We start from the raw sequence: 63199 nt of genomic DNA, 5'->3' as shown, positions 1-63199 counted from the left end.
ACCTGTTCAGGCTGTGGGGGTTGGAGTACCTGTTCAGGCCTGTGGGGGGGTGGAGTACCTGTTCAGGATTGTAGGGGGTGGAGTACCTGTTTGGACCTGTAGGGGGTGGAGTACCTGTTCAGGCCTGTAGGGGTTGGAGTACCTGTTCAGGCCTGTGGGGGTGGAGTACCTGTTCAGGCCTGTGGGGGTGGAGTACCTGTTCAGGTCTGTGGGGGTGGAGTACCTGTTCAGGATTGTAGGGGTTGGAGTACCTGTCCAGGCCTGTAAGGGATGGAGAACCTGTTCAGGTCTGTGGGGGTGGAGTACCTGTCCAGGCCTGTAGGGCGGAGAACCTGTCCAGGCCTGTAGGGGTTGGTGTACCTGTTCAGGCCTGTGGGGGTGAAGTACTTCTTCAGGTCTGTGGGGGTGGATAACCTGTCCAGGCCTCTGGGGGTGGATAACCTGTCCTGGCCTGTGGAGGTGGAGAACCTGTCCAGGTCTGTGGGGGTGAAGTACCTGTTCAGGCCTGTGGGGGTGGAGTACCTGTTTGGACCTGTAAGGGGTGGAGTACCTGTTCAGGCCTGTAGGGGATGGAGTACCTGTTCAGGATTGTAGGGGGTGGAGTAACGGTCCAGGCCTGTAGGGGGTGGAGTACCTGTTCAGGCCTGTGGGGGTGGAGTACCTGTTCAGGCCTGTGGGGGTGGAGGACCTGTCCAGGCCTGTAGGTGGTGGAGAACCTGTTCAGGCCTGTGGGGGTGGAGTAACTGTTCGGACCTGTAGGGGATGGAGTACCTGTTCAGAACTGTCGGGGGTGGAGTACCTGTTCGGACCTGTAGGGGTGAAGTTCCTGTCCAGGCCTGTAGGGGGTGGAGAACCAGGCCTGTAGGGGGTTGGAGTACCTGTTCAGGCCTGTAGGGGGTGGATAACCTGTCCAGGCCTGTGGGGGTGGATAACCTGTCCTGGCCTGTAGGGGATGGACAACCTGTCCTGGCCTGTGGAGGTGGAGAACCTGTCCAGGTCTGTGGGGGTGAAGTACCTGTTCAGGCCTGTGGGGGTGGAGTACCTGTTTGGACCTGTAAGGGGTGGAGTACCTGTTCAGGCCTGTAGGGGATGGAGTACCTGTTCAGGATTGTAGGGGGTGGAGTAACGGTCCAGGCCTGTAGGGGGTGGAGTACCTGTTCAGGCCTGTGGGGGTGGAGTACCTGTTCAGGCCTGTGGGGGTGGAGGACCTGTCCAGGCCTGTAGGTAGTGGAGAACCTGTTCAGGCCTGTGGGGGTGGAGTAACTGTTCGGACCTGTAGGGGATGGAGTACCTGTTCAGGCCTGTGGGGGGTGGAGTACCTGTTCAGGATTGTAGGGGGTGGAGTACCTGTTCGGGCCTGTAGGGGGTGGAGTACCTGTTCAGGTCTGTAGGGGTTGGAGTACCTGTTCAGGTCTGTGGTGGGTGGAGTACCTGTTCAGGCCTGCAGGGGGCTGAGAACCTGTCCAGGCCTGTAGGGGGTGGAGTACCTGTTCAGGATTCTAGGGGTTGGAGTACCTGTCCAGGCCTGTAAGGGGTGGAGAACCTGTTCAGGTCTTTGGGGGTGGAGTACCTGGTCAGGCCTCTAGGGGTTGGAGAACCCGTCCAGCTTGTAAGGGGTGGAGAACCTGTCCAGGCCTGTAGGGAATGGAGAACCTGCCCAGGCCTGTAGGGTGTTGGTGTACCTGTTCAAGCCTGTGGGGGATGGAGTACCTGTTCAGGCCTGTGGGGGTGGAGTACCTTTTCAGGATTCTAGGGGTTGGAGTACCTGTCCAGGCCTGTAAGGGGTGGAGAACCTGTCCACGCCTGTAGGGCGGTGGAGTACCTGTTCAGGCCTGTGGGGGGTGGAGTACCTGTCCAGGCCTGTAGGGGGCGGAGAACCTGTCCACGCCTGTAGGGGGTTGGTGTACTTGTTCAGGCCTGTGGGGGTGAAGTACTTGTTCGGGTCTGTGGGGGTGGAGTACCTGTTCAGGCCTGTGGGGGTGGAGTACCTGTTCAGGATTGTAGGGGTTGGAGTACCTGTTCAGGTCTGTGGGGGTGGAGTACCTGTTCAGGCCTCTAGGGGTTGGAGAACCCGTCCAGCTTGTAAGGGGTGGAGAATCTGTCCAGGCCTGTAGGGAGTGGTGAACCTGCCCAGGCCTGTAGGGTGTTGGTGTACCTGTTCAAGCCTGTGGGGGATGGAGTACCTGATCAGGTCTGTGGCGGGTGGAGTACCTGTTCAGGATTGTAGGGGGTGGAGTACCTGTTTAGGCCCTTGGGGGGGTGGAGTACCTGTTCAGGTCTGTAGGGGGTTGAGTACCTGTTCGGGCCTGTAGGGGGTGGAGTACCTGTTCAGGCATGTGGGGGGTGGAGTACCTGTCCAGGCCTGTGGGGGTGGAGTACCTGTTCAGAATTGTAGGGGGTGGAGTACCTGTCCAGGCCTGTAAGGGGTGGAGAACCTGTCCACGCCTGTAGGGCGGTGGAGTACTTGTTCAGGCCTGTGGGGGGTGGAGTACCTGTCCAGGCCTGTAGGGGGCGGAGAACCTGTCTACGCCTGTAGGGGGTTGGTGTACCTGTTCAAGCCTGTGGGGGATGGAGTACCTGATCAGGTCTGTGGCGGGTGGAGTACCTGTTCAGGATTGTAGGGGGTGGAGTACCTGTTTAGGCCCTTGGGGGGGTGGAGTACCTGTTCAGGTCTATAGGGGGTTGAGTACCTGTTCGGGCCTGTAGGGGGTGGAGTACCTGTTCAGGCCTGTGGGGGGTGGAGTACCTGTCCAGGCCTGTAGGGGGGTGGAATACCTGTCCAGGCCTGTAGGGGCGGAGAACCTGTCCAGGCCTGTAGGGGGTTGGTGTACCTGTTCAGGTCTTTGGGGGTGGAGTACCTGTGCAAGATTGTAGGGGTGGAGTACCTGTTTGGACCTGTAGGGGGTTGGAGTACCTGTTCAGGCCTGAGGGGGTGGAGTACCTGTTCAGGATTGTAGGGGGTGGAGTACCTGTTTGGACCTGTAGGGGGTGGAGTACCTGTTCAGGCCTGTGGGGGGTGGAGTACCTGTTCGGACCTGTAGGGGTGAAGTTCCTGTCCAGGCCTGTAGGGGGTGGAGAACCAGGCCTATAGGGGGTTGGAGTACCTGTTCAGGCCTGTGGGGGTCGAGTACCTGTTCAGGCCTGTAGGGGGTGGATAACCTGTCCAGGCCTGTGGGGGTGGATAACCTGTCCTGGCCTGTAGGGGGTGGAGAACCTGTCCAGGCCTGTGGGGGTGAAGTACCTGTTCAGGATTGTAGGGGGTGGAGTACCTGTTTGGACCTGTAGGGGGTGGAGTACCTGTTCAGGCCTGTAGGGGGTGGAGAACCTGTTTGGACCATTAGGGGGTGGAGTACCTGTTCAGGCCTGTGGGGGGTGGAGTACCTGTTCGGACCTGTAGGGGTGAAGTTCCTGTCCAGGCCTGTAGGGGGTGGAGGAACCAGGCCTATAGGGGGTTGGAGTACCTGTTCAGGCCTGTGGGGGTCGAGTACCTGTTCAGGCCTGTAGGGGGTGGATAACCTGTCCAGGCCTGTGGGGGTGGATAACCTGTCCTGGCCTGTAGGGGGTGGAGAACCTGTCCAGGCCTGTGGGGGTGAAGTACCTGTTCAGGATTGTAGGGGGTGGAGTACCTGTTTGGACCTGTAGGGGGTGGAGTACCTGTTCAGGCCTGTAGGGGGTGGAGTACCTGTTCAGGATTGTAGGGGCTGGAGTACCTGTCCAGGCCTGTAGGGGGTGGAGTACCTGTTCAGGCCTGTGGGGGTGGAGTACCTGTTCAGGCCTGCAGGGGGCGGAGAACCTGTCCAGGCCTGTGGGGGTGGAGTACCTGTTCAGGCCTGTAGGGGGTTGGTGTATCTGTTCAGGCCTGTGGGGGTGGAGTACCTGTTCAGGATTCTAGGGGTTGGAGTACCTGTCCAGGCCTGTGGGGGTGGAGTACCTGTTCAGGATTCTAGGGGTTGGAGTACCTGTCCAGGCCTGTAAGGGGTGGAAAACCTGTTCAGGTCTTTGGGGGTGGAGTACCTGTTCAGGCCTCTAGGGGTTGGAGAACCTGTCCAGCTTGTAAAGGGTGGAGTACCTGTTCAATCCTGTGGGGGATGAAGTACCTGTTCAGGCCTGTGGGGGTGGAGTACCTGTTCAGGATTCTAGGGGTTGGAGTACCTTTCCAGGCCTGTAAGGGGTGGAGAACCTGTCCACGCCTGTAGGGGGGTGGAGTACCTGTTCAGGCCTGTGGGGGGTGGAGTACCTGTCCAGGCCTGTAGGGGGCGGAGAACCTGTCCAGGCTTGTAGGGGGTGGAAAACCTGTCCAGGCCTGTAGGGGGTTGGTGTACCTGTTCAGGCCTTTGGGGGTGGAGTACCTGTTCAGGCCTGTGGGGGTGGAGCACCTGTCCAGACCTGTGGGGGTGGAGTACCTGTTTGGACCTGTAGGGGTGGAGTACCTGTCCAGGCCTGTATGGGGCGGAGAACCTGTCTACGCCTGTAGGGGGTTGGTGTACCTGTTCAAGCCTGTGGGGGATGGAGTACCTGATCAGGTCTGTGGCGGGTGGAGTACCTGTTCAGGATTGTAGGGGGTGGAGTACCTGTTTAGGCCCTTGGGGGGTTGGAGTACCTGTTCAGGTCTGTAGGGGGTTGAGTACCTGTTCGGGCCTGTAGGGGGTGGAGTACCTGTTCAGGCCTGTGGGGGGTGGAGTACCTGTCCAGGCCTGTAGGGGGGTGGAATACCTGTCCAGGCCTGTAGGGGCGGAGAACCTGTCCAGGCCTGTAGGGGGTTGGTGTACCTGTTCAGGTCTGTGGGGGTTGAGTACCTGTGCAGGATTGTAGGGGTGGAGTACCTGTTTGGACCTGTAGGGGGTGGAGTACCTGTTCAGGCCTGTAGGGGGTTGGAGTACCTGTTCAGGCCTGTGGGGGTGGAGTACCTGTTCAGGATTGTAGGGGGTGGAGTACCTGTTTGGACCTGTAGGGGGTGGAGTACCTGTTCAGGCCTGTGGGGGGTGGAGTACCTGTTCGGACCTGTAGGGGTGAAGTTCCTGTCCAGGCATGTAGGGGGTGGAGAACCAGGCCTATAGGGGGTTGGAGTACCTGTTCAGGCCTGTGGGGGTCGAGTACCTGTTCAGGCCTGTAGGGGGTGGATAACCTGTCCAGGCCTGTGGGGGTGGATAACCTGTTCTGGCCTGTAGGGGGTGGAGAACCTGTCCAGGCTTGTGGGGGTGAAGTACCTGTTCAGGATTGTAGGGGGTGGAGTACCTGTTTGGACCTGTAGGGGGTGGAGTACCTGTTCAGGATTGTAGGGGGTGGAGTACCTGTCCAGGCCTGTAGGGGGTGGAGTACCTGTTCAGGCCTGTGGGGGTGGAGTACCTGTTCAGGCCTGCAGGGGGCGGAGAACCTGTCCAGGCCTGTGTGGGTGGAGTACCTGTTCAGGCCTGTAGGGGGTTGGTGTATCTTTTCAGGCCTGTGGGGGTGGAGTACCTGTTCAGGATTCTAGGGGTTGGAGTACCTGTCCAGGCCTGTCGGGGTGGAGTACCTGTTCAGGATTCTAGGGGTTGGAGTACCTGTCCAGGCCTGTAAGGGGTGGAGAACCTGTTCAGGTCTTTGGGGGTGGAGTACCTGTTCAGGCCTCTAGGGGTTGGAGAACCCGTCCAGCTTGTAAAGGGTGGAGTACCTGTTCAATCCTGTGGGCATGAAGTACCTGTTCAGGCCTGTGGGGGTGGAGTACCTGTTCAGGATTCTAGGGGTTGGAGTACCTGTCCAGGCCTGTAAGGGGTGGAGAACCTGTCCACGCCTGTAGGGGGGTGGAGTACCTGTTCAGGCCTGTGGGGGGTGGAGTACCTGTCCAGGCCTGTAGGGGGCGGAGAACCTGTCCAGGCTTGTAGGGGGTGGAAAACCTGTCCAGGCCTGTAGGGGGTTGGTGTACCTGTTCAGGCCTTTGGGGGTGGAGTACCTGTTCAGGCCTGTGGGGGTGGAGTACCTGTCCAGACCTGTGGGGGTGGAGTACCTGTTTGGACCTGTAGGGGGTGGAGTACCTGTCCAGGTCTGTAGGGGGTGGAGTAAATGTTCAGGCCTGTGGGGGGTGGAGTAACTGTTCAGGCCTGTAGGGGGTGGAGTACCTGTTCAGACCTGTAGGGGGTGGAGTACCTCTTCGGACCTTGCGGGGGTGGACTATATCTTCAGGCCTGTAGGGGGTGGAGTACCTGTTTAGGCCTGTGGGAGTGGAGTATGTGTTCAGGCCTGTGGGGGCGTGCAGTACCTTGTCAGGCCTGTAGGGGGTGGAGTACCTGTTCAGGCCTGTAGGTGGTGGAGTACCTGTTTAAGCCTGTGGGGGTGGAGTACCTGTTTAGGCCTGTGGGGGTGGAGTACCTGATCAGGCCTGTAGGGGGTGGAGTACCTGTTTAGGCCTGTGGGGGTGGAGTACCTGATCAGGCCTGTAGGTGGTGGAGTACCTGTCCAGGCTTGTAGGGGGTGGAGTACCTGTTTAGGCCTGTGGGGGTGGAGTACCTGTTCAGGCCTGTGGGGGGGTGGAGTACCTGTTTAGGCCTGTAGGGGGTGGAGAACCTGTCCAGGCTTGTAGGGGGTGGAAAACCTGTCCAGGCCTGTAGGGGGTTGGTGTACCTGTTCAGGCCTTTGGGGGTGGAGTACCTGTTCAGGCCTGTGGGGGTGGAGAACCTGTTCAGGATTCTAGGGGTTGGAGCACCTGTTGGGGCCTGTAGGTGGTGGAGTACCTGTTTAGGCCAGTAGGGGGTAGAGTAACTGTTCAGACCTGTGGGGGTGGAGTACCTGTTTGGACCTGTAGGGGGTGGAGTACCTGTCCAGGTCTGTAGGGGGTGGAGTAACTGTTCAGGCCTGTAGGGGGTGGAGTACCTGTTCAGACCTGTAGGGGGTGGAGTACCTCTTCGGACCTTGCGGGGGTGGAGTACCTCTTCAGGCCTGTAGGGGGTGGAGTACCTGTTCAGACCTGTAGGGGGTGGAGTACCTGTTTAGGCCTTTAGGGGGTGGAGTACCTGTTCCGGCCTGTAGGGGGTAGAGTACCTGTTCAGGCTTGCAGGGGGTGGAGTACTTGTTCAGGCCTGTAGGGGGTAGAGTACCTGTTCAGGCCTGCAGGGGGTGGAGTACCTGTTTAGGCCTGTGGGGGTGAAGTACCTGTTCAGGCCTGTAGGGGGAAGAGTACCAGTTCTGGCCTGCAGGGGGTGGAGTACCTGTTTAGGCCTGTGGGGGTGGAGTATGTGTTCAGGCCTGTGGGGGGATGCAGTACCTTGTCAGGCCTGTAGGGGGTGGAGCACCTGTTCAGGCCTGTAGGTGGTGGAGTACCTGTTTAAGCCTGTGGGGGTGGAGTACCTGATCAGGCCTGTAGGGGGTGGAGTACCTGTTTAGGCCTGTGGGGGTGGAGTACCTGATCAGGCCTGTAGGGGGTGGAGTACCTGTTCAGGCCTGTAGGGGCAGGAGTACCTGTTCAGACCTGTAGCGGGTGGAGTACCTGTTTAGGCCTGTAGGGGTTGGAGTACCTGTTTAGGCCTGTAGGCGGGTGGAGTACCTGTTTAGGCCTGTAGGGGGTGGAGTTCTTGTTTAAGCCTGTAGGGGGTAGAGTACCTGTTCAGACCTTTAGGGGGTGGAGTACCTGTTTAGGCCTGTAGGGGGTGGAGTACCTGTTTAGGCCTGTAGGGGCAGGAGTACCTGTTCAGACCTGTAGGGGTTGGAGTACCTGTTTAGGCCTGTAGGGGTTGGAGTACCTGTTTAGGCCTGTAGGCGGGTGGAGTACCTGTTTAGGCCTTTAGGGGGTGGAGTACCTGTTCCGGCCTGTAGGGGGTAGAGTACCTGTTCAGGCTTGCAGGGGGTGGAGTACTTGTTCAGGCCTGTAGGGGGTAGAGTACCTGTTCAGGCCTGCAGGGGGTGGAGTACCTGTTTAGGCCTGTGGGGGTGAAGTACCTGTTCAGGCCTGTAGGGGGAAGAGTACCAGTTCTGGCCTGCAGGGGGTGGAGTACCTGTTTAGGCCTGTGGGGGTGGAGTATGTGTTCAGGCCTGTGGGGGGGTGCAGTACCTTGTCAGGCCTGTAGGGGGTGGAGCACCTGTTCAGGCCTGTAGGTGGTGGAGTACCTGTTTAAGCCTGTGGGGGTGGAGTACCTGATCAGGCCTGTAGGGGGTGGAGTACCTGTTTAGGCCTGTGGGGGTGGAGTACCTGATCAGGCCTGTAGGGGGTGGAGTACCTGTTCAGGCCTGTAGGGGCAGGAGTACCTGTTCAGACCTGTAGCGGGTGGAGTACCTGTTTAGGCCTGTAGGGGTTGGAGTACCTGTTTAGGCCTGTAGGCGGGTGGAGTACCTGTTTAGGCCTGCAGGGGGTGGAGTTCTTGTTTAAGCCTGTAGGGGGTAGAGTACCTGTTCAGACCTTTAGGGGGTGGAGTACCTGTTTAGGCCTGTAGGGGGTGGAGTACCTGTTTAGGCCTGTAGGGGCAGGAGTACCTGTTCAGACCTGTAGGGGTTGGAGTACCTGTTTAGGCCTGTAGGGGTTGGAGTACCTGTTTAGGCCTGTAGGCGGGTGGAGTACCTGTTTAGGCCTTTAGGGGGTGGAGTAACTGTTCAGGCCTGTGTGGGTTGAGCTGAGCGCTGCCTTTGATACTGTTGATCATGTGATCCTTTTGCACAGACTCCAAGACTGGGTTGGCATCTCTGGATCTGCCCTAAGTTGGCTCAAGTCTTATCTAGAAGACAGGAAATATTTTGTTGAAATTGGGAGTTGTGTCTCAGACTACATGGCCTTGACTTGTGGTGTGCCCCAGGGATCGATCCTGGGACCCCTTCTGTTCAACCTCTACATGCTGCCACTAGGGCAGTTAATACGCAGTAATAACATATCTTATCACAACTATGCAGATGATACTCAGATCTATGTGTCACTGACAACAGGTGAATATGGGCCGGTGGATTCTCTCAACCACTGCCTCCAACAGATCAGTGCGTGGATGCAGAACAACTTTCTCCAGCTAAACTCAAACAAGACCGAAGTTATTATTTTTGGCCCACAGAAACAAAGAGAAAGTCTCAGCAGCTACCTTCATTCTCTGTCTCTTAAACCCTCAAATCAAGTCAGAAATCTAGGGGTAATCATGGACTCTGACCTGAACTTTAACAGCCATATCAAGTCAGTAACATCAGCGGCATTTTACCACCTGAAAAACATTGCCAAAATCAAAAACATAGTGTCAAAGCCAGACCTGGAGATACTTATTCATGCATTTGTCTCCAGTAGGTTAGACTACTGTAACGGCCTGCTCACCGGCCTCTCCAAACGAGCTGTAAAACAGCTTCAGTACATCCAGAATGCTGCTGCTCGAGAACCAGGAAGTATGATCACATTAGTCCTGTGCTCATGTCTCTGCACTGGCTCCCTGTACCTGAAAGAATAGACTTCAAAGCAGCTCTGCTTGTGTACAAGTCTCTCCATGGCCGAGCACCAAAGTACATCTCTGACATGTTAGTGCCATATGAACCATCTCGTACTCTGAGGACCTCAGGGGCCGGCCTCCTGTTGATTCCCAGAGTCAGAACTAAACAAGGGGAATCAGCGTTTCAATATTCTGCAGCTAAAATCTGGAACAGCCTCCCTGAAGTCGTAAGACAGGCCTCTTCTGTGTTCATGTTCAAATCTAGACTTAAAACATTTCTGTTTAGCCGTGTATATGACTGAAAGGTCCTATCTGCACTTTTCTTTCCTTTCCTTCCTTTATTTTTAAATCAGTTTTCAAAATTTTTTTTTTTCTTCTTTTCTTTTAAAGTAAATTTTATGTTGATTATTTCTATGATGTATTGTGATTTTATTGCATTTTTCTGTTTTGTGAAGCACCTTGAATTACTTTGTGTATGAATTGTGCTATACAAATAAACTTGCCTTGCCTTGCCTTGCCTTCAGACCTGTAGGGGGTGGAGTACCTGTCCAGGTCTGTAGGGGGTGGAGTAACTGTTCAGGCCTGTGGGGGGTGGAGTTACTGTTCAGGCCTGTAGGGGGTGGAGTACCTGTTCAGACCTGTAGGGGGTGGAGTACCTCTTCGGACCTTGCGGGGGTGGAGTACCTCTTCAGGCCTGTAGGGGGTGGAGTACCTGTTCAGACCTGTAAGGGGTGGAGTACCTGTTTAGGCCTTTAGGGGGTGGAGTAACTGTTCAGGCCTGTGTGGGTTGGAGTACCTATTCCGGCCTGTAGGGGGTAGAGTACCTGTTCAGGCTTGCAGGGGGTGGAGTACTTGTTCAGGCCTGTAGGGGGTAGAGTACCTGTTCAGGCCTGCAGGGGGTGGAGTACCTGTTTAGGCCTGTGGGGGTGGAGTACCTGTCCAGGTCTGTAGGGGGTGGAGTAACTGTTCAGGCCTGTGGGGGGTGGAGTTACTGTTCAGGCCTGTAGGGGGTGGAGTACCTGTTCAGACCTGTAGGGGGTGGAGTACCTGTTTAGGCTTTTAGGGGGTGGAGTACCTGTTTCGGCCTGTAGGGGGTAGAGTACCTGTTCAGGCTTGCAGGGGGTGGAGTACTTGTTCAGGCCTGTAGGGGGTAGAGTACCTGTTCAGGCCTGCAGGGGGTGGAGTACCTGTTTAGGCCTGTGGGGGTGAAGTACCTGTTCAGGCCTGTAGGGGGAAGAGTACCAGTTCTGGCCTGCAGGGGGTGGAGTACCTGTTTAGGCCTGTGGGGGTGGAGTATGTGTTCAGGCCTGTGGGGGGGTGCAGTACCTTGTCAGGCCTGTAGGGGGTGGAGCACCTGTTCAGGCCTGTAGGTGGTGGAGTACCTGTTTAAGCCTGTGGGGGTGGAGTACCTGATCAGGCCTGTAGGGGGTGGAGTACCTGTTTAGGCCTGTGGGGGTGGAGTACCTGATCAGGCCTGTAGGGGGTGGAGTACCTGTTCAGGCCTGTAGGGGCAGGAGTACCTGTTCAGACCTGTAGCGGGTGGAGTACCTGTTTAGGCCTGTAGGGGTTGGAGTACCTGTTTAGGCCTGTAGGCGGGTGGAGTACCTGTTTAGGCCTGTAGGGGGTGGAGTTCTTGTTTAAGCCTGTAGGGGGTAGAGTACCTGTTCAGACCTTTAGGGGGTGGAGTACCTGTTTAGGCCTGTAGGGGGTGGAGTACCTGTTTAGGCCTGTAGGGGCAGGAGTACCTGTTCAGACCTGTAGGGGTTGGAGTACCTGTTTAGGCCTGTAGGGGTTGGAGTACCTGTTTAGGCCTGTAGGCGGGTGGAGTACCTGTTTAGGCCTGTAGGGGGTGGAGTACTTGTTTAAGCCTGTAGGGGGTAGAGTACCTGTTCAGACCTGTAGGGGGTGGAGTACCTGTTTAGGCCTGTAGGGGGTGGAGTACCTGTCCAGGTCTGTAGTGGGTGGAGTAACTGTTCAGGCCTGTGGGGGGTGGAGTTACTGTTCAGGCCTGTAGGGGGTGGAGTACCTGTTCAGACCTGTAGGGGGTGGAGTACCTCTTCGGACCTTGCGGGGGTGGAGTACCTCTTCAGGCCTGTAGGGGGTGGAGTACCTGTTCAGACCTGTAGGGGGTGGAGTACCTGTTCAGGCTTGCAGGGGGTGGAGTACTTGTTCAGGCCTGTAGGGGGTAGAGTACCTGTTCAGGCCTGCAGGGGGTGGAGTACCTGTTCAGGCCTGTAGGGGGAAGAGTACCAGTTCTGGCCTGCAGGGGGTGGAGTACCTGTTTAGGCCTGTGGGGGTGGAGTATGTGTTCAGGCCTGTGGGGGGGTGCAGTACCTTGTCAGGCCTGTAGGGGGTGGAGCACCTGTTCAGGCCTGTAGGTGGTGGAGTACCTGTTTAAGCCTGTGGGGGTGGAGTACCTGATCAGGCCTGTAGGGGGTGGAGTACCTGATCAGGCCTGTAGGGGCAGGAGTACCTGTTCAGACCTGTAGCGGGTGGAGTACCTGTTTAGGCCTGTAGGGGTTGGAGTACCTGTTTAGGCCTATAGGCGGGTGGAGTACCTGTTTAGGCCTATAGGGGGTGGAGTACTTGTTTAAGCCTGTAGGGGGTAGAGTACCTGTTCAGACCTGTAGGGGGTGGAGTACCTGTTTAGGCCTGTAGGGGGTTGAGTACCTGTTTAGGCCTGTAGGGGGTGGAGTACCTGTTCAGACCTGTAGGGGGTGGAGTACCTGTTTAGGCCTGTAGGGGTTGGAGTACCTGTTTAGGCCTGTAGGCGGGTGGAGTACTTGTTTAAGCCTGTAGGGGGTGGAGTACCTGTTCAGACCTGTACGGGGTGGAGTACCTGTTTAGGCCTGTAGGGGGTGGAGTACCTGTTCAGACCTGTAGGGGGTGGAGTACCTGTTTAGGCTTGTAGGGGGTAGAGTACCTGTTCAGACCTGTAGGGGGTGGAATACCTGTTTTGGCCTGTAGGCGGATGGAGTATTTGTTCAGGCCTGTAGGGGGTGGAGTACCTGTTCAGACCTGTAGGGGGTGGAGTACCTGTTCAGACCTGTAGGGGGTGGAGTACCTGTTTAGGCCTGTAGGGGGTGGAGTACCTGTTCAGACCTGTAGGGGGTGGAGTACCTGTTTAGGCCTGTAGGGGGTGAAGTACCTGTTTAGGCCTGTAGGGGGTGGAGTACCAGTTCAGGCCTGTAGGGGGTGAAGTACCTGTTTAGGCCTTTAGGCGGATGGAGTACCTTTTCAGGCCTGTAGGGGGTGCTGGCTCTCTGATATCTAACAAGGCTCCCCTTTTTTACGGAAACAAGATGGCGGAACGCAGCAGCTCCACATCAAGAAGGCCGTATTAGAACTTTGGTGAAGTGTTTTTTCCTCCCCGTCCGGACTGGACTGCCAGCAGCCTCGTGATTTATGACGCGGAGTTTGTGGACCGGCCGGGTTTCGGATGATGTCTCCGTGAAGGCCTCGGGAAGGTAAGGGCTTTTAGCGGCTAACTTAGCTCTGGGCTTGTTTTGGTGAGTTCAGACATTTGACCGGACCGACAGCGCTTCGGTGAAGAACCAAACCGCGGAGACCAACCGGCCGGTTTTGGCGTAATTTAGTTAAACCTACAGCGGATGAGGAACCCGTTTCCCGGCAAAACGAAGCTTGAATAGCGGAGTTGACCAGCTTTTTCAGCCGGACTAGAACCGAACTACGGTCCGAGTAAGACCCAGAACCTCGGAGTGTTAGGCAGGGGTTGTTCTTCAGTCCTGGAGAACAGAGCGTGGAACACTTTTAGTGCAAGTAATCCCTTGCAGTAACTTTGTCAGAATTGTTGCAGCAGTTTTATCTTATGACCAAGTTTTATTTCTGTAGAGACGTTTACGTGCAGGAAGACTGGAGAGCCAGAGTACTAAGTTACTTCATCCAGTACTAACTTATTCCATCTAGAGTACTAATTTTTTCCATCCAGAGTACTAAATTACTTCATCCAGAGTACTAACTTATTCCATCAAGGGTACTAAGTTACTTCATCCAGAGTACTAACTTATTCCATCCAGAGTACTAACTTATTCCATCCAGAGTACTAACTTATTCCATCCAGAGTACTAAATTACTTCATCCAGAGTACTAAATTACTTCATCCAGAGTACTAAATTACTTCATCCAGAGTACTAACTTATTCCATCCAGAGTACTGAGTTACTTCATCCAGAGTACTAAGTTACTTCATCCAGAGTACTGAGTTATTTCATCCAGAGTACTAACTTATTCCATCAAGGGTACTAAGTTACTTCATCCAGAGTACTAACTTATTCCATCCAGAGTACTAACTTATTCCATCCAGAGTACTAACTTATTCCATCCAGAGTACTAAATTACTTCATCCAGAGTACTAAATTACTTCATCCAGAGTACTAAATTACTTCATCCAGAGTACTAAATTACTTCATCCAGAGTACTAACTTATTCCATCCAGAGTACTGAGTTACTTCATCCAGAGTACTAAGTTACTTCATCCAGAGTACTGAGTTACTTCATCCAGAGTACTGAGTTATTTCATCCAGAGTACTAAATTACTTCATCCAGAGTACTAAATTACTTCATCCAGAGTACTAAGTTACTTCATCCAGAGTACTGAGTTACTTCATCCAGAGTACTAAGTTACTTCATCCAGAGTACTGAGTTACTTCATCCAGAGTACTGAGTTATTTCATCCAGAGTACTAAATTACTTCATCCAGAGTACTGAGTTACTTCATCCAGAGTACTAAGTTACTTCATCCAGAGTACTGAGTTACTTCATCCAGAGTACTGAGTTATTTCATCCAGAGTACTAAATTACTTCATCCAGAGTACTAAGTTACTTCATCCAGAGTACTGAGTTACTTCATCCAGAGTACTAAGTTACTTCATCCAGAGTACTGAGTTATTTCATCCAGAGTACTAAGTTACTTCATCCAGAGTACTAAATAACTTCATCCAGAGTACTAAATTACTTCATCCAGAGTACTAAGTTACTTCATCCAGAGTACTAAGTTACTTCATCCAGAGTACTAAGTTATTCCATCAAGAGTACTAAGTTACTTCATCCAGAGACTAAGTGACTTCATCCAGAGGTCCAGTTCTTTGGGTTTTCTAGTTCTTTGGGTTTTGTGTTCTTTGGGTTTTGTGTTCTTTGGGTTTTGTGTTTGTCCAATGCACATGTGTCAAAGTCCAGACCAGCTGAGTTATAATCTCAGGCCTGCTAGATCACTTTAAATGGGATAAACGGGCCGGCAGTATCTGGCACTGGCAACATATCTGAGCAATGTTACATCAAGGTGCCTGAAAGATGAGTTAGCATGACGTCTGACCTCATTTTTGGACCACACAACGTCCATCTCACTGATGTGAAGGTGGACATAAACACAACATGATTAACTATGTATACATTGTAGACGTGTACTACATGTCTTTATTGTCCATATAATATCCATGTTAGGTTTATCTGTGGTTTCTTTGGTGTTTGTATCTGACATAAAGCTGCAGACGCTGATGCAGGCGGTAAACCAGTGGCGTTTGTTTATGAATGTATAGTAGGGCTGCACGATATGAGGAAAACTTGCGATATGCGATATTAGTGATCAATATTGCGATAACGATAAATTTGCGGTAAATAAACAAATAGAAAAATAAACAAAAAAAATCATTCCCATTTCATTGCAACAGTTTAAAAATTATACTCCAAATGACCCTCGTCGACACGGGGGACAAACATCTAACATAATAGGCCTCCATCTGATTGGTCAAAGCATAAAGGGATTTATTTGATTCGTTAAATGCTTCAAGCTGCTAGAGGATTGTTTTAATACATTTTGGGTTTGCGATTTATTGCGATATTCGCAATCTTTTGCGATATGCATATTGCAGAGCTGGATATTGCGATAACGATAAATTTGCGGTATATTGTGCAGGCCTAATGTATAGACGTTTTTAGGATTTTTACTGTTGATGCTGCGCAAAATTAGGAAAACCCAAGTTTTTTTTAGCTTAATCTGAAGTGATCAATTTATGTGTTATTAACACCTAAAACGGTTTTCCCAATAACAGGTTTAAAAAAAATCAACACAAACCAAGCAGAAATGAACAGACATGTCTAGAATGTCTGATTGGTCCGCCATTATCATCCTATCCTATCTGATAGGATATAAATATAGATGTAGTTTATCATAGAACAGAGGAAAGCCGTTGTGGTGGATGTGGCAGTGCCAAGCGATGGGAACATCAGGAAGCAGGAACATGAGAAACTGGAGAAATACCAGGGACTCAGAGAAGAACTGGAGAAAGCCTGGAAAGAGAAGGTGACAGTGGTGCCTGTGGTCATTGGAGCACTGGGGGCAGTAACCCCCAAGCTGGAGGAGTGGCTACAACAGATACCTGGAAAGACCTCAGACCTCTCAGTCCAGAAAAGAACAGGAACAGCTAAGATACTGCAGGACCCTCAAGCTCCCAGGCCTCTGGTGGAGGACCCCAGCTTGGAGCAGAAACTCTTTCTTTTGCTGATGATGCAGCCGTGTTACTTTTTTGATGGACGTATAATCTTCATACGCCGTCATTTAAACCTCAGACTCCGTCTTACTGAAGTATAGCTCTCTCTTTTTTCTCTCCACACGTTTCCATGGTAACTCCAGAAATCGTTGATCCATTGAGAATGTCTTTATGTACCTGCTGTGCACGTGCATTAACCCAGGGTTACCAAGTGGAGCGTAATTACATTAACTCATATCCGGTCTTTTGGAACCGACATACCCAGAGTAAACAAGTTCAGGCGGATTTCAGCCAGAGTTCAGGGTTAAAGTCAGGGGAGTTTAAACATGCTTCCTGGAATACCCCCCAGGACTTGAACTGATGCTGTTTATGTTTCTCTGAGGTTCAGGAACTCGGCTGATGCGGATTCTTGTCCCACAGGTTCCCTTCTCTCGCTCAGACTGTGTCAGCATGATGCAGGAATTTATGGACTTCTCCATGTACGAGATGCACAGCTCCTCACTGCTGCAGGTCTTCTGGAGGATGAGCTACTTCATGCAGCGGTCCTCGGACCTGGGCATGCAGAATAACTAGACAAAACACAGTAAAACAGCTAAACTAAACACATTTGGTCAAAAACCCACACTTAAACCCAAATCCGTCCAGACAGGTAAAGGGAATGGTATCCCACAATCCCTTGCGGTGCCGATCTAACAGCAGCACCAAAGTTACACCTACTTAATTGAATTAATTTGAATGAAAGTAAAACAACTGTCTGATAACTACGTGTTATTTTTAAGCTGACTTAACAAAAAAAAGATTTATCTTAACTGAATCAAATAATTAAGTTAGATCAAAGTATAAAGTTTCTCTTTCCAACATCCATATGTGGTCTTATCAGCCTCTCATGGTGGAAAAAGTATTATCTGAGCTTCTTCATCCACTAAATCATCTTCAAATGGACACGCCATGCTGCTTCACCTCTCTGAAAACAAACTAACCTTCAACTAAACCTGCTCCAGACCAGGTTATGTTCAGAGCATGAGTTGCTATGGCAACTTGACCTACCCTGAAACATACCTCCATTTCTGGAACTGAAAGCTGAGGTTATCCACTTCCTTAGCCTCAAACTTACCGTGGGAGCTAGCAGAACCTGATTCCTGGAATACCCCCCTGGTGATCTGCGTATTTCTGTTAACATTTTTTCAGAACATTCACATTACATTCAGTACAGTATGGAAGTTTTTCTGGAGCACAATTAAAAATAAAGGGGGGGGGGGGGGGCCATGACGTCAGTGCTACATGCTCTGCGTGAGCCAAGCATGCCTGATCAGTGCAGCCAGAGTCTTCATGTTTGTGTGAAGGGAAGGGAAGGTTGCTTTGTAACGATTCAGACCTCAGTCTGACCGTTTCTTTGGGAGAACCGAGTCTCTGAGCAGAGGAGTAGCTTTGAGACGGCTTTTGAAGGCGGAAGTGCCGCTTCGGGCCGTCCTTAGAAACCGTGCAATCATGTGAATTTGTGTTTCCAATCATGTCCAGACAAAATAAAGGCTGAAGTTTTTCTCACATATTTACAGCCAAGATGCACATTGTGCCATTATGCCCGCAGTACTGAGTTTAAATGGATCAGAAGCTAAATGTTGTAGACACTCATTAGCCTGGTCTTAAACCCTTCTCCTGAATCTTATGATATATATATATATATATATTTATTTTCATCAAGACAATAATAATAAATCTGATTTTCAATTTTCCCTCTCTGGTTAACGCGGGACAGCAAACTTTCAGACTCGGTCAGACTGAGAGAGATGGAAAACTGCAGCCTGCAGCGGCCGTCATGCCTGAAGTGCATTTGCAGGGCTCGACATAGCCATTTGTCCGCTGGCCCGGTCCTGTTTTTCGAGCAGTGCGGACCACAAGACTTTATTTTTTACTTGTCCGCTCGGGCCACTAAAATATCTAACAATTAATACATTTTTCACCTTTTACAATAAAGTATATTTTGCGAAAACGTGTAGATTTACCTCGTCTTTATAATTTACTTTTTCTGCTAGTCCTGTGTTCAGACTTCAAGGGTTTCTATGGGAAACCTTTTATCACTCTTCTCCTCCTCTCCCGCCTGCGCGCGCGGCTGTCACTGCCGAGCACCACGCGGCACGCGCTCACTCAATTTTTTTCCCAAACTTTATTGAATGTAACAATTCAATACTAAACAATGTTAAACAGCAACAACGAAGGAACAAGCCAGTGGGTTATTATTACATTTTAGGCAGATATATTTAAACTGACACACATATCAGCGCGCCCCCTGGTGGTTTTTCACCGCGATGATCATAAATCCAACACCGTCACTGAAGAGAGACTGAAGCATGTCAGAGATGTGGAAGACATGGCAGGAATAGATAGGAATATGTTAGTAGTTATTAATTAGTAGTATGGACAGCAAGATATTTAATGAATGCATTGAAGATGAAACTGTATCCACTAAGCTTTAAGCTGAATGTCAAAGAATCAAAGGCAACTCCAAATACCTGAATCTCAGACTCAAATGGAGTATAAGGTCAAACTACTTAATTTAGTTTTTCTTTACAACACTGTAAGCAGTAAGTATTTCTAGTTAGCTGAATGATCTCAGTAATTTAATTGTATTTAATTTTTCAATTATTTAATTTAATTAGGTAACTGAAGTAACTAAAAAGTAAATGTAACTTTGCAACAGTAACAAAAAGCAGAACCTTAAGGCAGTCAGAGCAAAAAAGTCAATAAAACTTCTTAACTATTGATTAGGAACAAATGTGAAATAGCAGTGATTAGAAGCAGCATGAAAACTTCTGAACTAGTGTTTCCTACTACACTGCAGCGCTCTCTTCAAAACATCTGAAACAGACTAGAGCAGATTTAAGTTTGATATGCTCTATTTTTAGTCATTGAAAAGTGTATGTAAGTGCTAGATGTCACCAGAATGCACCAAATTGCACCATATTAAAATTTTCCGGGGGGGCATGCCCCCGGACCCCCCTAAAGTTGCAAGCACCTGCGGAGCGGCGGGTCTCGCTGTGCGCGGTGTCGGGCCAGTAACTTTCAAAAACTACTGGCCCTGTGGGCCAGTGCAAATTTCTGGGCTATGTCAACCCCTGATTTGTGTCTGTCCTATAATCCATAAACTATTAGAACAGCTTTTTTCTGTAAGATATACAAACACTGTAAATTTGTTTTAGAAGTATTTCCCCTAACTTCAACTGTACTGTAAATGTGTTAGTATTATGGATGAATATATTAGTAGACGTGCTTTGTGAGTGTATGATGCGTTTTTCCCAACACTGCTTTGCTTTTAGCCAGTTTAGCTCTGACCTGCTTTATTTGTGGTTTCCAGCTTATTCTGTCGTCCAGAATTACTCCAAATCAAATCAAATCAACCTTTATTTATATAGCACTTTTTCAACAACATATGTCACTCAAAGTGCTGTGCATAAAATACAATAAAATTTAAAAACAAGATGACAAGAAAAACCGTGCGACAACCCCCCGCAAAAACACACACACCCACACACATCAAAAAATAAATAAATAAATAAATAAATAAGTGATAAAATGATAGAATGTAGAGACCAGGCTTTGTCCTGAAGTGGGGAAACGATATTTTGGGGACATGTCCACACCAGCGACCCCCCCAACCCGAGTTCACGGAGAACACTACCACAGAACCCCCCAGATCCGATCAAAAGACCCAGGAGATCCCACTGCAGCGTCCCCGCTCCCTGAGAAGGGTCAGTCACCGATGTGGAGGATCCCTCAGAGGAAAACACTGGAGTGTACTAAAATGTAAAAGGAATAAAATTAAAATATATATAAAACATGGACAAAAAAACAAATAATTACATAAACCTTTATAGGCATATGAAATGGTAAGAGCAACTTAAAAATTAATAGAATAAATAAATAAATGTATATACATCTTCTTCTTTCTCTTTCGGCTTTTCCCATCAGGGGTCGCCACAGCGAATCATCCTTTTCCACCTCACTCTATCATGAACATCTTCTACCCTAACGTTAGCCAACTTCATGTCCTCTGTTAAGACATCCATATATCTCCTCTTTGGCCGTCCTCTTGCCCTCCGGCCAGGCAGCTCCATCTCCAACATCCTTCTACCAATATATCCACTATCCCTCCTCTGAACATGTCCAAACCATCTCAGTCTGGCTTCTCTGACTTTGTCGCTAACACAGGCAACATGAGCCGTCCCTCTGATGTACTCGTTCCTTATCCTGTCTAACCTGGTCACTCCTAAGGAGAACCTCAACATCTTCATCTCCGCTACCTCCATCTCAGCCTCTTGTCTCTGTCTCACTGCTACCGTCTCTAACCCATAGAGCAGAGCTGGTCTCACCACTGTCTTGTACACCTTTCCTTTGAGTCTTGCTGGCACTCTTCTGTCACACAACACTCCTGACACTTTCCTCCACCCGCTCCAACCTGCCTGCACTCGCCTCTTCACCTCTTTTCCACAATCCCCATCACACTGAACTGTTGACCCCAAGTACTTAAACTCCTGCACCTTCTTCACCTCAGTCCCCTGTAACCTAACGCTTCTACCTTGATCCCTCTCGTTCAGACACATGTATTCTGTCTTACTACGACTGACCTTCATACCTCTCCTTTCCAGAGCAAACCTCCACCTCTCTAGCTGTTCCTCCACCTGCTCTCTACTCTCACTGCAAATTACAATGTCATCCGCAAACATCATTGTCCAGGGAGATTCCTGTCTTACCTCGTCTGTCAGCCTGTCCATCAGCATAGCAAACAAAAAAGGACTCAAAGCTGATCCTTGGTGTAGTCCCACCTCCACCTTGAACTCCTCTGTCTGACCTACAGCACATCTCACCACCGTCATACTTCTCTCATACATGTCCTGAACTACTCTGACATACTTCTCTGCCACTCCAGACGACCTCATACAGTACCACAGCTCCTCCCTCGGCACCCTGTCATACGCCTTCTCTAAATCTACCAACACACAATGCAGCTCCTTCTGACCTTCTCTGTACTTTTCCATCAACATTCTCAAAGCAAAAATGGCATCAGTGGTGCTCTTACGGGGCATGAAACCATACTGCTGCTCACAGATCTCCACCTTCTTCCTAAGCCTGGCTTCCACTACTCTTTCCCACAGCTTCATTGTGTGGCTCATCAACTTTATTCCTCTATAGTTGCTGCAGTTCTGCGTGTCACCCTTGTTCTTAAAGATCGGAACCAGAACGCTTCTCCTCCATTCCTCAGGCATCTTCTCACTCTCTAAAATCCTATTGAACAACCTTGTTAGAAATTCCACTGCTGTCTCTCCTAAGCACTTCCATACCTCCACAGGAACGTCATCAGGACCAACGGCCTTTCCGCTCTTCATCCTTTTCAGAGCCTTCCTAACCTCATCCTTTCCAATCTCTGCTACTTCCTGCTCCACAACAACCACATCTTCCTCCCTTCTTTCCCTGTCATTTTCCACGTTCATCAGCTCCTCAAAATACTCCTTCCATCTTTTCTGTACACTCTCTTGGGTTGTTAGCACCTTTCCATCTCTGTCCTTAATCACCCTTATCTGTTGCACGTCCTTCCCATCTCTGTCTCTCTGTCTGGCTAGCCTGTACAAGTCCTTCTCTCCTTCCTTTGTGTCTAACCTGTCATAAAGCTCATCGTAAGCTTTCTGTTTGGCCTTTGCCACCTCTCTCTTCACTCTACGCTGCGCTTCCTTGTACTCCTGTCTACCTTCCTCAGTCCTTTCTACATCCCACTTCCTTTTAGCCAACCTCTTCCTCTGGACGCAGTCCTGTACTTCCTCATTCCACCACCAAGTCTCTTTACCGTCTTTCCTCTTTCCAGATGACACACCTAGCACCTTCCTACCTGTTTCCCTGATAATCTCTGCTGTAGTTTCCCAGTCCTCTGGAAGCTCATCCTGACCACCCAGGACCTGCCTCAACTTCTGCCTAAATTCCTCACAAGTTTCTTCATTCTGTAGCTTCCACCACTTGGTCTTCTTTTCTGTTTTCCCTCTCTTCTTCTTCCTGACCTCCAGAGTCATCTTACACACCACCATGCGGTGCTGTCTGGCTACACTCTCTCCTACCACCACTTTGCAGTCATTAACCTCTCTCAAATGACCTCGTCTACATAGGATGTAGTCCACCTGGGTACTCCTACCTCCACTTCTGTATGTCACTCTATGTTCCTCTCTCTTCTGGAAGTAAGTGTTGACTACAGCCATTTCCATCCTCTTCGCAAAGTCCACCACCATCTGTCCCTCCAGATTCCTTTCCTTCACACCAAACCTGCCCATCACCTCCTCATCACCTCTGTTGCCCTCACCAACATGCCCATTAAAGTCTGCTCCAATAACAACTCTCTCTCCTCTGGGGATACTCTCTATGACCTCATCCAACTCACTCCAGAATCTCTCCTTCACTTCTAACTCACAGCCAACCTGTGGCGCATACCCACTGACTACATTCACCATCACCCCTTCAATTTCTAACTTTAGGCTCATCATCCTGTCTGAGACTCTTTTCACCTCTAGAACACTGTTTACAAACTCCCCCTTCAGAATCACACCTACCCCGTTTCTCTTCCTATCAACACCATGATAGAACAGTTTGTATCCTCCTCCAATACTACGTGCCTTGCTGCCCTTCCACCTTGTCTCCTGCACACACAGTACATCTACCTTCCTTCTCTCCATCATGTCTGCCAGCTCTCTGCCTTTCCCTGTCATTGTGCCAACGTTAAGAGTCCCTATTCTCAAACCTATGTTCCTGCCTTTTCCCTTCTCTCTCTGGCAACGGACCCTTCTGCCTCCCCTCTTTCTTCCACCAACAGTAGTCAAATTTCCACCGACACCCTGTAGGTTAACAGCATCGGTGGCGGTCGTTGTTAACCCGGGCCTCGACCGATCCGGTATGTCTAAAGTGTTGTGGATGATTCGCATGGTTATTTTGGCAATTTTTACGCCGGATGCCCTTCCTGACGCAACCCTCTCTATTTATCCGGGCTTGGGACCGGCACAGAAGTTACTGGCTTGCAACCCCTGTGGCTAGATTGTATATACATACACATATAAAACTAGTTAAAAGAAAACAATAAATAAATAAAAAATCCTAAAATTCAACTAAAAGCTAAATTAAAAAGGTAGGTCTTAAGCCTTCCTTTAAAAACATGAACATTCTCTGCGGCCCTGAGGCTCTCTGGGAGGCTGTTCCACAGGCGAGGTCCGTAAAAACTGAATGAGGCCTCGCCGAATGTTTTACTTCTAACTTTTGGAGTAATCAAAAGGGCTGAATCAGAGGACCTCAGGGTCCGCGAGGGCTCATACTTTAAAATCATGTCAGATAAATATGAAGGCCCGAGACCATAAAAACATTTATAAACCAATAAAAGAACTTTAAAATCAATCAATCTTAAAACCGGTGTAATGTGATCCCGCCCCCTGGTCCTCGTTAGAACGTGTGCCGCTGAATTTTGCAGCAGTTGAAGATTTGCTATTCTTGTTCTGGGAAGACCAGAGAGAGCAGGGCATTACAGTAATCTAATCTGCTGGTAATAAAAGCATGCATTAGCACCTCTGGACTGGCAAGAGAGAGAAATGGCTATATTTTTTAGATGATAAAATCCTGTTTTTGTGATATTTTTAATTTGTGGGATAAAATTCATCGCAGTCAAAAATGACACCCAGGTTTCTCACACACTAAGTTTTGTAATTCTTTAGTTTAGATAAAACTCTCTCTCTCTTGTCCTCAGAACCGATCACTAAAACCTCTGTTTTGTCCTGGTTTACTCCAAGGAACTTTATTATAGTTACTCTTTCCAAAACACGATTATCAATAGCAGCTTTTATTTCTAAATCTGCAGGAATGTGGTGATTTCCAAAAATCATGAATTTAGTTTTGTTAACACTGAGTGGGAGTTTATTTTTGTCCAACCATTGTTTCAGTTTCCCTAATTCTGTATTTACTATTTGTACTACTTCACTGAGATTCTCCCCTGTACAGACTACACTTGTGTCGTCGGCATATAGCGGCTGAGTAGCTCGGTTGGTAAGGTGAGAAGCTACCATGCAGATATCCAGGGTTCGATTCCCGGAGGGGAAGAAACAATGGTACTGGGGGCAATTACCATATCAATGGCGAGCAGTTAACATCACTCAGTGAGGGTCCTTAGGCAAGACCCTTGATGCTACCGCCTCCCGAGCGCAGTTCAGTTGCAGCTCACTGCTCCCCCAGGGGGATGGGATGCAGAGAAGAATTTCCCCATTGAGGGATAAATAAAGTATCTGAAAAAAAATAAAAGTTTTTTTGTGTGTGTCATTAATGTATAGGATGAACAGTGCTGGGGCGAACAATGACCCTCGTGGTTCTCCACAATCTTTACAATCTTCCAGTTGGACAAACTGCTGCCGGTTTTTAATGTGACTGGATCAAGTTTGAGCCCCTGCTTTGATGGTATCAGTTTATTAGTGTTGGTGTGTGTTGTCTGTGCATGTGTGTGAATCTGTTTGAGCATTTGTGTTTGTATTTGCCTTGGTTGTGTTTATGGTTTGTGTTAGTCTTTGTGTGTGTGTGTGCACATGCCAGTCTGTCTGGTAACTTAATAACCCGGTCATCTGGTCATCTCTGCAGTGCTGCTGCAAAGCACTCTGGGAGCAGAGGCATCTCCCTCCCCTCCCCCCCACCTTTGTGTCTCGTTCTTGATTGGCTGTTGGTTGCTCAGCTGACTCCTCAGTCAGAGACAGAAAGGAGGCTGATGGAGGAGACAGCCATGGGGTGAGCTGCCATTTTCTCTTTCTTTATCCCGTTCTCCATCCTTCATTTGTTCCTCGGTGCTACCGGGGGGGCGGATGGGTGGGGGGGCCGTGTTCTCATTGTCCATTGAAGACTGCCTATGGTTTGGGCTGAATGGAGTCCTTTTTGTTCCGGCGGCAGACGTGGATGGAGGGATGGAGGGAAGGGCGGGTGATGGAAGGAGGGAAGGACTGGTGGATCGTGGGGGGAGGGGGATCAGATGATGGAGGGGATGAGGGAAAATGGCTGACTGCTGCTGGAGGACATTCTTCCTGCGTTTATTGATCAGCTGTGACATCAGCTGAATCATTTGATCACTGGGACCAATCAATGATGTGCTGTCCAGAAGTACTACAGCAGTACTATAGAAGTCCTGTAGCAGTACTACAACGCTTGTGCAGTAGTAAGCAGAAACACATGACTACTACTAATAGTTCTTCCAACAGTAGCACTTAATCAGTGCTACATCAATATAACAGAATTACTACTGCAGGACCATAGCAATACTTCACAAGTATTATAGGAAGTATACCATCACAATAGCAGTATTATAGCAATAAAATACAAGTTCTACAGTAATGCTACATCAGTACTACAGGAGTTGAACAACATCACTGTAACAGTACTGTTACAATTCTACGGTACCATTACTTTAGCATTTTAGCAGTACTACAGTGAAATTATGACAGTACAACAGAATACTATGATAGTATAGTACTACGTCAGTATTATTTCACCACAATAGCAGCACTACAGTGTTACTAAATCATTGTGATGGTGGTACTTCAGCAGTACTAAAGCAGTATCACATCATTACTCTAGTGATACTGCAACAGTACTCCAGCAGTACTCCAGCAGTACTAAGCCAGTTCTACAGTGTCCCATGCTGGATCTTTTCCAGGTCAGATGTCCAGCGTGCGGCATGGCGGCAGTGTCATACGACCAGCTGCTGAGGCAGGTGGAGGTGCTGAAGATGGAGAACTCCACCCTGAGGCAGGAGCTGCAGGACAACTCCAACCACCTGACCAAGTTGGAGACGGAGGCCTTCAACATGAAGGTGAGCTCGGCGGGCTGTGTACCGTGAGAGTCTCATGGAAGGTTCTTGGAAATGAAATAACTTCTTGGCGGTCTTGTGAAATCACAGTAAGCCAACCGTTAATCTTCAACGGTCGTCCACAGAGCGGCTTGTTCCCAGAGTACAGCTGCTCCAGGTGATGTGGTCCAGACGGGTGTGAGGCTCATCTAGAAAGCCCCTTTTATTGTTTGTGCATATCTACGCTTTTTGCTAGTGAGAACTGAGTAATGCCAGCACAAACACTATAATGTAGTAACAGAGCAGAGCTCCTGCAGTGAGTTCAGGTGTGGGTGGATCATGATCAGGACAGAAGGTGTTAAAGTCCCACTCTGATCATCGTTGGTTTTCTGGGACACAGTTTCTGCAGGGTGGCAGGAGTTCATAAGAAATTCATCTCTAATTGACACAATTGTAGGGGGCCCCGACTGGTCAACTGCCTTGGTCCCATCCGTGCCAAACCAGAGCTCTTGTTGGGGCGGCGTTTGGGGCCGGGAGCCTGGGGGTGCCCCTGGGACTGGCTCTTAATTGGCTCCTCTCTCTTTTTGTGGGGTAGGGGGCTTGTCGGGTGTAGTTGTTTTTAACTGCACTTTAGACATGTAGGGCAGGTGGAGGGGGGCTTGGACATTGGGGCGGCCGTGGTGCAGCGGTAGGGCGGTCGACCCATGATCATAAGATTGCAGGTTCGATTCCCGCCTTGCACACCCATGAGTCGAAGTGTCCTTGGGCAAGACACTGAACCCCACCTTGCCTCTGGTGGTAGGCAGGCGCCTGTGTTTGGCAGCGGAGCCGCCATCAGTGTGTGAATGTGTGAGTGAATGTGTGTGTGACTGTAAAGCGCTTTGTCCTTGTAGGAAGAAAGGCGCTATACAAGTATACGCCATTTACCATTTACCACTCCCAGCAAACAAGAGATGTCATCACAGTACCCTAGCTGCAAATTTGAACAACACCTTACACACATTACATTACATTACACACATTCCTCAATATACACAGCAACTCACACCCGCATGTTACACGAGGAAGGTGGGGCCTCTGACCTTCTGTCAACTACCCAGCCGTGGTGGAGGGAACCGGGCTCTTGGCGCGGTGGCTGTGTCCCCTGAGTGCTGGCTTCCTGGATCTGGTGGCCCTCTCTCCATCCAGGGAGAGGGAGCCCTGAGTCATCTGGCTAGAGGGGGCTCAGGGGACCCCCTTCTCTTGGGCGTCCTCCTCTTTGGGGAGGTGGAGTGTTGGGGCAGGTTTCCCTTGGGGGGGGTCCTGGTTCGTGCCTGCGGTTGGGGTCGATGGGATGGTCAAAACTCCTGGGTAGTGGAAGGCTGCTCGTCTGGGGCTACGGCAGCTCTTCATTGGGTTGGGGCCCTTTGCTGGGCCCTCCGGCGCAATGAGAGGGCCGTTCTCTAGCTGGGCTGGAGCTTGCATTCTCTTTGCTTCTGTGCCCCCCTGGTTTCTGTTTGTTGATTCCCCCTGTGCCCCCATCTCTAATGTCCCACGCTTTCCTCCTCTCTTTTTTTTGTCTGGTCCAACAAGAACTGTATCCAAACATAATTAATATAAATAAAGTTCAGCCTCAAATCCAAAAGGGGTTTATTCTAAAATACACCTGGTGTGTCAGAAGATTCAGAACCCCTGTTGTAACAGTAACATCTGTCCAACTCAAGAGGCCTTCAGCTCTCATCTGTTTGCTCAGTTGCTGGACAGGACAAGTTAAAAAAAAATCACTTCTACGGTGTGAGTGGGATCATTGTTGTGGAGTAAGCCTCCCCCCACTTTCCAGCGTCCCTTTGTTTACATGCCCTCCCACTAGCTTACAGCCCCTCACACCCCCAACCTAACATTAGCGGTGCTACAAAACAGCAGCAGTAACAGATCTATCCAGCCAAACAGTTCTGATCCAGATTCCAGCAGCCAAAGATGATGTTGGTCTTTACAGCTGGTAGAGACCAGGAAGCAGACAAGAATCCAGTCCCATTTGTTAATCAGACAATTGAGTTAAGAAAGCAGATAAAACTCAAAAACACTGGAACATCAGTGCCAAACCAAGATACATGTATTTCAGTGACAGCAGCAACAACATACATTCATGAGTAAGACCAAGAACAGAACAAAGGTCTTCAGTGATGAAGGTCCAGTTCATCCTCCAATGGCCACCAGCGGTCTGAGCCCACAGCAACATGGAAGAAGGGGAACTTAAAAGTGAATAATTAAACCTCTGCAACAGCAACAGCGTGTTTCTGTCTCAGACCAGAGCTGTGGTTTTCCACCAATCATGTGCCGTCCTGCAGAATGAGCTCCTTGTTTCTGCTGGCTGTGACGCATCTGTGTGAGCCAGGATCTTTGGGCGGCTGCAGAGGAAGCCCGTTAGGGAACTCTCGTCTCAATGGCTTTCTCTTGTTTCTCTGTTGTGTTGCAGTTGTGAAGGTCTTTGGGCGTTCTTGATTTGTGGTGCTGCTGTAGTGGTCCGGGTGGTGTGGGGTTATTTTTGTACTGTCAGCCTCTTTTGTGTTCTTCGTCATAGCTCCATCTTTCCCGAAACGCTGGCTTTCTGTTCCTGTTTCCTGTTTCCTGTTTCCTGTTTTCCATTTTGGAGCTCTGTTTTTGTGTTTGGTGTGCATTATGTTTGAGCGCTGCAGACTGATCGTGGTGAGATTTCGTAGACACATTCTCCATAGTTTTGGAGGAGTCTTTGCGGTCCCGTGAGGTGCTGAATTGTAACGCTGGCCTCTGAACTTTAACAGGAAGTCCTGAAGCAGCTGCAGGGTACCATTGAAGAGGAGTCTGGGGAGGCGACTGGTTCTCAGGTGGAGCTGATAGAAAGACTGAAAGGTGAGCTGAACTGTCGCCATCGGGGGTAGCAGACGTTTACGTAGATGCCTCTAAATACTCTGTTTTTCTGCTCTTTCTGTTCCACAGGGATGAGCCTGGACTCAGCTGGCTTTAAGTCATGGTCCCGGCCTCCTCTCCCCATGCCGGCCACCTCTGGAGCTACAACAGGAAATGCCGGAGCTCCAGGTCCTTCCCTGGCTTCTGTCTTTACCAGAAGAGGACTGCCTTCAGTGGGCAGAGACAACCACGACCGCTGCCTTGAGGAGTTGGAGAAGGAAAGGTACTGACACCAGCAACAGTACTGCACTTTGACAGAAGACAGATCATATCTGCTCTGACAAGTAGAACTGTAAATTAGCTGAAATGCAGCTGGATTACAGTAGCACTAAAACCCCAACAGTAGTACAGCTGAACTTCAGTTAAACTACCAATGAACATGCAGATGTACTACAACTTACCTCCAGCAGTACTACTACTGAACTCCAGCTTTACTAACGTTAATCTCTAACCATACTAAGTAAAAAACCTATTGTATACACTCCATTGTACGGCCACTGTACCCCTGCTATCTAACTGGCAGTGACATACAGCTTCTCGATGATTCATCGCAATAGCAGACATGTCCACAGGAGTCGTCTGCTATTTGGAAAAGGCGCGATGATGGACGAAGGTGACTTATTTAAACAGAACAGGCAGAATGCTACCAGAGGGCTGTGTACAAAATGTAGAGGATATATAATTGTTTAATAGTGGAAAGTTTTCATGACATTGTTAATGAGTTCCACAGAGTTTTTGTCAAATATAAGCCACGTTTAGGTAAAAACAAACAAAAGCTTGTGTTTTAAGTAAAGAATTCCCCATTGGCTACAACAATGACAGCTTAATGTTTCCTTACAGAGTTTGTAGAACTGCCATGTCATTGATTTAAATAAAACTGACTAGACTTACTCGTTGCTTGATTAGGCACACCTGTCCAACTGCTCGTTAAAGCAAATTATTAATTAACCAATCACATGCCAGCAACTCGATGCATTTATGCATGTGGACATTGTCCAGACAATCTGCTGCAGTTCAAACCGCGCATCAGAACGGGTAAGAAAGGTGATTGAAGTGACTTTGAACCATGGTTGTTGGTGCCAGGCCGGCTGGTCTGAAGATTTCAGAAACTGCTGATCATTTGGGATTTTCACCCACAGCCATTTCTAGGGTTTACAGAGGATGGTCCAAAAAAGAGAAAATATCCAGTGAGCAGCAGTTCTGTGGGCAGAAATGCCTTTTTGATGCCAGAGGAGAATGGCCAGACTGGTTCCAGCTGATAGAAAGACAACAGGAACTCAAAGAATCACTGGTTCCAACCGAGGTCGGCAGAAGAGCATCTCTGAACAACACGTCCAACCTGGAGGCAGATGGACTACAGCAGCAGAAGAAAACACCGGGTACCACTGCTGTCAGCTAAGAACAGGAAACTGAGGTTACAATTCACTCAGACTCGCCAAAACTGGACCATAGAAGATGGAAAAACGGTGTGACTATGACTGTGGAGTAAATAAATGGGTTGGAATACCCCATCATAGTCCATCAGTTACTATCATTGAGTCCATCGTCTGAATCAAGTCCGGCTGGAATGCTACAGTAAAATTTGTTCTTGGACCTGAACCCAATCCAGATGGTTTGGGGTGAGCTGGACCGCAGAGTGAAGGCAAAAGGGCCAACAAGCGCTAAGCATTCTGGGAACTCCTTCAAGACTGTTGGAAGACCATTTCAGGTGACGACCTCTGGAGGCTCATCCAGAGAATGCCAAGAGTGTGCAAAGCAGTAATCAAAGCTAAAGGTGGCTACTATGAAGAACCTACAATATGACATATTCTCAGTTGTTTCACACTTTGTTGTTATGTATATAATTCCATGTGTGTTTATTCAAAGTTTTGATGCCTTCAGTGTGAATCTACAATTTTCATAGTCATGAAAATAAAGAAAACTCTTTGATTGAGAAGGTGTGTGCAGGCCTTTGGTCTGTACTGTACCTCTGACAGCGCTGAAGCTTGGGGCTGTTTTTGTTTGTATTACAGTAGAAAAACTGCAAACTGATTGGCTGCTGCTGCTGCTGTTGAACAGGGCTCTTCTTTTGGCTGAGCTGGAGAAGGAGGAGAAGGAGAAGGGCTGGTATTATGCTCAGCTGCAGAATCTCACCAAACGAATCGACAGTCTGCCGCTAACAGAAAACGTAAGTCTGCTAACCCTGGACAGAATCTAAAGGTTCTTCCTAAACTGGAACTGTAAAACACAATGATCTGCACAGAGAAACCCTATTCCAGAAGTGAGTGCAAATGCATGCTGGGTAATGCATTTTCTAATGACAGAGGTGTTTGTTCCAGTTCACTCTGCAGACGGACATGAGCCGACGACAACTGGAGTTTGAGGCCCGGCAAATCCGATCAGCCATGGAGGAACAGCTGGGCTCCTGTCAGGAGATGGAAAGGAGAGCTCAGGTAAAAGGAGCTCACCTGTCCTCTGTCACATCACCTTTGCTTGATCAGTCAAGGCTGTGTAGGTGAACAATTTGGAGTCTGACCCTCCACATCATGCTTTATGGGCTTTACTGGGGTTTGCTGTAGGTACAGGCAGACCTTTAGGATGAGAGGCGCCTTTTGTTTAGAGCTCCGCCCTCAAGAAGGACCTGATGTCTGCAGGGTTCAGACTGGCAGGAAGTGTTTGCTCAATAGCAGGTGCTCACTCACTTGTGTGTTTTTAGGCTCGTGTTTCACGCATTCAGCAGATAGAAAAGGACATCTTGAGGCTGGGGGCACACCTACAGGTAACCTCATCTGTAAAAAAAACACCCGTGTTAACACTCGCACCTGTCCAAGCACCTGTGCCTGTGTTAATTTTCTACATTTGTCTGTGTTAAAGTCCCACTCCAAAGCTTTCCCAGCGGTCTTTTAGTTATTATTATGCTGTTTTTAGCCAAATTTAAAAACCTGAGTCGCTTCCCAGGACATGCAGGGGGGCAAAAAGTATTCAACCACCCACCAACTGTTCAAGTTCTCGCACTTCAAAAGATGAGAGAGGCCTGTAATTTCCATCATAGGTAAACCTCAACTATGAGACAAAATGAGAAAATAAGATCCAGATAATCATTGTCTGATTTTTAAAGAATTTATTTGTAAATTATGGTGGAAAATAAACGTTTGTTCATCTACAGAAAAGAAAGATTTCTGTCTCTCACAGACCTGTAACTTCTTCTGTAGAGGATCCTCTGTCCTCCACCTGTTACCCGTATTAATGTCACCTGTTTGAACTGGTTATCTATAAAGACAGCTGTCCACAACCTCACACTGTCACACTCTAAACTCCACTATGGCCAAGACCAAAGAGCTGTCTAAGGATACCAGAAACCAGACTGTTGACCTGCACCAGGCTGGGAGACTGAATCTGCTACAGGTAAGCAGCTTGGAGTGAAGAAATCACCTGTGGGGGCAATTATTAGGAAATAGAAGACCTACAAGACCACTGATAATCTCTCTCCATCTGGGGATCTCACCTCGTGGGGTCAGAATGATCACAAGAACGGTGTGCAAACATCCCAGAACCCCACGGGGGACCTAGTGAATGGCCTGCAGAGAGCTGGGACCAAAATAACAAAGATACCATCAGTAACACACTTCACCACCAGGGACTCAAACCCTGCAGGGCCAGACGTGTCCCCCTGCTAAAGCCGGTCCATGTGCAGGCCTGTCTACAGTCTACTAGAGAGCATTTGGATGATCCAGAAGAGGATTGGGAGAATGTCCTATGGTCAGATGAAACCACAATAGAACCTTTTGGCAAGAACTCTACTGTTTGGAGGAGAAAGAATGCTGAGCTGCATCCAAAGAACACCAGACCTACAGTAAAGCATGGGGGTGGAAGCATCATGCTGTGGGGCTGTTTTTCAGCAAAGGGACCAGGACGACTGATCTGTGTAAAGGAAAAAATGAATGGGGCCATGTATGGTCAGATTTGGAATGAAAACCTTCATCAGCATTGAAGATGAAGCATGGCTGGGTCTTGCCCTGGTAACGAAGGAGGGGCTTCATAAGAAGCATTTCAAGGTCCTGGAGTGGTCTAGCCAGTCTCCAGATCTCAACCTCATAGAAAATCTCTGGAGGGATTAGAAAGTCTGTGTTGCCCTTCGACAGCCCCAAAACATCACTTCTGTAGAGGAGATCTGCATGGAGGAATGGACCAAAACATCACTACTGTAGAGGAGATCTGCATGGAGGAATGGACCAAAACATCACTACTGTAGAGGAGATCTGCATGGAGGAATGGACCAAAACATCACTACTGTAGAGGAGATCTGCATGGAGGAATGGACCAAAACATCACTACTGTAGAGGAGATCTGCATGGAGGAATGGACCAAAACATCACTACTGTAGAGGAGATCTGCATGGAGGAATGGACCAAAACATCACTACTGTAGAGGAGATCTGCATGGAGGAATGGACCAAAACATCACTACTGTAGAGGAGATCTGCATGGAGGAATGGACCAAAACATCACTACTGTAGAGGAGATCTGCATGGAGGAATGGACCAAAACATCACTACTGTAGAGGAGATCTGCATGGAGGAATGGACCAAAACATCACTACTGTAGAGGAGATCTGCATGGAGGAATGGACCAAAACATCACTACTGTAGAGGAGATCTGCATGGAGGAATGGACCAAAACATCACTACTGTAGAGGAGATCTGCATGGAGGAATGGACCAAAACATCACTACTGTAGAGGAGATCTGCATGGAGGAATGGACCAAAACATCACTACTGTAGAGGAGATCTGCATGGAGGAATGGACCAAAACATCACTACTGTAGAGGAGATCTGCATGGAGGAATGGACCAAAACATCACTACTGTAGAGGAGATCTGCATGGAGGAATGGACCAAAACATCACTACTGTAGAGGAGATCTGCATGGAGGAATGGACCAAAACATCACTACTGTAGAGGAGATCTGCATGGAGGAATGGACCAAAACATCACTACTGTAGAGGAGATCTGCATGGAGGAATGGACCAAAACATCACTACTGTAGAGGAGATCTGCATGGAGGAATGGACCAAAACATCACTGCTGTAGAGGAGATCTGCATGGAGGAATGGACCAAAACATCACTGCTGTAGAGGAGATCTGCATGGAGGAATGGACCAAAACATCACTGCTGTAGAGGAGATCTGCATGGAGGAATGGACCAAAACATCACTGCTGTAGAGGAGATCTGCATGGAGGAATGGACCAAAACATCACTGCTGTAGAGGAGATCTGCATGGAGGAATGGACCAAAACATCACTGCTGTAGAGGAGATCTGCATGGAGGAATGGACCAAAACATCACTGCTGTAGAGGAGATCTGCATGGAGGAATGGACCAAAACATCACTACTGTAGAGGAGATCTGCATGGAGGAATGGACCAAAACATCACTACTGTAGAGGAGATCTGCATGGAGGAATGGACCAAAACATCACTACTGTAGAGGAGATCTGCATGGAGGAATTAACCAAAACATCACTACTGTAGAGGAGATCTGCATGGAGGAATGGACCAAAACATCACTACTGTAGAGGAGATCTGCATGGAGGAATGGACCAAAACATCACTACTGTAGAGGAGATCTGCATGGAGGAATGGACCAAAACATCACTGCTGTAGAGGAGATCTGCATGGAGGAATGGACCAAAACATCACTGCTGTAGAGGAGATCTGCATGGAGGAATGGACCAAAACACCACTGCTGTAGAGGAGATCTGCATGGAGGAATGGACTAAAACATCACTGCTGTAGAGGAGATCTGCATGGAGGAATGGACCAAAACATCACTACTGTAGAGGAGATCTGCATGGATGAATGGACCAAAACATCACTACTGTAGAGGAGATCTGCATGGAGGAATGGACCAAAACATCACTACTGTAGAGGAGATCTGCATGGAGGAATGGACCAAAACATCACTACTGTAGAGGAGATCTGCATGGAGGAATGGACCAAAACATCACTACTGTAGAGGAGATCTGCATGGAGGAATGGACCAAAACATCACTGCTGTAGAGGAGATCTGCATGGAGGAATGGACCAAAACATCACTGCTGTAGAGGAGATCTGCATGGAGGAATGGACCAAAACATCACTGCTGTAGAGGAGATCTGCATGGAGGAATGGACTAAAACATCACTGCTGTAGAGGAGATCTGCATGGAGGAATGGACCAAAACATCACTGCTGTAGAGGAGATCTGCATGGAGGAATGGACCAAAACATGACTGCTTTAGAGGAGATCTGCATGGAGGAATGGACCAAAACATCACTGCTGTAGAGGAGATCTGCATGGAGGAATGGACCAAAACATCACTGCTGTAGAGGAGATCTGCATGGAGGAATGGACCAAAACATGACTGCTTTAGAGGAGATCTGCATGGAGGAATGGACCAAAACGTGACTGCTGTAGAGGAGATCTGCATGGAGGAATGGACCAAAACATCACTGCTGTAGAGGAGATCTGCATGGAGGAATGGACCAAAACATCACTGCTGTAGAGGAGATCTGCATGGAGGAATGGACCAAAACATCACTGCTGTAGAGGAGATCTGCATGGAGGAATGGACCAAAACATGACTGCTTTAGAGGAGATCTGCATGGAGGAATGGACCAAAACATCACTACTGTAGAGATCTGCATGGAGGAATGGACCAAAACATCACTACTGTAGAGGAGATCTGCATGGAGGAATGGACCAAAACATCACTACTGTAGAGGAGATCTGCATGGAGGAATGGACCAAAACACCAGCAACAGTTTGTGAAAACATTGTGAAGACTTACAGAAAACGTTAGACTGCTGTCAATGCAAACAAAAATGTATATAATAAAGTACTGAGTTGAACTTATGTTATTGATCAACTTTTGCTATTTATTTTCCACCATGATGTCCAAATAAATTCTTTAAAAATCAGTGATCTTATTTTCTCATCCCTTTGTTTACATGCTTTCCAGCTAGCATACAGTCCTCACAACCCCATGCTAACATTAGGAATGCAACAAAAATGTCTAGCAATATTGGAGCTATCAGCCATACAGTTTAGATCCAGATTCCAGCTCAGACAAGGAAAATGAAAACAATCTTTTTCAAACGGCATTTTTTTGTCTGCTCCTGATTCACAACAATTGAATTAAGAAATACTTTGAAATCAGAAAATGTTAAAAACACCAAAATGACCATATTTATTGGAGTGGGTCCTTAATGTGCCCTTGATCCGTCTGAATTTGTCTGAACACTTGCACCTGTGCTCCTTGCAGCGCTCACACCCATATCAACACTTTCATTCCTGCATCTGTCAGAACCGTCAGCCGTTTTGTTTTGTTTTAGCAGGCTGAGGGAGCTCAAGGTGACGGCAGTTTACCGGCGGGCACTCAGGTGAGATTATGCTTTGCATTTTCGTTGGGCAGTTCCTCTTCTCGTTTCACTGTCGCCTGTTGCCCTGCAGAGTTGTGGGGGTCGACTGGACCAGGGCGGGGGAAGTGAGACGAGTTACCCTGTTCCCAGACGAATCACCAGCCATCTGGGAACCAAGGTTCTTCCCCGTGTCAACAGCCTCTGAAGTGGAGAAATCTTTCCATGTAGATCTGGTGCTGATGTCAGCTCTGTGGCTTGTCCAGGTGGAGATGGTGTACAGCCTCCTCTCCATGCTGGGTACTCACGACAAGGACGACATGTCGCGGACGCTGCTCGCCATGTCCAGCTCCCAGGATTCCTGCATTGCAATGCGTCAGTCTGGCTGCCTGCCTCTGCTCATCCAGCTGCTGCATGGCAACGACAAGGACTCCCTGCTGTTGGGTGAGCCCTCAAATACCCAGCAGCGCCCCCTGTTAGCAGGACTGCACGCCTCACCCGCTGCTCTGTTTTGTGGCAGGTAACTCTCGTGGAAGTAAGGAGGCCCGAGCAAGGGCATCTGCGGCGCTGCACAACATAGTGCACAGTCAGCCGGATGACAAGAGAGGTCGCCGTGAGATACGAGTGCTGCACCTGCTGGAGCAGGTACGCCACTACTGTGAGGCCTGCTGGAGCTGGCAGGAGAACCACGAGCGTGGTGTGGACCAGGAGGAAAACCCCAGTGAGTCAGCTGTCAGGAGCAGCTTACAGCGCCCTCTGCTGTTGTGTTTGTGTGACCATGTGTTGCTCCGTTTTCCAGTGCCGTCTCCAGTGGAGCACCAGATTTGTCCAGCTGTGTGCGTCTTTATGAAGCTCTCCTTTGATGAAGAGCACCGCCACGCCATGAACGAGTTAGGTGAGTGTAGCTGGCTGCTCCATAGCTACTTTTAGCAGGTCTGGCCCATCAGCTATAAGAGCTCTGCGGGTCTGGACCACGTCTCGATGGTGTATTTTTTTGTTGCAGGGGGTCTGCAGGCTGTGGCTGAGTTGTTACAGGTGGACTGTGAGATGGGCGGCCTCAGCAGCGACCATTACAGTGTCACTCTACGCCGATATGCTGGCATGGCGCTCACAAACCTCACCTTTGGAGATGTGGCCAATAAGGTAAGAGTATTAAGGAGAGCCGCTGACGGTCAGGCGGTGAGCTGCTCTCAGTGTCTTCCGGCTGTCTTCTCTTTAGGCCACGCTGTGCTCCATGAAGGGCTGCATGAGAGCCATGGTCGCTCAGCTGAAGTCTGAGAGCGAAGACTTGCAGCAGGTAAGCTCACCTGTACCATGGCCACCTAAGCAAACCTGCTTGTTTCCTGCAGCTTCATTCATGAAGGCATTGTTGCAATCAAGTACCTGGAACCGGAACTCAAGTAAAAGGGAACAAATTTAGGGAAGAAAAACTATTCAAGACTGTAATCAAGCTTCAGAGAGTAGAGAGACATGGATCAGGGATACGCTGTTTAACGAATGAAACACAGGAACTATGGAGACGCTGTAACCTCAATGTACAGCTTATGTTTACCAAATAACACAGCATGAATTGGCCTTTTTGGACACAAAGCTTTCCCACTGCTCGTCTCTGACATTCCAGAAAACCAACCAGGGAAAGTAAAGATCTTTAGGTTTCATCCATGATGACTTTCATAGACAGTATGTGTTCGATGGCGCCTGGCGTTCTTTCACGGTCAGACTGTTGTTTCCAGGTGATTGCGAGTGTCCTGAGAAACCTGTCGTGGCGTGCTGACGTCAACAGTAAGAAGACGCTGCGTGAGGTGGGCAGCGTGCGTGCTCTGATGGGCTGCGCTCTGGAAGTGCAGAAGGTAAACCCCTCATGGTTACGTCTCTGTCTTGTACCTGTTCTCAGTGCTGTAAGGACGGTTTCCTTGTGTGTTCCAGGAATCAACGCTGAAGTCTGTACTGAGCGCGCTCTGGAACCTCTCCGCACATTGCACTGAGAACAAAGCTGATATCTGTGCGGTCGATGGCGCTCTGGCATTCCTGGTTGGGACACTGACCCATCGCAGCCACACAAACACCCTGGCCATCATCGAGAGTGGTGGTGGAATCCTGCGAAACGTGTCCAGTCTCATCGCCACAAACGAGGCACACAGGTAAACGCCTCAAAGACAGGACACAAAAGACCACTAGCTGCTGGGGTAACCTTTGTCCCTCTTGCTTGACTTGCAGGCAGGTTCTGCGAGAGCATGGCTGCCTGCCAACTCTTCTGCAGCACCTGAAGTCTCATAGTTTGACCATCGTGTCCAACGCCTGCGGGACGCTCTGGAATCTGTCTGCTCGAGACATCAAGGACCAGGAGACTCTGTGGGAACTGGGCGCAGTTGGCATGCTGCGTAATCTGATCCACTCCCGGCACAAGATGATCGCCATGGGCAGCGCCGCGGCGCTGCGAAACCTGATGGCCAACCGGCCAGCAAGGTTCAAAGATGCCAACGTGGTGTCCCCTGGCGCTGGTGCTCCCTCCCTGCACGCTCGCAAACAAAAGGCATTGTTCGAAGAGTTGGATGCACAGCATCTGTCAGAGACCTTCGACAACATCGACAATCTGAGCCCCAAGGCCACACACAGGAAGGGGCGTGGCTGTAGCACCCCCGGCGCAGGAGGCACAGCCACGCGCTCATACGCCAACACACCAGTCCTGTCAAGCCCGAAGAACGGAGACGGGTCCAAGAGGATGAGCGAAGAAGCGATATACACCGCCCGCTCGGTGTACCCGCCCAGCGTCCGGGCCTCCAGCGACAGCCTTAACAGCGTGACAAGTGCCGACGGCTACGGGAACCGGGGCAAGACCAAGCCGTCGTCGGAGCCCTTCTACTCCTCGGACGAGAGCGCCGTTAGCAAGTGCTGCGTCTACAGGAAGTACCCAGCTGACCTGGCTCACAAGATTCGGAGTGCGAATCACATGGCAGAGGATGATGGTGCCGAGTTGGATACGCCCATCAACTACAGCCTGAAGTACTCTGATGAGCAGCTCAACTCTGGGAGGCAGAGTCCCAGTCCCCGTGTCGGCATTGAGAGCGACCACGAAAGCGAGCAGGAAGGCCAGCTGCGGAGAAGCGATGATGGAGAAACAGGACCCAGTAGCTGCCTTGGGTCTATCCCACCCCCTCACTATGTGGTCGCCACATCATCAAACTACGGTGGCGAGCCTCCACCGGAGCAGCCTATTGACTACAGCCTGAAGTATGGAGCTGATGCTGCTCGGAAACCTCTCTTCAAGCAAGACGAAGCTGCTGTCTCCCTGCTGGATCCTCCCACATCTTCCTCTGGCAGCAAGCCCCACCCCCTGGTTCCTCCCATCTCTCGCCCTGTCACAAAAAACAGCCAGGAGTCGCCGCAGACGTACTGTGTGGAGGACACGCCCATCTGCTTCTCTAGAGGCAGCTCTCTGTCATCTTTATCGTCCGAGGAAGAGGACGACCGGGATGCCATTGAGAACAAGAAGAAAGGGCGGGGCAGCGTGGTCGCCGGCAGCAACGACTACCCGACTCTGCCCGTCGGAGAGAAGAGCGAGCAGCAGCAACGGCAGCAGAAAGAGGCGGAGAGTCAGACTGCAGGCCCTCCCACTTCACGGGGACGGAGAGGTCATCACCACCATCATGGCCACTCCCACCACCCCCACCACAGTGTGACATCATCATCGGGCGCCAGGACTCCCAAAAGCCCTCCAGAGCAGCCCTACGCTCAGGAGACGCCTCTGATGTTCAGCCGCTGCACCTCCGTCAGCTCCCTCGACAGCTTTTCCGCCTCCTCCATTGCCAGCTCCGTGCGCTCCAGTGAGCCCTGCAGCGGCATGCCGAGTGGCGTGGTCAGCCCCAGCGACCTCCCTGACAGTCCGGGGCAGACGATGCCGCCGAGCCGGGCTAAGACCCCTCCCCTCCCGCCACCGGTCCAGAAAAACACGGAGGAGGACAAAGCCAAGGAGGTGGAGGAAAATAATGTTGATATCCTGCTGCACTTTGCTACAGAGAGCACCCCCCATGGCTTCTCATGTGCCTCTAGTCTGAGCGCGCTCAGTCTGGATGAACCCTTTATTGCTGCCGAAATGAAAAAGAAAGAGGAGCATGGGGGGGCGAGCTGTGAAAGGAAGGAGATCTCCACCAAACCTGTCCTCAATGAGTCCGATGACGATGACAATGAGATCCTGGTGGCCTGCATCACCTTGGCAATGCCCAAGTCCTCACAGAAACCAAAGAAACCGCACCAGACCCCCCCACGGAAGCAGAGCCAGCTCCCTGTGTACAAAGTTCTGCCTCCCCAGAGAAGGGCCCAACCCCAGCAAAGGAAGGACGTGGGGCCCCCTCCAGCAGAGGAGGTACCCCGAGTGTACTGTGTGGAGGGAACGCCTCTCAACTTCTCCACTGCCACTTCACTGAGCGATCTCACCATCGACTCGCCCCCCAACGAAGAGACGCCCCCCATCATCGCCCAAAGGACGCGAGCGGGATTTCCAGAGGGGGAAAACGGGGAAGACATCCTTGCAGAGTGCATCAGTGCCGCCATGCCCAAGGCCAAACCCCGGAAACCAGTCAGAGCGTCAGCAGGCGGCGAGCACCAGCAAGCCCCCCCCGTTCTGGCTTCAGGGCCCCCTCTCGCCCCACTGCCCCAGAAGAAAAAGCCGACGTCTCCCGTGAAGCCCGTCTCTCAGCGCTCGGCTTACAGCGGCTCGGCAGCCTCCAAGCCAAAGCCGGGGTTTGCCTTCGACTCTCCACGCCACTACACGCCCATCGAGGGGACGCCATGCTGCTTCTCCCGCAACGACTCGCTCAGCTCGCTGGACTTTGATGAAGACGACGGCTGCGACAGAGACGGGGAGGAGTGTAGGAAGGAAGGGGAGGGCGGCAGGAGAAAGCGGCAGCAGGCGGCCGTTCTCCCTCAGCCGAAACCTGCCAGCCAGACGGCCACAGACGAGAAGCAGAAGTTTGCCATCGAGGACACGCCCGTCTGCTTCTCCAGGAACCCGTCGCTGAGCTCACTGAGTGACATCGACCAGGAGAACAACAACAAGGAGTTTGCTCCACAGGATGGAGGCGCTGCTGCTGAGACTCCTCCCCCTGCAAAGGTGAGTCCTGACCTGCTTCCAAAACTACAAGGTGGTGGACAGACGACCCGGAGAGTTCTGCAGGACGAGGCTTTGATTCACTTCTCATTCAACCTGAACTGCCTTTTTACAAAAACGTTCCATCCCATAATACACTACCCCTGGCTGCAGACCGAGGCGGGGCTTAATGTGGGCGGGCTTAAACGGCTCTTATCTCATAAATATTTCTCATATATCTCAGTTTCTCAAAGATGAGACACTTGGTGTTTTTGAATGCCAACCTTTACTGTGATGAAAAATCAAGGATAGTGGGCGGAGCACAACGCCTTCAACTCCGCCCACGTTAAGGCGGTCTGCAGCCAGTGGCTTCTGGACTTCAGTGGGGCTGAAGATGCTCCACATGATCTCACGCTCTCAGATCCCTCCCTGGTTGTTGGTCGTCCTGCGGTCTTGGGTTGTCCCCTAGTTTCTAAGAAATGGGTGTCCTGACTGCTGTCACTAGGACCCATGATGTCATCTTCTTTGTCTTCTACAGGTGGAGTCCAAACCACAACCCCCCGGTGCCAGCGGCTACACCCCCAAAGCGTTTCATGTGGAGGACACGCCCGTCTGCTTCTCCAGGAACTCGTCGCTCAGCTCTCTCAGCATCGACTCGGAGGACGACTTGCTGCAGGAATGCATCAGCTCCGCCATGCCCAAGAAGAAGAAGAAGGCGGCGGCGGCCACGCCTCCTGCTGCTGCAGCGGTCGCGCCGCTTACAGCTAGCGATTGTGTTCTGGTTGAGGAGGAGCCGTCCGAGTCGCAGCACAGCCCCACCTCCCCTGACTCAGAGTCATTTGATTGGAAGGCCATTCAAGAAGGCGCCAATTCCATCGTCAGCAGCCTGAATGCCGCCGCCGCATCTTCATCCCTCTCCCGTCAGCCATCTTCAGACTCGGACTCGGTCCTGTCTCTGAAGTCTGTTGGGTCACCCTTTCACCTTCCAACGGCCAGCAACAATATGGAGGAAGAGGAGCGGGGGACGGACGAACCTACCTGTGGCCCCAGAATCCTGAAGGCGGGAGAGCACGGCACGCTGGACGCCAAGAAGAAGGAGGAGGAGGGGCCAAAGGCCCTGAGGGGCGGGAAGAAGGTGTACAGGAGTCTGATCACGGGGAGGCCCAGGATGGAGCCTGCCGCTAGAGGCCGGAGCAAGCCCCGAGCCACAGCTTCTGGAGGCAGTGATGGTGCTGACAAAGGAGGCGGGGCCTCCCAGGACTCCATAGCCTCACGATCCTCATCTGGAGCTAACCTGAAAGGAGGGAAAGTGTCCCAACTGCCACGCACCGCGTCTCCTGCTTCCAAAGCCGGTAAGCACAGCGGAACGCCCAAGAACCCTGCTGCTATCCCCAGGAGCGAGTCCGCCTCCAGGGTGGTCAGTGCTACTGCCCCCAAGAAGCAAAAGGCGGAGCCTGAGAAGCCAGGCCTTGTCCGCCAATCGACCTTTATCAAAGAGGCCCCCAGCCCAACACTAAAAAGGAAGCTGGAGGACTCTACCGCCGCCGCCGTTACGCTGGAGTCCCCCTTAAGCCCCGATGCGTCCCTGCCCCTCTCAACTAGGGTCAGACACGAGGTCTGCCGCTCGCAGTCGGAGAGCCCGTCACGACCTCAGGAAGTGACCTCATCACGCCTGAGCCGCACCGGGACCTGGAAGAGAGAAAACAGCACCGGAGGGGGCGGCGCCAGCAAGCACTCCACCTCTCTGCCGCACGTTGGCACGTGGAAGAGAACCGGAAGCTCCTCGTCTGTTCTGTCCGCCTCATCCGAGTCCAGTGAAAAGGGGCGGAGTGAAGAGGAGGGCGCTGCCAAGTCAAAGGGAGCTTGGCGAATGCCGAAGAGCGGCAGCGACTCCTCTGCTGCCTGCAGCGAATCCGACAAGGCGGAGGACGTGTGGGTCCGTCTGGAGGACTGTCCGGTCAACAACCCGCGATCTCCGTCCTCCTGCTCTGCGCGCTCCCCCACCGCCAAAGGCCCGCCCATCATCGACAGCCCCACCCCTTCAAAAATACCATCCTCCTCCTCCTCCTCCTCCTCTTCCAATCTGAACCTGCGACGGAGCTGTGAGAGTCTGCTAGACGACAGGTTACCGCCACCAGAGCGTCCGGCGCAGCGTCCGGCGGCGCGCAGCAGCGCCGTGGCGGCTCGCGTCAGTCCCTTCAACTATACACCGAGCCCGAGGAAGAGCAGCACCGAGGTCAGCCCTCCGACAACCACTACCAGCAGCATGTCCAGCACGCCCACAAGACCCTCGCTCATCCCAACTCCTGTCACCAAGAAGAGGGAGCCCAAAAGCGGAGAGGGAGGCGGCGGAGGCGGCGGCGGCGAGCGCGGCTCGTACATAGTGACGTCCGTGTGAAGATCAGCAGCCAACTCTGCAGCAACTTGAACTTTTTATCTTTTTATACCACTAAATGATTATTTGTTGCTCTTAGCTCCGCCTCCTGCATGACCCCGCCCTTCTTAGCAGTTTAACACAATGATGCTAACGATGGTATCTGCCGACTGTCGTGTCGGAACTTCCTGTTGGTCTTTTTGGAATTTGGTTGATGACCAGAACCAGTTCCTGGTGTCCTGTTCTATTGGGGGGGGGGGGGGGGGTTCTGTGTTGACAGAACTGTGTCTGTTGATGTTGTACAGGAGGTGTCCTGCTCCGTCGCCATGGAAACAATAACACTGTAAAGCATAACTTATTGCTGTAAACCTTTTAAGCACATATTTAAATTGAGTGACAGGAAGTGGATTCCTACTTCCTGTTGGGAGTTTGATGTTCGCCTGATCAATAAAGTTTCATCAGAGCTCTGTATTGTTTTCTAAAGCCGTGTGAAGGGGGGGGCCGCCAGATCTCCCGCAGCGGCGTGCGTGTGGGTTCATAGAGGCGTGTCTGAGTCATAATGTGATTGGTACCAGGTGGTCTGAGTCAACGTTTCTATGGCAACCAGTCTTACCAAGTGAGCTTGGAGTTTCTTGAAAGCCGTTTACACAAAATCTGACAAACGGTTTGAATGTAGGCCCGCAGGCTCCACCTACTTTTATTCAGGCATCTGATTGGTCAGTTTAGACCTTGAACTACAGGAAAAAATATCCTGAAAAAAATGAGGATTATTAAGAAGATTAAAAAAAGAACAGTTCTTCTGACCAACAGGATGACGGAGGAACAGCTGCTTATTTCTCCAGAACTCTGTGGGATTTTGGCTTCTTGGAGCCACTTCCTGTTTGGAACCCCGGGGGGGGGGGGGGGGGGGGGGGGGCGGCACTCAGTTCAGTTCTTAGTCAATGCTGTTGGCCCACCTCTACCACGGACGGTTCTTGTTCATGAGAAACTGCAGATGGTTAACCTGCAGACATGACGGTCCAGGAGAAACTGGATCCTGCTGTGTGGAGGACAGACGACGTGCAGAGACTCTGATCCATCCGGGTTCCGATGAAACCTGCTTACGGCTCCGTATTAAGGGCTGGATTACTGCCGACAGGTGAGGCTGGGAGAAGTCACGTGACACATGGCGGGTGCTCTTTGATCAGTTCCCACAGGATTTTTTTTTCTTCCTTTGGTGTTTTCCACACGTTCATAAAGATGTTCTCTGATTCAGAAGAACATCCCACTTCTGTTCCTTAATGCAAAAATATCCACAGGAAGTGAGAAGACGCGCTTATTCACTTCCGGTGGATCACAGCGCACCCTCCGTCAAGTGATGGACACCCAGAAGGTGAGTCCGATGATCGATAACTGAACTGGATCGAGAAGCCCGTCCGGCCCGCTATCCTCCGGTCCAGTAGGCCTGGGAGCTGCCGAATCAGCTGAACGCGCGGGTTACCATGGTAACAGGGCTCGTTCCCGGGCAGAGGGAGGGGTAGTTTAACGGCCAGGATCCAGTTAGGAGATTTCTGTCTGTCCGTCATTATTACTGAGGACAAACAACAATTCTGATCGACGATGAAGAACTGCACAGTGTTCTGACGTCATCAGAACCAGCCACTGACTGCAGTACGTCTATGACGTCACTGCCTGTTCTGCTCAGCTATTTCAGCACCTGCCAAGGGTTAACCCGGACCTGCACATCGTGTCGTATTTTTATTCCATTAACATTAGAACAAAAAATAGTTTTGGAATTTTCTCAGCATATTAATCAGAACAAAAATGGAAATCCTGTGACAGACTGGCGACCTGTGCAGGATGTCCCTGCCTTCACCCACAGGTGGACGGGAAAGCCTCCAGCAGCCCTGTGACCCTGAAAGGAAAAATACGGATTAGATGATGAATGAAAAATGGAAATAATAAATGTTTGTTTGTTAAATTCCACCTTCTTTTCAAATTTCTTTCTCTGGTTCAATAAGCAATGTTTACAATGATGACCTCATCGTTGAACAGTTTAGGACGAATTGATGTAAAAACCGACTTTTGTAGCAGAACGTCCAGAGCATCTGGTTATGTAAACAAGCATCTTCCTCAGGAGTTGGGGGTTTAACCCTGAGGGTCCAAAGGACTGAATCAAGAGGAGGAAATGGTGAACCCAGACACGGCGGCGTGCTCGCCGGCACCTCTGCAGAGCTCTCCAAAACATCTAAACGCAAGCTACTCGCACCTCTATGTTTTCCATGAAATGGCAAAGAATGATTTCTAGAAAAACGTTGGTGTTTGCAAAACCACCAAGGCGTCAGGAAGTAAATGTGACGCGCGTCAAAATAGAGGCAGCTGATGTCATGGCTGGCAGTTCCACAGGTGACATTAGAAGGTGTTTTGTCATTGATGCTATCACAACAGAACCGTACTCCTTAGGAACACGCAGAAGGGCACCGTCCCTCACCTTTGCCAGGTGTTCCAAGGCTCAAAACCAGGATATCAGAGGGAACCATCGGACTATCAGAGAGAACCATCGAACTGTCAAAGGGAACCATTAGACTATCAGAGAGAACTATTGGACTATCAGAGGGAACCATCGGACTATCACAGAGAACCATCGGACTATCAGAGAGAACTATCAGAGGGAACCATCAAACTATCAGAGGGAACCATTAGACTATCACAGGGAACCATCAAACTATCAGAGAGAACCATCAGACTATCAGAGAGAACCATCTAAATGTCAGAGGGAACCATTAGACTATCACAGAGAACCATCGGCCTATCAGAGGGAACTATCAGAGGGAACCATCAAGCTATCAGAGGGAACCATTAGACTATCACAGAGAACCATCAGACTATCAGAGGGAACCATTAAACTATCAGAGGGAACCATCAGACTATCAGAGAGAACCATCAAACTATCAGAGGGAACCATTAGACTATCAGAGAGAACCATCAAACTATCAGAGGGAACCATCAGACTATCAGAGAGAACCATCATACTATCACAGAGAACCATCGGACTATCAGAGAGAACTATCAGAGAGAACCATCAAACTATCAGAGGGAACCATCAAACTATCACATAGAACCATCGGACTATCAGAGGGAACTATCAGAGGGAACCATCAAACTATCAGAGGGAACCATTAGACTATCAGAGAGAACCATCAAACTATCAGAGGGAACCATCAGACTATCACAGAGAACCATCAAACTATCAGAGAGAACCATCAGACTATCAGAGAGAACCATCTAAATGTCAGAGGGAACCATTAGACTATCACAGAGAACCATCGGACTATCAGAGGGAACCATCAAACTATCAGAGGGAACCATTAGACCATCAGAGAGAACCATCAGACTATCAGAGGGAACCATGAGACTATCAGAGAGAACCATCAAACTATCAGAGGGAACAATCAGACTATCAGAGAGAACCATCAAACTATCAGAGAGGGAACCATTAGACTATCAGAGAGAACCATCAAACTATCAGAGGGAACCATCAGACTATCAGAGATAACCATCAAACTATCAGAGGGAACCATTAGACTATCACAGATAACCATCGGACTATCAGAGGGAACTATCAGAGGGAACCATCAAACTATCAGAGGGAACCATTAGACTATCAGAGAGAACCATCTAAATGTCAGAGGGAACCATTAGACTATCACAGAGAACCATCGGACTATCAGAGGGAACTATCAGAGGGAACCATCAAACTATCAGAGGGAACCATTAAACTATCAGAGAGAACCATCAAACTATCAGAGGGAACCATTAGACTATCACAGAGAACCATCAAACTATCAAAGAGAACCATCAGACTATCAGACAGAACCATCTAAATGTCAGAGGGAACCATTACACCATCAGAGAGAACCATGAGAATATCAGAGGGAACCATTAGACTATCAGAGAGAACCATCAAACTATCAGAGGGAACTATCAGAGGGAACCATCAAACTATCAGAGGGAACCATTAGACTATCAGAGAGAACCATCAAACTATCAGAGGGAACCATCAGACTATCAGAGAGAGAAACCATCAAACTATCAGAGGGAACCATTAGACTATCAGAGAGAACCATCAAACTATCAGAGTGAAGCATCAGACTATCAGAGAGAACCATCGGACTACCAGAGAGAACTATCAGAGAGAACCATCAAACTATCAGAGGGAACCATCAGACTATCACAGAGAACCATCGGATTATCAGAGGGAACTATCAGAGGGAACCATCAAACTATCAGAGGGAACCATTAGACTATCAGAGAGAACCATCTTAATGTCAGAGGGAACCATTAGACTATCAGAGAGAACCATCAAACTATCAGAGAGAACTATCAGAGAGAACCATCAAACTATCAGAGAGAACCATCAAACTATCAGAGGGAACCATCAGACTATCACAGAGAACCATCGGATTATCAGAGGGAACCATCAGAGGGAACCATCAAACTATCAGAGGGAACCATTTGACTATCACAGAGAACCATCGGACTATCAGAGGGAACTATCAGAGGGAACCATCAAACTATCAGAGGGAACCATTAAACTATCAGAGAGAACCATCAAACTATCAGAGGGAACCATTAGACTATCACAGAAAACCATCAAACTATCAGAGAGAACCATCAGACTATCAGAGAGAACCATCTAAATGTCAGAGGGAACCATTAGACTATCACAGAGAACCATCGGACTATCAGAGGGAACTATCAGAGGGAACCATCAAACTATCAGAGAGAACCATCAGACTATCAGAGAGAACCATCTAAATGTCAGAGGGAACCATTAGACCATCAGAGAGAACCATGAGAATATCACAGGGAACCATTAGACTATCAGAGAGAACCATCAAACTATCAGAGGGAACTATCAGAGGGAACCATCAAACTATCAGAGGGAACCATTAGACTATCAGAGAGAACCATCAAACTATCAGAGGGAACCATCAGACTATCAGAGAGAACCATCAAACTATCAGAGGGAACCATTAGACTATCAGAGAGAACCATCAAACTATCAGAGTGAAGCATCAGACTATCAGAGAGAACCATCGGACTACCAGAGAGAACTATCAGAGAGAACCATCAAACTATCAGAGGGAACCATCAGACTATCACAGAGAACCATCGGATTATCAGAGGGAACTATCAGAGGGAACCATCAAACTATCAGAGGGAACCATTAGACTATCAGAGAGAACCATCTTAATGTCAGAGGGAACCATTAGACTATCAGAGAGAACCATCAAACTATCAGAGGGAACCATCAGACTATCAGAAAGAACCATCAAACTATCAGAGGGAACCATTAGACTATCAGAGAGAACCATCAAATTATCAGAGGGAACCATCAGACTATCAGAGAGAACCATCGGACTATCAGAGAGAACTATCAGAGAGAACCATCAAACTATCAGAGGGAACCATCAGACTATCACAGAGAACCATCGGATTATCAGAGGGAACCATCAGAGGGAACCATCAAACTATCAGAGGGAACCATTTGACTATCACAGAGAACCATCGGACTATCAGAGGGAACTATCAGAGGGAACCATCAAACTATCAGAGGGAACCATTAAACTATCAGAGAGAACCATCAAACTATCAGAGGGAACCATTAGACTATCACAGAGAACCATCAAACTATCAGAGAGAACCATCAGACTATCAGAGAGAACCATCTAAATGTCAGAGGGAACCATTAGACCATCAGAGAGAACCATGAGAATATCAGAGGGAACCATTAGACTATCAGAGAGAACCATCAAACTATCAGAGGGAACTATCAGAGGGAAACATCAAACTATCAGAGGGAACCATTAGACTATCAGAGAGAACCATCAAACTATCAGAGGGAACCATCAGACTATCAGAGAGAACCATCAAACTATCAGAGTGAAGCATCAGACTATCAGAGAGAACCATCGGACTACCAGAGAGAACTATCAGAGAGAACCATCAAACTATCAGAGGGAACCATCAGACTATCACAGAGAACCATCAAACTATCAGAGGGAACCATCAAACTATCAGAGGGAACCATTAGACTATCAGAGAGAACCATCTTAATGTCAGAGGGAACCATTAGACTATCAGAGAGAACCATCAAACTATCAGAGGGAACCATCAGACTATCAGAAAGAACCATCAAACTATCAGAGGGAACCATTAGACTATCAGAGAGAACCATCAAACTATCAGAGGGAACCATCAGACTATCAGAGAGAACCATCGGACTATCAGAGAGAACTATCAGAGAGAACCATCAAACTATCAGAGGGAACCATCAGACTATCACAGAGAACCATCGGATTATCAGAGGGAACCATCAGAGGGAACCATCAAACTATCAGAGGGAACCATTTGACTATCACAGAGAACCATCGGACTATCAGAGGGAACCATCAAACTATCACAGAGAACCATCGGACTATCAGAGGGAACCATTAGACTATCAGAGAGAACCATCGAACTATCACAGGGTACCGTTAGACCAGTGCTTCTCAATTATTTTTTGCCAGGCCCCCCCTAGGAAAAAGAAAATGTCCCCCCCCCCCCCCCACACACACACACACACACATATGTACTCGCTAAAATTGTATCGTTTAACATTAACAAAAGAAAAAATCAACATAAATCCACTTTCAACAAATATTAACTTTATTTAGCCACTGTTCTAGTCTAAAACAGAAAAGATTAAAGTGCCTGAAATAAAAAAAATCTGTCATTCCTAATTTAAACTAGAAACATTTTGACCAACTGAACCATTTGATGCTGAGAAAAATAATTCAATCAATAAATAATATTAAATGTAAATTTATCTGAAACAGTAACAGCACAAATATATTTAACGTTTTTAGTCTTAAGTAATAGAAAAAAAACATTGTTCTGATTAGGGCTGCACGATATGAAGTAAACTCGCGATATGCGATATCAGTGATTAATATTGTGAAAACGATATAATTTGCGGTATATAAACAATTAGCAAAACAACCAAAAATATTATTCCCATTCCATTACAACAGCTTAAAAATTATACTACAAATGACCCTTGTTGACATAGGACGCGAACATACAACATAATAGGGCGCCATCCGATCAGTTAACAACGTGAAAGGGTCCATCTGATTGGTCAAATGCAGAAAGGGATTCTTTCAATCCATTAAACACTTCAAGCTGCCATAAGATTGTTTGGCCACATCTAAGGTAACCATTTATTGCAAATTTGCTGTCTTTTGCGATATGCATATTGCACAGCTTGATATTGCGATAACGATAAATTTGCGGCATATTGTGCAGGCTTAGTTCTGATTTTTTTTAAATGATGGATTGTTTATTTCTGATCTCATAAAGTGCAGCTGTTTTCCTGCATTACCTGCTGTCTTTATGTCTGTCTGACACCAACTAAACCACAGGCAGACAAAGAAAACATTGATGGAAAATAAAGATACGTCATCAAAATGTCTACAATAGTTCATAAAGAATGAGATTATTAGAATGAACTGAGGAATCTAAATGCACCATGATCCGGGTGTTGGGCAACAGGCAGCTCTCCTCCGCGTGCCCCGTGTTACCTGGCAGTCAGAGCCCACACCACCCCTCCCCTTTCGTTCTCACTCACGCAGCCGCATGTGACACGAGACGGGACCAGACGGGAGCAGCTGCAGGGACGGGGATTCAAAGGTTTCAGGCTGTTACAAACTCTGTGATAGAACAGACAATAGGAACCCAATAGTGGAGCAGATATTTTTCCAAGCACTGAGACGCTGTCACCACCGCCCCCACGTTAAATTTGCGCACTGGCCAATTGCCCGTATTACCTGTGCCTAAAACCGCCACCACCGCGCGCCCCCCCTGGCATCGCTTCGCGCCCCACTATTTGAGAAGCACTGCATTAGACTATCAGAGAGAACAATCTGACTATCGGAGGGAACCATCGGACTATCGGAGGGAACCATCGGACTATCAGGATGGGAAATCCCAGTGAGGAATAGAATCTGTGACTTGGATTAGACAAATGTTTTCTTCATTTTAGTATCAACTTTAGGCTGGTTGGGATATTTCTCTTTGATGTTTTCTTTCAGTAGACACAAAAACTGCTGCACCTGACGAGCGCTGCAGTGGGAGGATCCTGCGAGGACCTCCCTGAGGTTCCTTCCTGGGTTGGGATTCCAGACGCAGAACGCTCTTGTTTATGCAGTTTTGCGTACCCTTTTCTAGAATGAAGCAGCATTCGACCGCCATTTGTTCTTTTTCCAGATCCCACCGAGAACTTCATTGCAGGTCCTAACATCTGAGGTTCTCTTCCTTTAGATTTTGTCTCCATCAACATCCATCAACCAATCAGAAACATCAACGCGTTGACCTCAGAACCACACCCGTCTAGAAGGTTCTTAATGGGTTGGTTCTGGTTGGGTTCACATGTTCTTCATGTCTTTATGTGTTTAACAGGAAGCTCTGCGCCGCATCATCAGTACACTTGCCAACAAGAAGGAGGAGCTTAAGCACTTCCTGGATTCCCTCAGTAGCTCTTTGAGTGGCCTGCAGGTGAGGGGAGGGGCCACAGGTGCATTTGCATGACCTGGAATTTTATTCTTCAAATGTCGTTTGATTTTCTCGGTTCAGAAACTGAAACTGATCAACGCAATAATCATCATTTATCTTTAAAAAGACAACTTTAAAGCCCCAAACAGGCTGGATGGGAAGTTGGTTCCATAACCTCCATCCTCGTCTCCACCCGCCCCACTGTGCCCTCTGACGTTAAAATCAAACCCCCAGACTCTGTAAAGACCAGGTTCTGTCAAAGTCTGAGTTCCTTTTGGAAAATAATGATTCATCGATTCATCCAACCAGATCCATCTGAGCCAGAATTGAATTAATGTAAATCATTAGAAATGTGTTTAAAAAAAAAAATTGATAGTCGATCTAGAAAAATACCATTTCGAATGAGACATGGTAGATTCTGTACAAGTATTTCTCTCTAAGTCTAAAGGCCCGTACACACCGGGACGAATATTCGCCAGGCGTTTTTCGCCACGTTTTTTGTGTTCACACCCAGGCGATTTTCGCTGACGATGAGCCGAGCGAACATGAAATTTCATTCCCTGACATTAGATGGCGCTTAATGTAAACAGAAATACTCCTGTACACAAGGTGGCGCTGCGCAACTTTACGCTTCTTAAAGTCGCTTTTCAATCAGAAGAAGAGAGCAAGTATTTACACGCTTGTCAGAATAATACAAAGAAAACATGAATATTTCCAGTAGCTCCAACTGGTGCTTGGTTCGGGGATATTTTAGAATGTCCGTCATTATTTCTTCGCGGCTGTGTAGATGCAACTCGGCGTCTATCTTCTTCGCTGGTATGTGTGCTCAGCAAGGCAGTTTTGTGTTTGAGCGCCCCCAAGTGGTGTTTTACTGTAACTTCAGAAGCTCCAGACACGTGTGCAAAAGCGCCATTCTCATTGGTCGAATAGATTTCGACGCAAAACGTCGAAAAAAAAAACAAACCCGAGGCGTTTCTTTTTTTTTTTGACGCTTTGACGCGTGGCGTTTTTTCGCGTCGGTGTGCACACTCTCATTGGTGCCCTTTGTTTAGTCACGAGGCGTTAAACGTCGGCGAAAATCGCCGGCGAAATTCGTCCCGGTGTGAACGGGCCTTAAGATGTCCTGGATCCAGTTTAGGTCACAGAATCTGATCCAATCAGATGCAGTCGGATCATTCTGAATATACCGTTCCTCTTCCCCTCTGAACTCACTGAACTTTGTTATTTAAAAGAAGCTTTGCTCTCATTGAAAGGCGCTTTAACCCTTTAACTGCCCCTCAACCCAGCAGCAGATCACATTTAGGAAACATCCACCCACCCATAACCTTATCTCTTCATCCATCCATCCATCATCCATCCATCCATCCATTTAACCACCCATGCCGCCCCGCCTGTAACCAGTGAATTGCATTCAGGAGGAGTCCAGCAAGGTGATCGTGGAGCTGGAGGCGGAGCTTGAACAGCTACGGGCTGCCTTGGAAGAAAGAGGAGCTCAGCTACATGAAATCATCAAAAAGGAGGAGCAGAGAAAGAAGGCGGAGCTTAAGGTTTGAAACCAGGCTGTGCTTCAGTGTCCTGTGTGCTCCCAGGTCCTTTCTAAAGTCTGCGTGTGATTTCAGCGGCAGCTGTCTGAAGGGGCGTGTGCTTTGCAGTCGTGTGACGACCTCCTCGAGTTTGCAAATCAGACGCTGAACATTTCGAAGGAGGACGAGTTCCTGACGGTAGGCCTCCCTCAGAAAACGCCAGAACCACAAACATGACAAACACTCAGGGTTGTTTGTCTTTCAGGCTGCCAAACACATCAAAGAACGGTACGACTTTCTGTTGTCTTCTCTTTGTGTTGTTGTTGTGTCTTCTCTGTCCTGCCTCTGTTGTTCTTTTTCTGTGTTGTCTTTCACCAACATTCCTAACTCCTGCTTAAGGTCTGCTAATCCCCCTCCTCCTAACATTCTAACCCCGCCCGCTTTTATTTTAACTCCGCCTCTTGTTGTGACTAGAGTGACGATGGCTCCGGCGTTCCGGCTGACCACCCGGCCATCCGTCTCAGAGAGCATGTCCCAGTTTGCAGTGGACTTCAGCGCTGAGAGGGAGGGGCTTCACAAACTTCACTTCCTGCCAGGTCAGAGCTGCTGCTTTCATTGGTCACGTTCTAGACAGTGTTCACCAGGTTCCTGTTCACGCAGTTCCAGGGGAGGACGGAGGTTCTGGTTCTGTGGTCTACAGTTTTGTTGTCCCGGGTTGAAGTTCTGCGTTTTGGTTCTCCACTATCTCCTTTGGACTATGTCTATGGTTTCCTTGACAACCCAGCATCAGGTGATTTTCACCTGTGCACCTCTGACTCAGTCCCCAGAGCGCCTGAGATCGACGTCTGCAGCTGCAGCGTCCAGGACAACGCTATCCACGTGGCGTGGCGCCCTCTGGTGGAGGCAGACAGCGGCGCAGACGGCTGCAGACCGATTTGTTACGAAGTGGAGTACCGGAAGACCAACCATGGCAGCTCGCTGGGAGGAGCATGCTGGGAACGGCTGTGTGATATCACAGAGGCGCAGGTCACCATCTCAGGTGAGCGGTCTCACAGCGGAGCGGCGCCAGAGCAGAGTCTGATCTGGTCCTCTGGACCCAAACAGCTGATACGAGTCTTTGACGACAAATCTCTTAGGTCTAAAGTTCGACTCACAGTTTGTCGTCGTTCGAGTTCGAGCCAGAAACAAAGCAGCAGCTGGAGAATTCTCCGAGCCGGTTGCCATGGAAACCAGAGGTAAGCAAACGTGTGACAGAATCCAGCTGCTTCCCTTCCTTCCTGATCACCCCGAGCAGAAAGCAGCTTCTCTAGCTCCGCCTCCTGTCTCTGCGTCAGTCAATTCACTTTTTCACAGCATTCTGCTTTGGCTTCGACGAGGCCACGGCGCACGCCGACCTCAGGGTTCACGGCGATACAGTCACCTGGGAGCCGCAAGGGGTCAGAGGTCACGACCCTCGTCTCAGAAGCAAAGAGAACAAAAGCAGGTGAGGATGCTGATGTTCTCCTGACACGGGGGGGGGGGTCGTCGCCATCAGACCAGTTCCAGGTTCAGTCACTGCTTGGGCCTTTGCTCTCCTCCTACCTGCACAGGTGTGCTGACGAGACGAAGCAGCTTCCATGAAGGCAGCTGCAGTTTGTCAAGTAACCACTGGGGGGCCTGTTTGATCAGAGTCTCTTTGACCTCCTTTCATACCTTAAATCCCCTTTAGAGTGACCTTTTGATTGATAGGTGACAGTTGAATGAAGTCAGTTGCCTGAGCTGTCAGGGCTGTTAGTCCCGCCTACTTGCGGCTGCTCGTATCCTGCTTAGATGACCACGGAGCTAACATGAGCTAGCGTTGAGCAGTGATGTCATGTGTGGCTGATGTGCACGTGTGATGTGCACGTCTGCAGCAGTAACAGCTGTTTCTCTGCTGATCCTCAGCTTTCCTTCAGCGTCCGCTTCAACACCTCCAGGTAGAAACTGTCCGCTCTGAATGGTTGCCTAGCAACTGCCTCACTCTTCATGTGTCATCCCACCCCACGCACAGCTGGCATCCCACTGACGTGTTTTCTTTCCTCAGCGTCTTTTCAGAGGAAGCCTGTGGTCATTCAGAACCATCTCTGTGAAGAGTGTGTGAATTTTTTTGTCTGCCTTCGTTCTGTTTGTTTCTCTGAAAAATGCACATTTTCATTCAGCGTTGTGGTCATTTGCTTTGATCCATACCTTTGGCTGAATGGTGGCGTTGGACGGCGTCTGTGTTCTCACGCTTTCTTCTCCGGCAGGAGCTCCACGCCGTCGCCCAGCAAGACAGCCGGAGTTCGGGCCGGACGCGATCGCTTTGCCGGGGAGGCCTACACTGTGCTGGGTACCACTGACACACTTTACTCACTGCTAGCTCGTGGCCACGGCGCACAGGTGGAACGGCCGACCTCTGATTGGGAATCACAGGTTTGGTTCCTGCTCTGGCTGAACGTTTGGCCACTCTGCCACAGTCTGCAGTCATGGGTGTGAAGAAGGACGTAGATTTACGTACAGACCCGTCCGAGTGAACGCCGCCTTCGCATAGCAGTAGCCGGGACGGTGACCCCGTGACCCTTAGAGACACAGCGGGTTAAGAGGATGGATGGATGGAATTACAGAGATTTGACTTTGAGTTGCAAACTACAGTTTCTGTTCTATGAACAACAGACTTTTAATTTGGCAATCAAAATTTGTCACACTGCTGCATCTCACTTGTGCTTTTATTTTGAAAGTAATGTTTGTCTTTTGTCTCCAAGGTGACCACGAGGTGAACAGTGGCTGCCACTATTGGGAGCTCCGCCCCTTGGCTGATTGGAAATCATTCAGTGTGGGCGTGGCCTACCGGGGCAGCCTGGGCCGCTTTGAGCAACTAGGGAAGAGCGCCGCCTCCTGGTGTCTGTCTGCCAGCCAATGGCTGCAGTCCACGCTCGCCGCCAAGCACAACAACCGAGCGAGGTCACTGGACTGGCCGCTGCCGCAGAGGATCGGGATTTACTGCGACTACGACAGCGGTACCAGAACCATCTCTCTGTTCTCTTTCTGGAGAACCGGTCCTTTCAGGTTCTAAGTGGTTCTTCAGATGTTTAACTCATTATTACCAACAGTAGCGGCTGGACAGCCCAGTTTGCTACGTGTAGGACTGGCACCAGGGAAACCAGGGTTTGATTCCCAGGGGGCATGATGAGCTTCATTCAGTGGGTCCTTTTGCGAGACCCTTCACACTACATGTCACCACAAGGGGGCCGGGTCTGGGTCTCCCTGTGCCGGTCCCCAGCCCAGAAAAAATACAGCGTTGTGTCAGGAAGGACATCCGGCGTAAAACTCTAGATGGACATTTCGGCCTTATAAATTCTACAGTCCTCACATCAGTCTACAAAAACTGCAGATTCGATCCGTCCAAAACAGATCTGTCCTTCAAACTATGGCACAGGAATGGGATTAAATCAATCTCTGACTTATACACTAACAATGTCTTTTCCTCATTTGAACAATTGTCAAAGAAATATGCCCTCCCGAATCAGCATCTCTTCCGTTTCTTCCAGATCAGGGACTATGTTAAAAAACTGTTTCCTCATTTTCCAAATCGCCCACCAGAAACTCTTCTGGATGTTCTTCTCTCCAAAGACCCTTTTGTTAATGGATGCATTTCAAGCGTTTACAAGTCAATTTGGACAGCATCCTCAAAGCCGTCCGATACTGTCAAAACTGCGTGGGAAGACAGTCTGAACCTTAACATGACGGAACAACAATGGAGGTCGGCATTGTCTCTTGTCCATTTGTCCTCTATTTGCGCCTGCCATAGATTGATTCAATGCAAGATTGTTTACAGGGTCCATTACACCAATGCCAGACTGGCCAAAATCTATCCTTCTATTAGCGATGCCTGCAGCAGATGTCATCTCTCTCCTGCCAATCATGCCCATATGTTTTGGTCATGCCCAGTGATCGCAGCTCTTTGGACAGATGTATTTGATACACTAACGAGGGCTTACAGACACACCGTCACACCAAATCCCATGTCGGCAATATTTGGTCTCCCCCCAACTTCAGACACGCCGAGTGCACTAAAGCGGGCCGTTGCATTTACCACCCTATTAGCACGCAGGCTGGTCCTGCTGAACTGGAAGCTCCCCCGTCCCCCTTCGCATGTCCGCTGGGTCCGCGAGGTGCTTTACAATCTCAAACTTGAGAGGCTTAGGTACTCACTTCATGGCTCACTCAGGGTGTTTCATGAGACCTGGAGCCCTTTCCTACAATATGTGGACTCCTTGACATTTCCTCACAATCTGGAGGCTGACTGAGCACCAGTGCAACAAAAAGCCACTGCTGTTACCCTGGTTTTCTCACTTATTACTACGTATTTAAGTACCCTTTCTTTATTTTATTTAGTTAAGTTTTTTTTTTTTTTTTTTTGGACATATTTCTTATTTTTTAAAAGCCCAAGTGGTTTGTGTTTTTATTTATATATATTTTTTTTAATTTATTTTTATTTATTTATTTATTTATTTTGTGTGTGACTTGGCCTCTTGGGGTTGTTGACGGGGGTGGGTGGGACGGGTTGACATTTGAGTGTTTATTTTTACACATTGCCTTTTTTTACATTTCATTTTACACTCTGTATGTCTGTTTAATACAGAAAAAGTTCAATAAATAAAGTTATATAAAAAAAAAAAAAACTCTAGATGGACATCACAGACCAGACTTACAGAACCCGGAACCGGACTGACCGGGTTCTGCACAGCAGGAATATGGCTGTCATGGTACGAGCTCTGTGACCAGAGCACGTTCGGCCGGCTGTAGGCTCCGCTAAAAACAGGAAGTGGAGCAAAAGAAAACGGCGGTGACTGAAGTAACTGCTTCATTTTATAAGGAAAGAAGGAGTTACTTCCTCCTGAGACTAGCCCCTCCCCCGTGGTCTTTTGAGAAACATGTGGGGTCAGAGTCTGATTCAGTAATAGAGGGCGGCATTTGGTAAGGACCGCCTCCTTCTCACCGCACCTGTCTTTGTGTTTCAGGAGATCTTCTCTTTGTCGACGTCCAGCGACTTTGTCTTCTTCATGCTTTCAAGACAAAGTTCAACCAGCCGATCGTTCCAGCCTTCACTGTGAGTACCACACCAGAGCTCCGCCTCTGCTGCCCCCAGTGGCGGTTCTACACTGACTTACTCCCTGGGCGAGTAACACCCCCCCCCCCCCCCGCACATATACAAAATTTGACAACAACATCCTGTTTTTTTCCCTATCTTCTATTTAGCCATTTTACACAAAAAATGCATGACTTTTCTAGACTCGCATTACAGCAGGGGTCAAACTCAGTCACACAGGGGGCCTAAGTTAAAAACATGCTTAAGGTTTTGGGCCGAAGAAGATAAACATTTACTGAACACACTAAAGCTAAACTTTTAAACCTTTTAAACTGAACTTTTTGAACATAAATATGAATAAAAACAGGAACACAAGTTAAACCTTAAATAAGTTGTAATATTTTGTTCTCCATATAAATATATTCTGTCAAAATTATACAAATATGAACATGCTGCAGGACAAAAAGCAAAGAAAGCCTGGAAATATTAATAAGAAATTAGAGAATTTTTTTTTAGAGCTGGACTCCTGCTTCATTTTTAGCAATAATTTCTTAATGTGTGACGTCCTGTGTGTGTCTTTGTGAAACATAACAGAGGGATTAGATCTAAAAAAAACCTTATTGTGATTAATATGTTTAGGTCTTATAAAACATTAAAGACTAAATCTTAGAACTCATCAGTGGAATTACTCCAAAAATATTTGGCATTTCCCTAAATTTGTGCAACACCAACAGCAGAAATCCTCCAAAAAAACTCAATCCATAAAAAATGGTCTGCCCGCACCACCCCTCCCCCTCCCCTTCCCTCTGACACACGCGGCTCCGTCTCCATGACGACAGGCGCAGCTGCGGCCCAGAGTTGATTGTCAGATAGAAAAAGACTCCCAATCACCTGTTAGTGTGATTCAGCCAGCCACCGGCGAGTTGCGGCCCCCTCTCGAGTTTTTTGACTTATGTTCCAAAGAACAAAGAGGACCGCAAAGAGGTGTGGCCGCAAGCATCTTGCAGCAGAGGGCGGTGGTCACGTGCGCATCGGGCCTGCTGTGTCGGAGCAAAGAATTGTGGGAAATAATCTCCATTGCCTGCTTTTTTCGAAATTGGGTTGAGCACGGATGTTTGTTCTGCCTAATTCCTTTTCATGTGCCTGTTTTACGTTGTTTCACTCTGAGGTATTCTTTTTTTTTTTTTTTTTTTTTTTGCACCATAAGTGTGAAGAGCAAATAGGACGAAGACATTCTTAAGAGTCTGATGTGTCAATTTGAAAGCATTAAGTGTCGGCTGCTGAAGCAATTTCAAATTAAAAGCTCCAAGCTTCCTCTTTGAATATAGTATGTAGCACATTAGGTGTAACGCCTCAGGCACGGCAAATGCCGCCCCCTATGAAGTGCCGCCCTGGGCGACCGCCCACATCGCCCATATCAAAAACCGCCACTGGCTGCCCCCCACTCTGTTGAATCATTCATTCAGCAGCAGCAGCGAGAACCGCAGCTTTGAGATGACTGTCCAGCAGAATCCATGAATGTAGGACAGGGGGGGGCAATTATTCTAACTGGGGGCCACATTGGGTTCTAAAATTGGATAGAAGGGCCGGACCAGGAGCAGATGTGTGGAGGGAGAATGAAAAACATGGAATGTAGATGAAAACATTTATATTGAAAATGATATTCCAAAACCGAATATTCTAGAGTTTTTAGTTTAAAACTTTTGTTCCCATTTGAGATCATTTTTTATTGTGAAGCCCTTTGGTTCCTTCAAGGAGTTATAAAGTGATATATGAATAAAGTTTCATTCATTCATGATCCTTTTAATGAAATAAATAACATTATTTATGAAATAAAACTATGATTATGATAACACTATGATTGACAAAAATTCAGGAAAATAAACTGATACATAAAAACCAATAAATAGTGGATCCTCTGCCGTCATAATTTTGCAGAGACTTTGAGCTCCTCACGTCTGTTTGTGCAGCTGTTCTGTGTTCTGCACGTCTGTTTCTCATCCACTGACACTGAAAAAGCTCATTTCTGTGTCTTCTGCTGCAGCTAATCATATTTCTGTTACCTTTTCACCAGAACAGAGTTCCTCGTCTATTGCAGGAGTTACGTTCTAAATATAATCAGTGAAATCCACAGAGAATGATTCCAGACGTTTATGGCAGGAAAACTCCTCACTGCATAAAAACACTTTTCTCTTGTTTAAATTCTCAAACCTTCATAGAAATTAGATCCAGGATCTTAGAATGAAAACAAAGATCTGATCTGAAGAACTCCGTGTTTCTGAACAGGAGACACGGCACTGAGGAGATTGATTGACAGGGTCTTCAGCCAATCAGGACACAGAACAGGGTGCTGTTTAAAAAAAGCAGCATAATCGCTCAGAAAGAATGATTTAAACCGGGAAAGATGAACTGTGACGTAGAAAGGAAAGACTGTCTTCAGTTCTGTTTGACAGAGATTTGAGAGGCTTTCAGGTTGGAGCTCAGACTGCAGGGGGGGGGGGGGGGGGGGGTAATGTCACGTCTTGATCGTGTGGCCAGATTAAATAAATAAATATGGGTCTCTGATATTGTTCAGAGGGCTGGACCAAACATGGAGGCGGGCCAGATCCAGACCGCGGGCCGTAGTCTGCCCACCCCTGATGTAGGAGGTCAGACGAGGGGGGGGGGGGCATCTAAAGCCGCCATGACACATAGACGGCCCCTCCTGACCCACAGGCCTCATCAGGTGCTCCTTACCTGGGCCCAGGACTCAAAGAAACCGACTGTTGGACATTTATTTAGAAATCCAATTCCAAGAATCTGCAGGTTCAGGATCCAATCTGATGTCATCACTGATGACCTTCTACAGATTACATACGAGACTGTTTGGTTACTGTGATCCTAAAACGCTGTTTTGCCCTAAATCACTGCTGACATCAAGGCGCTCCTGAACAGGAGAAGCAGCCATTCAGGGACGGGGATACGAGGCTCAGGTGAGCTCAGGTGGGCACTGAAACGCGGGCAGAGCATAGGAGGAACCTGGAGAGAAGGCTGCTCCACCATGACCCCAGTGAGGTGTGGAAGGAGAGGAGATGCATCACTGATGCAATAAGAAGAATGCTACAGTCCGGGCCATAGCAGCTGGTTTCTACAAGCACTCCGAGTCTACAGAAAGATTTATTGTAAGGATTTGATCAGTGAAGCGAAAACTGGTTAAACTATCGTCTTCTATGTACTTTCATCTAAACGGCACCATTTTGGTTCTTCTGGAAGGTTCTGAAGAGGTTCAGGAATGACGGCAGGAGAACGGAGGATGACTGTGACCTTCTCTGTGTTGCAGTTGTGGTGTGGAGCCATCGCGGTCACAACCGGCCTGCAGGTGCCCAACTTCATGTCAAGCCTTCTGACAACCAATCGAAGTCTGGCCAGCCAGTCACATGATCAGTCATCGGGTTGATGGAGCCGCAGTCTGGCGTGTGATGTCATAGGAGAACGGCTTACCTGCTGATTACTGTAGATATTCAGAAAATTTACTGAAATGTTCAAGTGAATTTATATTGAAAGTGACAAATTTAAATTCATGCTGTTATTTTAAATGTCTTAACTTAAATAAGTGGTTTGTGTGTCCCTGTGCATCATGTTTTACACATACACCTGGACAGGTAATGCTAGAGATTTCCTGTACTGGCTGTGAAAGTCAGACTGAGTGTGGGGTCACCTGTGGGTCTGTTGTTCACCTGTGAGACATAAATCCTGAAACCCATGTTTTCAAAAGCCTCCAGCGCTCCTCAGCTGAAGCATGATGGGAAATGTTTGGGACATATAGATTGTGGGAAAACAGCGTCACGTTCTAAGTTGTTGTAATGAGCCTCCATTCATTCATCCGACCACATTTCAATGCTGTCTCATCGTTGTTGTGTTATGTCATTGTTTTTAAGACAATTTAGCTTTTAGGATGACGTCACAGCGGTCCCGCGTAACGAGAACCAGAAAAGCGTTTCCAGCTGTGTTCAAATAAACGTTCTAGCTAATAAACAGCTGGACTCTTTTTTTTTTCTCTCTCTCTTTGATAAAACAACAATCGTTGCTTTATATGAGTCCGCAGCTCATCTGCCGCTTCATTCCTAACCTTTTGTTTTGGTCCAGTTGTTCCGCTCCGAGGAAGGATTGTATTCAGACGAACCAAATATCAGTCCGATTGGAAACGAACCGAGACCACCTCCAAAGATGGGTCTGAGAGCGGTTCTTGGTCCACTTGGTGTTTTCAGCCTGAATATTTGTTCTGGATTATCGGGGAACGAACTCTGGTTCACTGTAAGTGGATCAAATGGCTCCGGTCTGAATCCACCTTCAGACTCATATTTTGATCTGCGGAACAACAGTTTCTTGTTCCGGTTCGGAGAGAAAGTCCTTCATGTACAGACTTTGTTTTCTGAAGGTGGACTCTACACACGTGGTTTAAATCTGACTGTGAAATGATGAAGATGCTCCAGACAGACGGTCTGACACAGGATCTGGTATGACACAGGATCTGGTCTAACACAGGATCTGGTCTGAAGCAACAGGATCTGGTCT

At 48.9% G+C, this 63199-nt stretch overlaps 2 protein-coding genes across 5 annotated transcripts; both read left to right on the top strand.

The window, feature by feature from the left end:
* Nucleotides 1-12638: 12638 nt before the first annotated feature.
* apc (APC, WNT signaling pathway regulator) lies at nucleotides 12639-43931 on the top strand. The gene is made up of 18 exons (XM_023960896.1): nucleotides 12639-12829; nucleotides 25574-25729; nucleotides 28486-28573; nucleotides 28661-28853; nucleotides 30689-30797; nucleotides 30949-31062; nucleotides 31326-31388; nucleotides 35979-36026; nucleotides 36097-36183; nucleotides 36269-36446; nucleotides 36523-36723; nucleotides 36802-36897; nucleotides 37006-37145; nucleotides 37222-37299; nucleotides 37736-37852; nucleotides 37929-38143; nucleotides 38220-41112; nucleotides 41627-43931. Exons 2-18 carry the CDS (start codon nucleotides 25595-25597, stop codon nucleotides 43484-43486), a joined length of 6615 nt encoding a protein of 2204 aa, XP_023816664.1. The 5' UTR covers nucleotides 12639-12829; nucleotides 25574-25594; the 3' UTR covers nucleotides 43487-43931.
* A 474-nt stretch (nucleotides 43932-44405) lies between these two features.
* LOC101162928 (FSD1-like protein) lies at nucleotides 44406-62661 on the top strand. 4 transcript variants are annotated; one of them, XR_002874303.1, is made up of 15 exons: nucleotides 44406-44600; nucleotides 44761-44834; nucleotides 51944-52039; nucleotides 53452-53583; nucleotides 53656-53757; nucleotides 53825-53847; nucleotides 54034-54155; nucleotides 54380-54598; nucleotides 54696-54794; nucleotides 54913-55042; nucleotides 55824-55906; nucleotides 56319-56573; nucleotides 58578-58666; nucleotides 61566-61806; nucleotides 61965-62081. XR_002874303.1 is itself a non-coding variant. In XM_023960897.1 (14 exons), the coding sequence occupies exons 1-14, from the start codon at nucleotides 44552-44554 to the stop codon at nucleotides 62079-62081; spliced, it is 1590 nt and encodes a 529-aa protein (XP_023816665.1). In that variant the 5' UTR covers nucleotides 44406-44551; the 3' UTR covers nucleotides 62082-62661. The 4 variants fall into 4 exon arrangements, 2 of the variants coding, with proteins under 2 accessions (XP_023816665.1, XP_023816666.1); XR_002874302.1 differs by having other exon boundaries at nucleotides 61898-62011; XM_023960897.1 differs by lacking the exon at nucleotides 61566-61806 and having other exon boundaries at nucleotides 61965-62661.
* The last annotated feature ends 538 nt before the right edge of the window (nucleotides 62662-63199 follow it).

This window comes from Oryzias latipes, chromosome 12 (genome assembly GCF_002234675.1).
Source record: "Oryzias latipes chromosome 12, ASM223467v1".
Classification (NCBI taxonomy): Eukaryota; Metazoa; Chordata; class Actinopteri; order Beloniformes; family Adrianichthyidae; genus Oryzias; species Oryzias latipes.
The sequence above is the reverse complement of the archived record's forward strand: the minus strand, read 5'-3'. Positions and strand labels throughout refer to the sequence as shown.

Excerpts from the sequence above, each read along its gene's own strand:
- apc (XM_023960896.1), top strand. The coding sequence starts at position 25,595 with ATGGCGGCAGTGTCATACGACCAGCTGCTGAGGCAGGTGGAGGTGCTG. Across the intron at positions 36,447-36,522 it reads CAAGGACTCCCTGCTGTTGG|GTAACTCTCGTGGAAGTAAG; the intron begins GTGAGCCCTCAA and ends GTTTTGTGGCAG. Across the intron at positions 38,144-38,219 it reads GCCACAAACGAGGCACACAG|GCAGGTTCTGCGAGAGCATG; the intron begins GTAAACGCCTCA and ends CTTGACTTGCAG.
- LOC101162928 (XM_023960897.1), top strand. The coding sequence starts at position 44,552 with ATGAAACCTGCTTACGGCTCCGTATTAAGGGCTGGATTACTGCCGACA. Across the intron at positions 52,040-53,451 it reads GCTCTTTGAGTGGCCTGCAG|GAGGAGTCCAGCAAGGTGAT; the intron begins GTGAGGGGAGGG and ends AATTGCATTCAG. Across the intron at positions 54,156-54,379 it reads CAAACTTCACTTCCTGCCAG|TCCCCAGAGCGCCTGAGATC; the intron begins GTCAGAGCTGCT and ends CCTCTGACTCAG.